The sequence below is a fragment of the Parambassis ranga genome, unplaced genomic scaffold (assembly GCF_900634625.1).
Source record: "Parambassis ranga unplaced genomic scaffold, fParRan2.1 scaffold_21_arrow_ctg1, whole genome shotgun sequence".
NCBI classification, from domain to species: domain Eukaryota; kingdom Metazoa; phylum Chordata; class Actinopteri; family Ambassidae; genus Parambassis; species Parambassis ranga.
The window spans coordinates 2,891,147-2,958,792 of NW_021144767.1; the positions used below are offsets into that span (position 1 = coordinate 2,891,147).

Genomic DNA, 67,646 nt, shown 5'->3' on the forward strand with positions numbered 1-67,646 from the left:
CGGAGCCACGCCACATCACATATTACCAAAGAATTCTTCAATCAAACTTCAAGGGCAAGATTCTGTGTGCACGAGAAGGCTGGGCAAACGATAAAAAGCGTCTGGTTGATATCTACACAGAGCTGTACATCACAGCCAGCCCTGACATACACATCAACACACAGCATGAGGTCCAACAGATCCAGAAAGCCTGGAGGCCCAGAGACACTGAGACATCTGTCAAACCCAGAGACATGTTCCAACATCCTTCTGGAGAATACATACCTGTAAAAACAGTGCTGACCAACGGAATCGCAGGAATTGGAAAGACCTTCCTGGTGCAAAAGTTTATGCTGGACTGGGCTGAAGGAACAGCCAATCAAGATGTGCATCTCATTTTCCCCTTCTACACTCAACAAAAATATAAACGCAACACTTTTGTTTTTGCTCCCATGTTTCATGAGATGGACTTGAAGATCTAAACTTCATTCCAGATACACAATATTACCATTCCTCTCAAACATTGTTCACAAATCTGTCTAAATGTGTGACAGTGAGCACTTCTGCTTTGCTGAGATAATCCATCCCACCTCACAGGTGTGCCACATCAAGATGCTGATCTGACATCATGATTAGTGCACAGGTGTACCTCAAACTGCCCACAATAAAAGGCCACCCTGAAATGTGCAGTTTTGTCTCACAGCAAAATGCCACAGATGCCACAAGCATTGAGGGAGCGTGCAATTGGCATGCTGACAGCAGGAATGTCAACCAGATCTGTGCTCGTGCATTGAATGTTCATTTCTCCACCATAAGCCGTCTCCAAAGGCGTTTCAGAGAATATGGCAGTACATCCAACCGGCCTCACAACCGCAGACCACGAGTAACCACACCAGCCCAGGACCTCCACATCCAGCAGGTTCACCTCCGAGATCGTCTGAGACCAGCCACTCAGACAGCTGCTGAAACAATTGGTTTGCATAACCAAACAATTTCTGCACAAACTGTCAGAAACCGTCTCAGGGAAGCTCAACTGCATGCTCGTCGTCCTCATCGGGGTCTTAACCTGACTCCAGATCGTCGCCGTAACAGACTTGAGTGGGCAAATGCTCACATTTGATGGCGTCTAGCACGTTGGAGAGGTGTTCTCTTCACGGATGAATCTCGGTTTACATTGTTCAGGGCAGATGGCAGACAGCGTGTGTGGCGTCGTGTGGGTGAGCGCTTTGCTGATGTCAATGTTGTGGATCGAGTGGCCCATGGTGGTGGTGGGGTCATGGTATGGGCAGGCATCTGGTATGGACGAAGAACACAGGTGCATTTTATTGATGGCATTTTGAATGCACAGAGATACCGTGATGAGATCCTGAGGCCCATTGTTGTACCATACATCCATGAACATCACCTCATGTTTCAGCAAGATAATGCACGGCCCCATGTTGCAAGGATCTGTACACAATTCTTGGAAGCTGAAAATGTCCCAGTTCTTGCATTGCCAGCATACTCACCGGACATGTCACCCATTGAACATGTTTGGGATGTGCTTGACCGGCGTATACGACAGCGCGCACCAGTTCCCACTAATATCCAGCAACTTCGCACAGCCATTGAAGAGGAGTGGACCAACATTCCACAGGCCACAATAGACAATCTGATAAACTCTATGCGAAGAAGATGTGTTGCACTGCATGAGGCAAATGGTGGTCACACCAGATACTGACTGGTTCTGAGTCCCCAGACCGCCAATAAAGCAGAAACAAAATGCACATTTCAGGGTGGCCTTTTATTGTGGGCAGTTTAAGGTACACCTGTGCACTAATCATGATGTCAGATCAGCATCTTGATGTGGCACACCTGTGAGGTGGGATGGATTATCTCAGCAAAGCAGAAGTGCTCACTATCACACATTTAGACAGATTTGTGAACAATGTTTGAGAGGAATGGTAATATTGTGTATCTGGAATGAAGTTTAGATCTTCAAGTCCATCTCATGAAACATGGGAGCAAAAACAAAAGTGTTGCGTTTATATTTTTGTTGAGTGTACTTCCGCCAGCTGAATCCACAGATGGGAAAACAGTTCAGTTTGGCAAACCTCATTCATAAATGTATCCCAGAGGCTAAGGGCATCAAAGAGGAGGCTCTTAATTGCATCTTTACTGCTTTAGGATCATCAGGAAACGGCAACTACGACGAGAGCGAATTCAAGCTTCTCTTTGTGTTTGATGGACTGGATGAGAGCCGCCTTCATCTGGACCTTCATGTTGATGATAGTGACTCTGTTGATGTAACTAAGTCCTCCACCACCGATATCTTGGTGAAAAACCTCATCAGTGGAAACCTGCTGCGCTCTGCTCGCATATGGATAACCACACGACCGGCAGCAGCCAAACAGATCCCCACTGACTGTGTGGACGTGGTGACAGAGGTCAGAGGGTTCACTGACCCACAGAAGGAGGAGTACTTCAGGAAGAGGTTCAGAGAGGAGGAGGAGCAGGCCAGCAGGATCATCTCCCACATCAAGACATCACGAAGCCTCCACATCATGTGCCACATCCCAGTCTTCTGCTGGATCACTGCTACAGTTCTGGAGGACATGTTGGAAACCAGAGACCTGCCCAAGTCCCTGACTGAGATGTATGTAGAGTTTCTGATGTTTCAGGTAAATCAGACCAAAAAGAAATGTGGACCAGCGTCCAGGCAGTACATTTTGTCACTAGCAAAACTGGCTCTTCAGCAGCTGGAAAAGGGCAACATAATCTTCTATGAGAAGGATCTGAAAGAGTGTGGCATCAATTTCCGTGAAGCCTCAGTGTACTCAGGAGTGTTCACAGAGATCTTCAAAGAAGAGCGCAGAAGGAAACAGGAATTCACAACATTCTGCTTTGTTCACCTGAGCGTTCAGGAGTTTCTGGCTGCTTTCCACCTCATACACTGTTTCATTGATGGGGACGATGACGAGCTGGTGAACTTCCTGGGAGAGAAAAGTTGGCGGATGGATGACTTTGACTTTGTCCTGGACAAAGTGATGGAGAAATCTCTGAACAGTGAAACTGGCCACCTGGACCTGATGGTTCGCTTCCTTCATGGTCTCTCCCTGCAGTCAAATCAGAGACTCTTAGGAGACCTGCTGGGTCAGACAGAGATCAGTTCAGAGGCCATCCAGAGAGCCATCAACAAACTGAAACGGAGAAGCACTTACAGATCTCCTGACAGAAGCATCAACATCTTCCACTGTCTGATGGAGATGAATGACCTCTCAGTGCATCAGGAGATCCAAGAGTTCCTGCAGTCAGAGAACAGATCAGAGAAGGAACTCTCTGAGATCCACTGCTCAGCTCTGGCCTACATGCTGCAGATGTCAGAGGAGGTTCTTGATGAGCTAGACCTGATGAAGTACAACACAACAATGGAGGGACGATTGAGACTGCTTCCAGCTGTGAGGAACTGCAGAAAGTTCAGGTGAGTCCAGATGTGACCAATCAGTGTAGATTACTGGTTTAGTTCTTAGACACATTCACACTGTGTGTTTCTCTCTAACAGAGCTCCTTGTGTTCATTGACACATCACATCAGCTGTGTTTTTGTCTCAGATGTTCTTCTACTGTGAGAACATTGTTTTTTATGTTTCTGTTTGAAGCTGTTAAATGAATGGACAATAAATGTGTCTTTATTTGTAGTTAAAACAGCTGCATTAGGCCAAAGAGCTGCACAAACTACGTAGATACAAAGACTGCAAAAACTGCAGCACAACATCATGGTACGCAAACATGCAGACACATACCATTACACAAACAGTTCAATCAGGATGTCAGACAACACAGAATAACTCTTTAAAGTCTCTGAATGAAAGAGAAGAATTTATCTTTCAGCAATATCAGCTGGAAGAACCTACAACAGAGGAATAAAGTGAAATCCACTGTCAAAATGAGACGATGAGAATGATCAGAACTATTGTTACATGTCAAACAGTCAGATCAAATGAGATCACTGCTACTACTTAAAGTGTCCCTTTCATAATGTTCTGATATTTCTGTCATCACAGACTTTCTGACTGTTACCTCTCAGAGACTCACTGTGAAGTTGTGGCCTCAGCTCTGAAGTCCAACCCCTCCCATCTGACAGAGCTCGACATCAACTGGAACAACCTGGAGGATTCAGGACTGAAGCAGCTATGTGCTGGACTGGACAGTCCTCACTGCATACTGCAGGTTCTTAGGTCAGTTAATGTTATTATTAGGCTGAGGTCCAGTTTTTAAATCATCTGTCAGGACTGACAGACAGAAAAGGACCACAGACATGTGTATCTTCAGTCACTGTTGCTCTGATGACAAATCAGATCTACTGACATGTTCAAATGTTGCTCAGTAATTCAGTGAATAATTATTATTTTCTTCCCTCCCAGTAATCTGTATGTTTTAATGTTATCCCATATTATTAGATGATCAGTGGTATCAATGGCTCTATCAATGTCTTGTATTGTTTTATTAGGTTGTGTGGCTGTGGTTTGTCAGAGATCAGCTCTCTGGGATCAGCTCTGAAGGCTAACCCCTCCCAGCTGAGATATCTGGACCTCAGTGGGAACCACCTGCAGGATGTGGAGCAGCTACGTGGTTTTCTGGAGAGTTGTGGACTGCAGACTCTGAGGTCAGTCTTAATAGTTTTATGTGTTGTGATGTAAAGTTTGTGGTGGGGTTAGCTCTGAAGTCCCAAGACTGTAGATCCTCGGGTCAGGGTAAATCTGGGTGTTGATCCAGTCTTCACATTTCATTGGTTGATCGGTTGGATTTTGCTGCTTATGTTTTGAACTTATGATGCATTACTAACCCCACCCAACCCCAGATGTTGAATGTCTGTAGGGGTTTAGTTCTTGCTTTTTGAGTTTATGATTTTGTAACTCTACTCTTGTCAAGTTGTCTGATCAATGAGGGAGGTTTGGGTTTACTGAAGCTCTTTGAGATGCAGCATGGTTTTGTTTTCAGTTGTATATCAGCATGAGTTGTAGATATAACTAGTACAAATGAGTTCCAAAATGAAATTGTTGGAACTTTCTGGTGTAAAATATTTCTGACAAAAATATGTGAATATAGAAAACACTTCAACAACATGTAGCGCTCCCCTCTGTAGTCATATTGATGATGTTATGTGCGATCACAGACGGAGATCCAGAAGCAGGTAAATTTACTCACTTTAATAGAGAAAACAAAAAACTACCACTGAGGCGAAAACTGAGCTGAGTCCAAAATATAACCAAAAACAACCACAAGGGCGAACTATGAGGTAACTTGAAGGAGGAACGGGAAAAACAACCACGAGGGCGAAGCACAACTCAGGTCCAGGGCGAGAAACAACCGGGTGGCGTGGCTGGAGGCCTAGGCAAAAAACAAGGTAAGTCACTGGTCACTTAGAACGGACAGAAAGGTGGCTGGTTGCTTAGTACGAAAATAGCAGTGAAGAACTGGCGCCGAGGAGAAGGGAGGCGGTGCTTAAGTAGCCGGCGGAATGACGGGAAACGGAACCCAGGTGAGAAGAAGCCACGACTCCACCCAGCTGGACCATCGCGCCTGGAAAGAACAAAAACAAGGAAACGAGCAAGAAATGAAAAACACAGGAAGTGCCAGAGGAGCAACTCTCACCACATTACAGATGAGGGCAGGCTTTTAGGTTCTTTTAAAGTATTTATCCAATGTTTCTTAACCCTGATTAACTCAGTTTTAATTATTATCTTGGATGTCCCTTTAATACACACAAGTGCAGTGTTTGACCCATCAATCAAATGGCCATCTTTAAATTATATTTTTAATGAAGATCTTAACTACGTCTGCATATGTCTCTGCAATTGAATCTCTGCCCTTTCTCAGGTGAGTAATAAGTAACACAACACAAGGTTTTAGAAAAATAATTCTGTTATTTAAGAAAAGGTTAATGCTGGTGAACTAAGAACATGAAAATAAAATTAGAATATTGTTTTGGAGCCTTAAACATCAAATGTCACTTTTTTAAAGAAAAACACTCCAGCTGTTTGGAGGCAAAAACACAATATAACCTTTTTTCTTAACCCTCTAATGAATTCAGAAGCTCAGTTTACCAACCTCAAGGTCACTTAAACAAAAGTTGTGGCCCCCACACCTTAATACACTCTATAAAGCAGCAACTTAAATGATTACAGACTGACATATACCGCAGCAGGCCTGATGCGGTGCTTGTGTTCGTGGACGCCCAAAACTTAATGGCCGCTTCACTCTGTGAGCAAAATAAAACAAGCACCTGAGGTGTTCCAGTCCCGTCCTCCAACAGTCACAGGAGCAGGCTCAGCATCAGCATCTCACCACAGACTCCGTCTACTGTCTCTATCCTCTCTTCTTGCCGGAAGAAACTCCCAAGTCCTAGTGGCTCCAACCTCCGTCCGTGTCTCTTCTCTGTCCTCAGGTGGAAAACAGCAGATGAGCTCCTCAAACAGTCGACTGAGTGAGTCCAACTAGAGCTAGAAAAAGTCCCTTCACTTGTCATCAACTGACTTGAATCTATTCCTCGAGGTGGCTAACAGCTAGCTTTAGCATTAGCACCAAACATAAACCGTCTGAACTTCGTGCTGAAAGTCTTCCCGCCTCTCAGTATGCTGCTAGACTTCTTCTCACAGATTGTCCTGTCAACAACCTTAAGACACAAGTTACACACCGTTTTGTGCACTGCTAACTTAGAAATGAAGACAGAAAATCTCTGTTACACATGTTTCTCCGACACACCTCTCCTAGTCTGTGTCACACTGTGCTCACGGTCCTGTCACTTGTTATTAACCCCATCTATGCTGGTGGGACATCTTTCAGCAACATTCTTTAACATAACACAACAAACATGTAACACTTTTTACACTCAAAAAAGTGCTGGGTTATTTTTGTAAACACATTGCTGGGTTGATTATGCTGGGTCACCATTCTGGGTTGTTTGGGGTACTGTGAACCAATGGTTGGGTTGCTCATGCTGGATCAAAGGCATTTTCACCACCCAGCCATCTGGTTGGGTTATTTTGACCCAGCCACAGTGTCATTTATTTTCCCGCCCATGAAAGTTTCCAGTTTTTTCGGCTGGCAGGGGAAACAACTGCTGGACTTTCTGGTAGGTTAATATTCTTCATTTGTCGGTTAAGGTCACCATATTGTGTTTATTTTAATGTTAATTGTCACTTATCGTCGCAATATTGAATTATAATGCTTGTGGTGTACATATTTCTTATTCTGTGCCGTGATACTTGTTGGTTGGCGTATGCCAGAGCAAATATGCTAGCTAAGACAAGCCGTCAGTATAAAGTTAGCCAATACATTGTGTGTCTTTATCTGAATTCACAGTCCTAACCTTTGTGTCCGTTTATATTGTAAGTCTCTTTAGTACCGAGTTCGATTAAAAACAAACATGAGAATCCTTCTTTTAGCATTTAAAGTGACCATTAGGGACGCAGCACACTGCAGACTTGTCCGTTTGACTCGGGCCTAATTTTAGCTTTGTCGTGCGTCAGTCGACATGGGCTTACTGGAGGCGGTTAAAGTGGCACGAGCGGCAATCGGATGATCGGTTGAATTTCTGACATGTTTGATATTTTTGTTGCCCTTCGTAAGAGTAAAGCACTGTTTAAGTAGATATACGGCCCGAAGTCTCTTTTCCTTTATTGCGCATGCGTTGGCCGAATACGCGATGTCTCTGAGCCTCCATGAAGTTGCTACAGACGATAACACACATGGCGGCGCCCATACGTTGTTGGACAGAGCACAGCCATGGAGAGAGATATATTTATACTCTATCGCTTTAGGACAGAGGTGATGCAGCAGCATGCAACACAAATTCTGACTGACTTTTTCTTTGAAACAGCAACAGTACCGGGTTAGACATGTTTCATTTCGGGTTCAGTGTGATCACCTGAAGTCGCAGCCGACAATCGCACCATACAGCCGTACAGTGTGAGCACAGCAATCGTGACTGCAGTCAAGTGAGCCGTCATTTTCCAAAAGCCGCACCGAAGATTTAAGGTGCGCGACTACGTCCGTGAGTTTTGACTTGACATCGCATCGATTTATTCATACTGTGTGAGTTGGTATTAAACACAAACATCCTGTAGCGGGTGCTATTTGCCTCAGGTCGGGAAAAAGGGGAGGGTAAGTCGACCCGCATATATAGGGCTCCTTGTACGGGGGAACAAAGGTGTTGGGGTTTGGTTCCGCCCGGTGGAGTAAGGCAGGTGCACACCTTGCTCCACACTGGCGTGCAGGGAGGCCATACAGGTATGCGGGTTGGCTGTAGCCTACCTTTTTGTTTTAAAGTATTTGACGGGTGGTTGATTGACTTTGTTTTATACATTACAGATGGATGTTCAGGCAAAGAAGTAGACGGTATTCACAAGTAGTTTGGTCACGCAGATGCCAGGTATTTTAAGGATTATTAATTATATTGCAGGTATTTTAAGCATGATTTAATAAAGTGTAAAGAGGTTTTAAAAGAAAGTATTTGTTTTGTTGCAGAGCGTCGGGTTGATGGGCATCGCTGCTCTTGCCATAGCATGCAAATTGTCGGTTTCTTTTCTTTGTCTAGTCCGCCCGGCAAGTGAGCCGGTGTGTGGCACAAAAGAACTGGGAGGTGCCTTTGGGGCGGACTAGTTTTTCTTTCTTTCTTAATTTGTTTATTGTTATTTCGTTTTTTTGTTTTCCCCTTAATCCGTACCTACCCTACTTCCATACGACCTGCCAGGCGTGTGCAGTGAAACACGGTTGCAGTGTCTAAATACTCACGTGTGCAGTGAAACACAATTGCAGTGCCTGACTCACGTGTGTGGTGGAATCACAGTTGCAGTGTTCATAAAGTGTGGGGTGGACTTTTCTTTCATTCCGGGCGGCCGTTCTTTGGAAGTGGGGTAGTGGAGGTGGGCAAATTTATGTTGTTTGATTGCATTAATAAATTGATTTGATTAGACCCACCTTCTCATCATTTCTTCAGCTGGTCTCATAGCCACATAACATTTGGCGTTGTTGGCAGGATCAGCTTGATAGTGGTGGTACATTTTGGGGGAACAGATTTTTTTTTGTGTGTTTGTGTGAAAGGCAAGAGCAGCGGTGGGCCAGGAGTAAGCGTCTGGGAGAGTCCCGAAGCTAGCAGCCTTTTCCCAAAATCTATTTGAGGCGTAACACTATTGTTTACTTTCTGTGGTTAATGCGTTAATGGTATGTAAATAAAATAATCAATCAAATAAACACTAACAACAAATTTTATTTAACGTTATCGTTAAATAGATTTTATTTGCGGGTCTCTGTGTCTTTAGAGGAGAATGAATCGCTGCCGTATGCATTTAAGTTAAAAGTGACTGCAAACAGACCGGCTTCTCTTAACAATAACAAATCAATAGGTTTCACTGCTGTGCGTTTGTACCGAATCACATGACGCATGACGACAACAGTGACGCGTCGAAAATATGGCAGCGCCCTATAGCCGAAGTACCAATTTTCATCTATTAGATTAGATTAAATTTTTTATGTTTACATATTTTTGGCATATGTTTCTTGGCAAATTATATATACAAAGTTAGACTGTTTCATTGCCTAAACATTTTATCTTTAATATTATTTTTATTATATAAATATTATAAATAATTATAAATAATATTGTATTATTATTATCCCCGAATTTCCCCTTGAGGATGAATAAAGTAATTTTGATTCTGATTCTAATTATTCTAGATCAGACTTGATGGATGAATTTGTCAAAACAAAATTAAATGAATGGCAGCTGGACACCCTGTTGGATACATTCAAAGGTAAGCTAATATTTAATATTTAGTTAACATTGCTAAAACGTCTATCAAGATGCAAGCACATGTTATGAGGGTTTTCATTGTAAATAGCCTTTCCTGAAGAGCTACACCAATACTACAGTAAACTAACTAACTTTTTAGATTTAAACAGAAGGTGTTTTTTTAACTTTTTCTTCAGCTGATGTGCTTGGTTTTATGACCAACTAAGCCGAAGTTGACTTCATTTATCTGTGGCATATTTTGTGTGTGGACTCAAAACTACAACTGTCTGTTTTTGTCTGTTTAATTTTCAGAGCAGGAAGTGGATGAGGAGAGTTTCCTTTTGCTGGATGATGCTGCCATGCAGCATCTTATTCCAAAAATTGGTCAACGTCTCAAATTTCAAAAACATCACAAGGAGCTTGTGAGTAAAGTGCTTTTGTTTTTGTAAGTTTGGTAAAGATTAAAGGTAAGTTCTCTAATGTCATTCACATGCTTTCGCTGCAGACAGGCAATCCCTGGTCATGCAAAAGGACTGTTTGTTCATTTAAGGGCAGTTCATGGTGTTAATACCGCTTCGTCCTTTTTTCAATGCTGCGAAGATGGCTGCAGACGGACATTCAGATATATTCGGTCATTCAGACGACATCTTCTTCAACATTCTGTCCAAGAAAGTGCCCAAAGTACTGGACAGCATTTAATTGGTACCACAACAATGTCTGTACAGTGTTTCTCAGGTCCCATTGATAGAGAGTTAGCAAATGCAGACACATCTGAGGCTCCTACACAACAGGGCAGAAACGAAGATGATTTCTGGGACGAGTTGCAGCCAGAGACTGTAACACAGCGGGTAGCTCTGTTTTTAGCAGCTCTTAAGGCCAAGGCAGCACAGACATATAGTACAGTCAATTTTGTTGTTGCACAGACATCCTGCTTGATTTCAGACATTGTGGGTTCACTTCAGAGAAAGTCTTTGTCTCTCTTTGCGAAATTCGGCCATCGGGATGACCCAGAGGTGCAAGAACTTGCCCGTGATTTTGATAAGGCAGTGTGCCCCTTTAAAGGTTTGGATTCAGACTTCAAACAAATGCAGTATTTTGCAAAGTCAGGATACTTTATCCAGCCTGTAGAGCAGGCTCTGCCTGGAGTCTCATATGTGCAGAGAAGGGACTCTGCTACTGGGACACTTAGACAGGTTGCTGTTCAGGATGTGTTTTTTCGTGTCCCACTGAAAACTCTGCTAACTCAACTGCTTGAGATCCCTGGCATTTTGGAGGCCATCTTCACCTGGCAGAAAAGAGAAAATGGAGTACTCATAGACTTCTATGATGGGAAGTATTGCAAGCAGCATTGTCTCTTTTCCAGCAATGTGTCTGTTCCACTTCTTTTGTACAACGATGACTGTGAAATAGTTAACCCACTAGGCTCAAAGGTTGTGGTACACAAGTTGGGGTTCCTTTACTTCACTATCAAGAGTCTGCCTCCAGAGTTTCTATCAAAACTCTCATCACACTTTCTCATAGCAGTTTACAGAACAGATGATGCAAAAACCTATGGGATTGATAGTGTTCTACAGTCAATTGTAGAGGAGCTGAAAGATCTTGAGATCACTGGCATCTCCCTCAACACACCTCTTTTCAAGGGTGAAATGAGGTTTTCTGTTGCACAGGTGTGTGGGGACAATCTTGGCCTAAATGCCATTCTAGGTTTTACTGAGAGCTTCTCAAGTAATTTCTTCTGTCGCATGTGCAAGGCACACAAGAACATCACAAGGACACAGACAAAAGAGGATCTTGCCATGATAAGAAATGAAACAAACCATGCTGAAGATGTTTGTCATGGTAATGTGTCTGAGACTGGTGTTAAAAGAGACAGCATCCTAAACAGTCTGTCCTACTTTCATGTCACAGACAACAAAGTTGCAGACATAATGCATGGCTTGTTGGAAGGGGTGGGGCCATATGAGTTGAAGCTGGTAATCTCTTCACTGATTGAGGACAAACACTTGACCCTTGAAAAACTCAACTTCCGGATCACAAGTTTTGATTATGGCTTTCCTGATCTGAAGAATAAGCCATCCTTGATTGGGAAGAATGAACTTAAAAATCCCGAAGGAGCAATGCATCAGTCTGCAGCGCAAACATGGTGTCTCCTCAGATGGTTGCCATGTATGATTGGGGACCTCATTCCTGAAGAAAACAAGCACTGGGAGCTCTTGCTTCTCCTTCTGGAATGTATGGAGTTGATTTTCTCTTCTTCCATTACACCAGAGGCTGTAGTTTACTTGGCTGCACTGATTGATGAGCATCACTCTCTGTTCCTTGAGCTGTACCCCAGATTGCATCTTCGCCCGAAGCACCACCTCATGGTGCACTATCCAAATGCAATCCTACACTTGGGACCACTTGTTCAGTTCTGGTCGATGCGATTTGAAGCCAAACATGGTTTCTTTAAACGCATCAGCCATGTCACCTGTAACTTTAAGAATATTTGTAAGACTATGGCATTTCGGCATCAGATGATGCTATGCTACTCACTCCTCTCTGGTTCTGTGTTTAAAAATGAAACAGAGGTTGGTCCAGGCCAGAGTGTTTTGCTTGCCGTAATGGATGGCTTTTGTGATGTACAAAATGGTCTTGAGGATATTCCACCCTTTACAGAGATCTTTGTGCCAGCTTGGGTAAAAGTAAATGGTACACACTACAAACCTGGAACCACAGTATTTCTGTCTTACACTGCTGATGGCGAGCCCCAGTTTGGTAGAGTGAAAAGCCTTCTCATGTTGGGTGACAGAGTGAAGCTTGTCATCCAAAAATGGGATACAGTAGGATTTGAGAAGCATTTCTTTGCCTACGGTGTAACAGCAACCACTGATGTGTTTGCTGTTGATCAAGGTTCCCTCCTTGACTATCACACTCTCCATGCAGTGAAGTCCTTCAGGGATAATGATGACTGTTTATATGTTTCACTTAGATACAGAATCTTTTAAGACGCTGTTCATTTCATCTGACATTCACAATGTTATGATCAGGTGTTGAATTATATGTATTGTGTTAAATGTTTGTTTTAAGTGCATGATGAGTTTTTGAATCCCTCCTTACTATAGCTCCAAGCTGCCTGTTCGACAAAGGATCAATGTTTATCAGAAAAGAATGTTGAAACGGTGGCATCGACAACTCTGCTTACTGTGGTGCTTCATCCAGAATTTGTATGTTTGAATTTTCTAAGCACCTAGATAACAGTGCAATGCGTAAAAATCTTTAAGTAATTTGTTTATATCCAATATAGGCGATTCGCCAAATGTTGGGAGGTAGCCTTGAAGGGAGATCTATATTAAGCACTTTGGATGAGAAGCAATCAATTACATCCAAAGAGAGGAAGCTTCTTGTGAGACTTCTGGTATCCCACCTTATTGAAAAACATGGCGAAATGTAAGCAAGTTTTGCAAGGAGAAAAAATAAAATTTTAATGCAGTTGATTTATATAATGGCATCGTAACCTTTCTACCCATTTTTAAATGCTATCCTCTACAGGCCACCCTCAGACACTAAGATAGCACTTGCCATGGCGTTGATTTATGAATTTCCATGTCTTAAGGATGACACAGGCAGCAGCTATGTAAGTTCACCCAGATATTTAGTAATCAGTATATTTTATCCCACCAATAAAGTAAATGCATAAATTAAAAATGTGCGTTTTTGAACTGTTTACAAATGTGTTTAGTTGTACATCCTTACTCAAGGAAAAGGCTGTAATTGTTTCAGTTAAGAGTTGAGTGAGTTATGTAGATGTCACAAACTGTCAAATTATTTTGTTCTTAAAAAAAAATTGCGTGCCATGGAAGGACAGCAAGGAAGTGAAATGAGTAATAGTCAATTTGGCAATGTGGCAACTGTGTTCCATTAATGTGGTTTTTAACACAAACACATTTTTTGTTAATTGCTTCATTACCTATTATTGGGTTTACACTTAAAGCTGAATTGGATCTTATGTCACAGGGAGCATGGTACACACCTGGCCGAAAACACAGACCTGCTACAGGTTTTTTGGAGGAGCGCTTGAGAAATGTCAGAAAGCGTATGAGGAGCCTGATTCGCCCGCGCCAACAGGAACCACAAGAGGACCATGCTGTCCTTACACCAGGTAAGGTATCATATTTTCATTATTTGTTCATTTACATGATTTTTTTCCAGTATTTTTCTGTTGCAGGGTAGTTGTTTGAGGGACTATAGATACTGCTGAGGTTGTATGATACATTTAGCAGCCGTTCTTTAGCAATGGGATGGTAATTTTATACTCATGTTTTTGTTCTCTTGCCAATCAACATCTAATTGTGACAACCACTTTCACAAACAAGTTCACACTCTTTACTGCCTTTACTATTGTTCAACAGATTCACTTTCATCTCCCCAAAATATTCGAGAGATGGTTGCCTGGCTGAAAGCTAACAAATATCCAGTCTCTGAAGTGGAGGCCAAGATGAAGGAAACCTCCATACACAGAAGCAAATGGATTAGATGTAACGGCTCCAAAACCATCAGTGAAATCCTGAGGGAGTTTCCCAGGCTGACAGACAATCCTGGCATGGTAATTTAAAAAAGTTTGTTTTATTATGTACTTATTGAACTCTCAGTGCTATCGTAATTAATTTGTTCTTTTTTTTATTTATCAGATATCGCAAGACTTTCAGCAACTTCATCCTGAGGCAGCAGGACAAATGTTTGAGAAGTGGCCTGCAATTGCAGACAAAATCTTAAAATATGCCCAACGAGAGGGAAAAATAAATGTTGTGCCAGATGATGTCACACCTGGTAAGATATTTGTATTATCCATGTATCCATCTTGTGAAACCTGTTCTTATTATAATTAATTATTATCCATATTCCATCCACAATATATTTTCCATAATTGATCATAATGGAAATCACAAACAGCACTAGTAAACGGGGCACTATGTATTGTGTATTTGATAAAGGTGAGAGAGCTTTAAAGGCCTTACCAAACCTGCTTCCCCCATCACTCTTCAAAAGAGGTGGAAAAATTGTGAGACCCACGACAGCGGAGTCTCAAAGGGCATTTGTTAACATGCAGCCTGTAAGTTTATCTTTCACATATTTCTTTTAATAAATGTGAGGATTTTTACTTCTTAAAATGCTTGACAGTAAGTATCAGAAACTACACATCTAATGATAAATATAAACTAAGTTGAACACTGATGATAACTAGAAAGGCTTTCACAACATTTATCCTATATATGATATCAATAACTCAATGTTGATATGAATATAAATTTCTGTTTTATTATGACACTAACCTTCTGATATGTTATTTAACAGGTTGGAACCAATATAGTGGAGTACCTGACAAATGTGGATAACACCTTTCCACACGTTCTGTCGCTGGGACATGAGAGAGTGTCTCAAACATTTCTGGTTGTGGAAGGCCATGCCATTGAGACTGACTCGCTGCTTGAAGCTGTGGACCTGTGCTTTAAGTCTTTTTATGTTTTTGACACGAATTACCCAAAGGAGTGCCAACCCACATGGGAGTTTTTGCAGCACTGCATTTATGAAATAAATGGACAAGAATCTTCAGCTGTCAAATTTTTGAGGACAGCCATTGCCCATACCTAGAGTGTGGATTATCTCTGAAGACTGTTTGGTTTGTTTGGTTTCCACTGACATTTACCTGTGTTTTGTTACATAGAAATGTGTTGTCAGAATCTGAATTTTGACTAATAAACAGTTCCAAAGTAAATTAATCTACTGTATCAAGTTAGGATGAGTACCCACTAGGTTGGAGCAAACAAATTGGTAATAGGTAACATTGATTTAGAAATATGGTTAATTTGACTGACTAGGTTGGGTCAAAAATAACCCACTCTATAGGTAACATTTACCCAGCAATATATTAAGTTGACCCATAAGGTTGGGTCAAAAAACAACCCACTCTATAGGTAAAATTTACCCAGCAATATATTAAGTTGACCCATAAGGTTGGGTCAAAAAACAACCCACTCTATAGGTAAAATTTACCCAGCAATATATTAAGTTGACCCATAAGGTTGGGTCAAAAAACAACCCACTCTATAGGTAAAATTTACCCAGCAATATATTAAGTTGACCCATAAGGTTGGGTCAAAAAACAACCCAGATTATATGTAACATTGATCCAGCAATATGGTTAATTTGACTCACTAGATTGGGTCAAAAAATAACCCAGCAGTCTGGGTTAAAAAGGTAGAACCCAGCAGTTGGGCCAAAATAACCCAGCGTGTGTTCTGTCCCATAGTGACCCAGCAGTGGGGTTAAGGTTGGGTTATTTTTTAACCCAGCAGTTTTTTGAGTGTACCCTTTGAAATCACATTTTAAATGCTTACACATTTAAACTTGAACTGAAATGATCAACACTCATTAAAACATGTGGGGATTTTAAACTGGGTTACAAACAAAACACATTTAGGAATGAAACCTTCTAGATGTAGGCTTCACTCAAGAGATTAAATGATGATGGATTGTGCAAGTACATCTATAACATTAAACTGCAACTCATTAAACAAGACGAAAATATGAATTGACACACTATGAACACAAAGTTAACTAGAAAGCATTTCCTGCAGAAAATGTGAGTTTGGTTGCTGCAGCTGAAGCATTGCTCTGAATGATGTGAAGGATTGCTCTGAATTGCTGGAGAATCTGCAGTCTGAATTTAAGTTGCTGAAACACTTTGAATAGATGAAGCTGTTTTATGTGAAAAGTAGAAAACCTTTGAACATTAGGAAGTTATGAAACAGAAACTGCTGAAGATGAACAATATGAAGTCACTGACCTTAAAGAATAGCCTGGAAATACACCATAAAGGTCTGAGGCTGGAATCATATCTAAAGCTAATAAGGACAGGCTGTATGGTTTTAATGTGGAAAAGTATCAGAGTTACCTCCCCCAGAACATTTTGGATGAAGTAGAAGCCATTTCCTGCATCCTGGTGGATTTCAACAGCTATTATACTGACAGAAGTAAAGGGTTAACTCAACAACTATTACTGAGAGATTCAATAACTCCTTATTTATTTTAAGCCATGATGACAAATATAAAACCAACTGAAAATGAAACAGTTCTGTCAGCCTCATGGTGGCACTACACTAACAGGTTATTAGAACAAAATGTTTACATCTGTTACTGTCTACCTCTGTGCCACCATGACTTTAACCACAAAAACCACATTTCTGTTTCACTGTATTCCCAATGAGGCCATCAGCTGCACTGTCAGGTTTTAGAGACTTCACAGAACAGATCAGATTAAACAGATTAGAAACAGATTACCCAAAGCCTCCAAAAAAAGCTGCACAACAGGTAACTTAGTTCACATGAATCTGTGCTGATGTGTCTGCTTGTGTTGATCAGCACACAATCAGTTCACATGAAGTGACTGAAACACAAAGGGAGGATCAATATAGAAGGAAACCCGCTCCCTGTCTCTCACTCCTGGCCTGCCCTATATGCCATAACGTCTGCTGCACGGTGTGCTTGCAGCTGAATCTCAGACCTCACCTGGCAACAATACATTTTTTTCTGATTGGCTGATTCCTGTTCTCTGCCATAGAAATGACAGATGATTAATAATAAAAAATGTACAAACATAATTCACAAATTATAACCACTGACATTACTAAGCTTAGACAATAGTGTCCTTTCATGTTGTAGAATTGTTTTTTTCATTGCACTGCTCTACTTCTTACAATTATTCAGTATTGTTAAATGTACACATTTCATTTCTTTCAGGCTGAGCAGCTGTAACCTCTCAGAGAGAAGCTGTGAAGCTCTGTCCTCAGTCCTCAGCTCCCAGTCCTCTAGTCTGAGAGAGCTGGATCTGGATAATAACGACCTGCAGGATTCAGGAGTGAAGCTTCTTTGTGCTGGACTGGAGAGTGCTGACTGTGGTCTGGAATCACTGAGGTCAGGATCTGGTTGTTGATCATTTAAATGCATACCTTAACATTATGTTTGAAGCTTTTCTACATGCAGTTCATGTGTTGACATGTGGAGGCTTTCAGACACTAATGTGCACTGAATTCTACACAAGTAAAAAGATCTTTATTGTCATTATTCACAACAAATTTCCATTCATTCATCAATAACAACTAATTTGCATTTCTTTCAGTCTGAGCAGCTGTAACCTTTCAGAGAGAAGCTGTGAAGCTCTGTCCTCAGTCCTCAGCTCCCAGTCCTCTAGTCTGAGAGAGCTGGATCTGGATAATAACGACCTGCAGGATTCAGGGGTGAAGCAGCTGTCTCGTGGATTAGGGGGTCCAGACTGCAGACTGGAGACTCTCAGGTCAGGATCCAGCTTGTTGATCATCAGTTAAATTCTGCTTCATGTTCATGTTGAAGATCTGTTGGATTTTCCTTCTTTCTTCTTGAGTTCATGACATGTTTTGTACCTCCAGTCTGTCAGGTTGTCTGATCACACAGGAGGGCTGTGCTTCTCTGGCCTCGGCTCTGACCTCCAACCCCTCCTATCTGAGAGAGCTGGACCTGAGCTACAATCATCCAGGAGACTCAGGAGTGGAGCTGCTGTCTGCTTTACTCAACAGTCCAGATTGTAGTCTGAAGACTCTCAGGTACACAGAGACCACAGAGCATGAGTCCTCCTCAGTCTGTCAGTTTAGCTCATATATCCACAGCTGTTGATGGATGGACTGAAACTGCAGAGAAGAAATAATCACTGATCCCTGATGTTCATCTTCCTCCATCATTAAGTGTCCATCATGTTAACTTCACTTTTCTTTATACACGTTCTTCATGTCAAAATACAAACAGACTGATTTTCAGTCACACTTAGTGCAGATCAAATACTAAATGATGCCCTACTTATTAATGTCCTCAGCTGTAAGAACCACTGAATTATTTCCACAAACAAATGTTCCTGAAACAATCCATATGTGAAGCTTCAGAGGAGACAACAACACAATGGTAGAAGGAGGAGTTCCTTCAGTCAGAGACAGAGAGCAGGGAGACACTACAATATTATCACTGTAAAAACTACACACAGACATGAGTGAATGTATTTATTTGAAGTGTGTCAGAAACTCTTCCATCCATGACACATGTGAACCAGGCTTGTGTTTGCATATAGAGTGAAAGGAACAAACAGTCAGAGACAGTGTGGCTTGTTTGCTGCTTTGGATAAATGCACAATGCTGAGATCAAACCTACACTGTTGCTGCATGAAGAGGATTTTACAGTAAAGCACTGACAGAGAGCAATATTTCACAGAATGGAGGACATGAATAAACACAGAGCAGATCAGGAGAGACTCTTCTGGAGTCGACACAGATGAGTTTCAGTCTGTTTGTGTGTCTCTGACAAACTGAGGAACTCTGCTTCATGTTGATCAGCAGTTTGGACTCATGTTGGTTAGAAAATCAGTCTGACTGTGTTTCTTCCTGCAGGGTGGAGCATGGTGGAGAGCAGTGGTTAAAACCTGGGGGGCTGAGGAAGTGTAAGTTTGACTCAGTCTTTCCTCATGTTATTGTGCATGAGTCAGTGTTCTATCAGTCCATCAGAGCTGTTGTAGCGCAGCCTCGGTGGTTGGATTTCTTTGGTGTTTACTGGAGTTTATTACTCCCCAGCAGGAGTTTTAGGTTCCAGCTTTGTCATTGTCACTGCTACAAACGCCAGTCCTAATTTTCAGCACAATGCAGCATTTCCATTCAACCAATCACAGGGCAGCTTTCCAACTGTCATGGCGGCGCCCTGTCAGTAGATAGAAAGTATGTCCAGTCGTCTTTTAAATGAGTGTTTTAGCTATGTGACATGAATAACTTTGACAGTATCCATGAGGCAGTCCTCTTTTCTTCCATGGGAAAAAAGTGGAAGCCTTCCATACAGAATCCCGAAACTCAGCTGGAGGGAAAATACCGGCCACTTCCTGTTCACATACTAAAGAGAAAAACTTTTGTCATGCGGATCAACTGACAGCCGGCGAAATAATATTATTAGAAATACATATATAAATACATAAAATGAGTTTTGTGATGAAATGGATTTATAGCTTTTTGGGTGGAAAAAAGATTTGATTGTTTAATAAATGTTTAAAATCAAAATATAGATTAGATTTTTTGATGTTATTACAAACTCATGATATATTACAGTTTGAAACATAAACTAGAAGTTTCATATAAACCCTTTTTTGGAAAGAAAACACTTTTTTCTGGATTTATAGCGTTTTGGAAGCAATCTCTTCGTTTGTTAGGCGGGACAGCCGAAACCAGTTAAACAAGCTTTTACTGACAGCTCTGAACAGACCACATTAACTTATCATTCATTTTAGTGCAGCCGCCACAACTTCCATTTCACAAACCATTGTTTAATCTTCAGTTATTATATTTCCTTTTATTTTGCTTTGTGCTTTGGTTTCATTCTGTAACACTGGACTTATTTTTATGAAGGTTTGAACTCTGACAGTGTTTGAACAGGAGAGAAAGGAGTATAAAGTGTGTAGTGAGGGCTTCACAGCCTTAAAGCATCTAGGGCAGGGGTAAAAAAAGGGGTAATAAACACCGTTTATCCGATCGCTACCAAACCTCAGAGGGTAGTAGTCCTGACCGAGCCGGTCGATTTGATGTATAATTTGTAGGGGTGGCTAGCGCTAGTTAGCTGTGTAATGAATTAGAGGCTTTTATTTTGAAAATCAGTGTGTGTCTGTGTAAGTGTGTATGTGTGTGTGTGTCTGTGTAAGTGTGTGTGTGTGTGTGGGGGGGGGGGGGGGTTGGGGACACTCCCTAATGCATGTTAAAACATGTTTAAGTGTTTTATTTTGAAAATCTACACGTCAGCCATATCCTGTTATTGTGCAGGGTCTTTTATTTTGAAAATCCATGTTTGTGTGTCTGTGTGTTGGCAGGTGTGTATAGTGTGTGTCTGCATATTTCTGGGTGGCTTGTGTGTAGTTTACCAGGCCTAGTAAGGTGTGTAATGATTTGGAGGCTTTTATTTTGAAAATCAGTGTGTGTGTGTGTGTGTGTGTGTATGTGTGTGTGTGTTTGTGTGTGTTCCTGTATGGGGCTTTTGGATGATGCTCTTTATCCAATGATACAGTTGATGCTGCTGTTCTTCTCATGTTCTAAATGTGTCGTCTGTCTTTACTCACATTGCTGCAAATATCCAGTTTGTGTTTGAACACAAAGCTGATAGTTGTGTGTTTGTTCATTCAAACATTAGTGACAAAAAGTCTGATGATAAACTTTGTATGAATGAACAACACATCAGTCAGTAAAGACAGAATGAAGCCATCAGATGTGTCAGATGATAAACTGCAGCTGTGTCTTTTTCTCTCCATCAGATTTCTGTCAACTTGAAGTCGACACAAACTCAGTGCACACAAAGCTCAAACTGTCTGACAACAACAGGAAGGTGACACGTGTGAGAGAGGAGCAGCCATATCCTGATCATCCAGACAGATTTGACTACTGGGAACAGCTGCTGTGTAGAAATGTTCTGACTGGTCGCTGTTACTGGGAGGTCGAGAGGAGAGGAGGGGTTTATATATCAGTGAGTTACAGAAGAATCAGAAGGAAAGGAGACAGTGCTGACTGCTGGTTTGGAGGAAACAATCAGTCCTGGAGTCTGATCTGCTATGATCGTGGTTACTCTGTCGGTCACAATAACAGAGAAACATCCATCTCCTCCTCCTCTGGCTCTCACAGAGCAGCAGTGTATGTGGACTGTCCTGCTGGCACTCTGTCCTTCTACAGAGTCTCCTCTGACACACTGATCCACCTCCACACCTTCAGCACCACATTCACTCAGCCTCTACATGCTGGGTTCTGGTTGGGTTCTGGTTCCTCAGTGAGTCTGTGCTGTGTGTAGAAGCAGAGTGTGTGGAAGTGACAGCAGCTTCAACTTTGTGCTTTAAATGTTGATGATGTTTCACTTTCATTTGAATCACTGACTGTGATTTCAGGTCAGAACATGTTTTTGTCTTAGAAGCAGTGAAATGAAGAATGTGAAGCTGAATTTATGATCATGAACTTTGACATGTCCTCACAAATGAAACCCTTACATTAAGAAATGCATGATTCCATGTTGTTATGGCTCTGATATTAAAATGTAGTATTATAATAGGAGTTAATGGACCTAAGTGGAAAACACCATTTAAAACTGCTGCAATACAAACACTAATAACTCCAACTCAATATTTTGGATAAACTTTGACATGACAGATATAAAATAATGCCTGAGCCTCCCAACTTGTAAAATAACTTGTCTCTCTCTCCCCCCCTCTCCCTCCCTCCCTCCCTCTCTCTCTCCCTCCCTCTCTCTCTCTCCCTCTTGCTCTCTCCTCTCTCTCTCTCCCTCCCTCTCTCTCTCTCCCTCTTGCTCTCTCCTCTCTCTCTCTCCCTCCCTCCCTCTCTTTCTCTCTCTCTTTCCTCTCCCTCTCTCTCTCTCCTGTCTCTCCCTCCCTCTCTCTCTCTCCCTCTCTCTCTCTCTCCCTCCCTCTCTCTCTCCCTCTCTCTCTCTCCTGTCTCTCCCTCCCTCTCTCTCTCTCCCTCTTGCTCTCCTCTCTCTCTCTCCCTCCCTCCCTCTCTTTCTCTCTCTCTTTCCTCTCCCTCTCTCTCTCTCCTGTCTCTCCCTCCCTCTCTCTCTCTCCCTCTCTCTCTCTCTCCCTCTCTCTCTCTCCTGTCTCTCCCTCCCTCTCTCTCTCTCCCTCCCTCTCTCTCTCCCTCTCTCTCTCCTGTCTCTCCCTCCCTCTCTCTCTCTCTCCCTCTCCCTCCCTCCCTCTCTCTCTCTCCTGTCTCTCCCTCCCTCCCTCTCTCTCTCTCCCTCCCTCTCTCTCTCTCTCCCTCTCTCTCTCCCTCTCCAGCCTCATCTCCTCCGTTATCAATTGTCAGGTTTCTTCTGTTTCTCTCTGCTCCTCCTACAACAAAATGACAACAGGCAGAATGACCGTTTGATATAATAACGATAATATTGCTCCTCACGTGAACTATACTTTATACTATACTACAGTAAACAGTCCAGAAACAACATTCAATCAAAACGTTTAGTTTACAGCGCCTCGTATCAACAGGACGTCATGTTTGTAAATACAAAACTCATTTTCTTAATGCTACTAGCATTTTAAAACTCTCCAACTACTGCTCTTTACTTACATTTAAATGTGAATTCGGCACGTAGGTTTCATAGTTTTTTTTATGTTATTTATTTTATATGTTTTTTTTTCATACTTCTTGATACCACTTAGTATTTCGTGAGAATTACTTACTCTGATTACTCTTATTACTTACTCTATACTGGCCACTATTTACTTTGATAGCAAGCGAGAATATTTTTACTGACTAATAATTCAAAAGTAACATTTTCACAAAAATATTCTAGAAAGATAAATCACCTTTGAAATCAATCAAAAGATGATGTGGAAAAATTCTATATTTCTGCTGTAGACTGAACACAAGTTGAGTACCTTAGTCCTGACAAGTCTTTCCCAGTGTCCCTGCTGCTGTTTGACTAGTTTGAGAACGGGTTGGTTGGACTTCATTTCCCAGCAGCACTGTTCAGCAACAATATTCTGGTAAAGCTCCAGGTCGGCTCTGTACTGACGACCATTCACTCTGCCACTGCAGAACAAAAAGAGGGCATCAACACACTCCAAGTTTCCTCCATACCAGGTCACTTGTTTGCAATTCTGAAGCATTTAAGGCAATTTACGATTTCAATTTGCAAAAACACAAAAGGGAACAATATTCTACATTGTTTCATGATCATCTCTCAAACTCTATAATCTCCCCCTATATCCCTCCTCATTCTTTGTCAGGGTGAACCAATAAACCACTATAATTCCTTGGAAGCTTCCCACAGGTGAGCAACCACAAGGAATCATGTATACTGACAGTCAAGAAATGCACCAACAACCAAGTTACATATTTGCTGCTGATAGAAGGTCTTAGGAATCAGATGGGCAAGCTTTATTCTACTGTTATGTAATGTATACAATGAAAATCTGACACAAATGAGGGCGGGTATATTGAGTCTGTGCAAACAAAGAAGTTTGTTCCCTGACATGAATGAATGTAACTGCAGCAGAGTAAAGATATCTTTGCTAAATTAGTATAATGTTAGGCCAATCAAATTTCATGATAATGTAATCACAAATTAAATGTAGATTTCCTTTAAATCCAATTATGAGACAGCTGTATTATTCAGAAACAACAGAATACAGAACAATCACAGTAGCACCAAAGGAAAGTGACTGAATGAGATGCCCTTTACATTAAACTGTAACCCGGAACTGTGTGACACCGTTTGTTTGTCTAATTTACAGACTGGCATGCCGAACATGTACCCACTACCACCAGTGTAAAATGCTCTGGACAGAAAGTTCCACTGAATGTTGGATGTGATGAAAGTGAGTGAGCAAACACTGGTGGTCTGGTCCTGACAGACCTGTAGATGACTCTGTCAGAGAAGAAATCACAGCGCTGACTTTCTGGGTTCACCAAGATCACTCTTGCAACTGCACAGTTGACTGTCTGATACCAACGTACATGGGGGTGGTAACTGAAATCCAACAACAAAACACTTAGAACAATGTAACTGTATTATTAAGACCACATATTGTACGACGTCTCGTGCCTTTTTGTTGAGTCGTCTCTTCTGTTAGTGCTGATGACCTGCTGTCTGTAGCTTCCATCTGCCCCTTCAGGTACACCTGTACACATGATTTATGGAGTGTCTCAGCTCATTCATAGTAGCCTATATAAAACATCTTTCTGTGTGCTAGTTTACACCATCTCTTGCCTCTTAGTGTCAATCTGCGATGTTTCGTAAACTGTGGATCTGTATAGAAGTTACAAAAATGCTTTTACCATTTCCAGAGGGGTTTAGAGAGGCAGCCAGGCTAATCACTGGATACACGTCTATCGCATCCCTCTTCCTGTGTATGATAGCCAGCGTTCAATTAAACATTTGTGACAGTGTGTATGTGACAACAACAACATCAAAATGGATATAAACCTTAAGTGGCTACAGAGCAGAATGAAAGGTATTACAGGAGCACAGAAACAAGAGAGCAGAGGCTGTGTGGTTCCCTTACGCTCTTTGCAACAACAACCACCTAATCAAAGGCAATAAGCTCTGACAACACCCAAACAAACTGGGAATAGGGTTATAGAATAATTATTGTATGTTTCCTCACTGTAACGCTGCTGTTAGTAATAACAGTTTCTTTGGCGGACCTTGAAGTTTCTATGCCCTATTACTCAACACTGTGCTCTGTTTGTACAAGGAGCCCTGACAATCAGGCATCTCTGCCACTCCCTACGTATTGATAATAATGCCGCACAAACTTAATCACAGTACTCATTTTGAATGTATACAAGACCTGAAAGAATACAAAGCTCAATCAAAATCAGCAGCACACCATGCCAAACACATACTGGTACTCACACTCAAAACTACACTGAATCTCTGAAACACATGCTTATCTAAAGACACCAACCTCTCTTTCTTAATTATTATTAATTAATATTATGATTCATTTTCTTCTTTTTAATGCGAAAGAAGAAAAGAATTCTAAGAAGAAAAGAAGAAAACAAATCTGTCAGGGCACGGTTACATTTCCATTCAAACAATATAAAAAGCACTACTGTTTCCATTACAGCTGAAGGTTTACAAACCATGTACAGAATCATTGTATCATTTAAAATAACACAACATAACAGTTGTGGCTGTGTTAGTAACTCACTTTGTAGATGACTGGCTCAGAAAATACTGGGGTATCAACACACAGTATCTGTGAAGAGGACACAGAAAATCATCAACACATGCATTGTGTTTACTGTCAGTTGTTGTATATGCTGCTAACACAACCCAATGACTCCATGGGTATTAATAAAGTTAATGTGAATGCACGACACTTTGATCATGTTCAATTTCAAATGACATAAACCAAACAGGCTCTCACACACAAGGAGTTCAGCAGCTCTGGTGCTTTAACACATCTTCATTAAAGTGAACAGCCATGAAGAAAGGCCTCCATGTTCAGTGAAAGGCACTACAAACAGGTTTTATCCTGCTGACTGAGCTACATGCTGTCACTCATTTTGACATCCTACTCGCTATCTCTGGGCTCACAAACGGGAAGTTCTTAGATGACACTTTCTATGTCTCAGAGAAAACTCCTACCTGCTCTCGTACTGTAGAGTTCCTTCTGTTGAATGTGTCACTGTTTGTTTAGCATGTTCCTCCTGATGTTAGCTGTATGACTGCTGCAGCGACCGCTTGTTTTCTTTTAACGGCAGCCGGACACGGATGCGGCGGAGTGTTGTTGGACAGCAGCAGAAGACGCAGCGTAGACCCAGATTAATTAGTCACAGGTTCACTTGCTTCGATTTTCGCATCAATTGATCTAGACGCAAAGGCGTGAAATCAAATATTTGTAAAACTGTTTTATTAATATTTACAAATACACAAATACAGACATAAGACTTCTTACCATAATGTGTTTTTGAGATTGGAGGTTGAATCCTTGTAAGCCGATGTTACCCCACATGGTAAACAGAGTTTGCTCCATCAGCACGCTGTCTCCTTTCCTCCCTGTGGACGTGAACAGCTCCTCCAAGTGTGGCCGAGGAACATGAAGTCATTGCAGCAGCATCGAAACAAGGCCCTGAGCAGCATAACAACAGATAAAGTAAAAATAAAGACGATACAGAACAACCATTAGATATGCAGATATACATGTAAGTCTGTTCCGGTTGGCCAGCAGGTGGTGCAGAGGCACGGTTGGTTTGGTTGGAGTGACAGCTCCCATGCTGCACTTTTCTTCAGTGACACCGTAGTTGCTGAGAGAAGTTTATGCAGGGCGCCATATTGCTTTCAGAAGTTTGATTCCTCTGAAAGGTAAGCAGCACTTTATGATGTGGTTTATTTTATGTGAAGGTAGTGATTGTGCATGGCTCCTTGGGAGCTCACTGTAAAAATGGATATTTATGAGGCTGAGTTCTGTTTCTGACAATTACATTATTTGGTAGTTAACCCTTCATTGTAAGCATACCTATAAGTATGTGTAGTCATCAGTGTTAATTTTGGCAGCAATTTTTGATTTAGTTTTTATTTTAGTCTTGTGACTAAAATGTCATTTGATTTTAGAAACATTTTAGTCATCAACATTTTTAAACTTTTAGTCTAGTAAATCTGCCGTGGATTTAGTCGACTAAAATTCTATGATATAGGCTATTTGTCATGAAATTAGTTTGATTGTGCAATAAAAACAGGCACAGCTTCTTCTTAACTTCTCATATTCTAATAGGCTCACCCTTAACCCATCTGCAAACATGTGTTGCCAACAGCCAATAGAAAGGAGACACAACACAAAAACTAATCAAGTTTACTAACATGAATACAAACAACAAACCTAAAACAACATTCCTGAAGCGCATACACCCAACACTAACCAGGTCTAAATGCCTTACTAGTGCGAGAAATAAAATATTTAATATCAAGAAATGTAACAAATGCTGAACTGGCTTTCCATACAACACTGACATGAGGTCCACATTGTCCTGTAATGGAATCCAGAGTCTGAGAGTGTATGACTGGCAACAAATAACAATTTCACTTTGTAGATTAAAGCAACATGTGCTGACACCAGAATCAGTCCTGTCAGCTGATATGAACAGGACTTCCTCCTCCTCCTCCTCAGGTTCAGACAATATGAAGTCCTCTATAAAAACACATACATTCATTAAGTATGTGTTCTTTATGTGTATAGGACCACTGTCCTCTGTGGACTAGCAGATGTGAGCATGTGAGGAACTGGAACCACTTCTTCATCTGAACCATGGAGATGCCAATTTATAACACCTGAAACCACCTCCACTGTCTGCACACACAGGAAGTTCACCCTTAAAGAAGCATTCAGCGAATTTCTTATATGTTTGAATGTAGCCAATCAATGCTCTCTGTTTCAGTTAACCTGTCTGCACAGAATTAGTCCCTGAAATGACATGTAGAGCCCAGATAGCTCAGTCGGTAGAGCATCAGACTTTTAATCTGAGGGTCCAGGGTTCAAGTCCCTGTTTGGGCGGCAAGCTTTGTACTCTTGTTACACCACATTCAGATGTTAACCCTTTAAACCCTAAAAGAAAAAAAAAATCACCTAAAAAGACAATAATAATGTGCATTATGCATGTTCTTGGTGTCTAGGAACATCCAGGGACCTCGGAAAATGCATTTCCAGTGTTTAAAATATTGTGTCTATTAGTATGCCTGAGTGAATTACAATAAACTAAATGAGAAATGTAACATTTCTATCCTCGCCTGAGTTTTTTTCCTGTTTGACAGAAGAAAACAGTATGCTAACAATGATTCTATGTACACAGATGCCATTGATCACATTCAGCTATCCCTTGGCTACAAATATACCAAATTTGATAGAATTTGAACAAAGAGCAAAGTCTTCACAAAGGTTTTAGTAAGGATATCACCAGGCGGACACTCTGGCACAATTTGGCACCACATTGCCAAATAGGTTACTTATCATTTCCAATGGGAAGTGGCTGAAAAATACAACTTACATCCATTTCACTAGTCTATTGCCATCTACTGGAGCTTTTGGGTATGAATTTTACCTTGTACTTCATCAACTTCTACCATTATGCACAGTGTAAAATCAAAAACATCAAAATGTATAATTTTGTCTCCAAATAGAGCAGTTTTTATTATCATAACTAATAACTAATGTAAAATAATGAAAGTCCAACCAAATGTAAAGTAAGAAAAATACAATAACAACAAGGAGAGGTGATGCCTCAGCGTTGAGCCCAGATGGGCCTGGGACCTCGCTGAAGAGGAAAGCCAGGTCCCAGGCCCATCTGGGCTCTTCCCTCTTATTGGCTATGAAAATAATAACACTTATTTTTATCTGTAATTGCATACATATTGAAATATACACATTATGTAAAAAATATGTAAAGACAGTATTGAATAGGATTGAATCATCCTTCTTCATCTCTGTTCAGCTCTTCCCTTAGGGGTTGCCACAGTGAATCATCACCACTATCCTCTGCATCCTCCTCTCTCACCCCAACTACCACCCTGCTGTATACTATACTGTGTATATGTATATATATAATAAATCATTTTTATTAGCAACAAATAGTTTACACTTCAAAATAAATGTACAAAACTTACTCATAAACTGGGTCCATCTTTTCCAACGTTCAACTGGGGATTCAACGGGGTCAAACAAATCCGGAAATCCCTGCCATTGAAATTCTGCTCCATGCCCCTCTCGACGCAGTAAGAAGAAGAGATAAGCTAGCTAACAACCTAAAAAAACCTCTGACACTCACTGAAACTCACTGAAATTCACCAAAAGTCACTGAAGCGCACTAAAGCAACTACAACCTCCACAAACACCTACGCGCACTAGCGTTAGTGTTGTTGCATCTAGTCTTTACGCAGGGATTTTATGTCAGCTGGGTATTGTAGTCCATTAGATTTTTTATACCATTCAATTCAGTAGCTTGTCCTCTTTCATTGGACTACAAACATGGCCGTGTCAGAATTTGAAGTAATAGTGCCTGCACGTTTTCAGCCCTTCAGCGGCCCATCGGGTTTAACCACTGCAGTACTGTTAACCTGCTAGCATCTTTGCTTATCTAAACACAGTTTTCATTTCTGTCCAATGCGAGACAATTACCAACCCCTATAAAGGAGAGGTTCTGCTTCTCAATTCAATTCAGTTTCCACTGACCACTTCCTGTTATGCAACAAATACACTTTATGATTCAATGTTGAGCTAATGCCACAGCCACAAAGTCAATCAAGGATTGTTTTTTGAAGACGTTTCGCCACTTCCCCAAGTGGCTTCTTCAGTTCTGCTACTTTTCTGGTTGGGAATCTGAGTTTTATGTGTTCAGGACCTCTGTGGGTGGATCTTGCAGGAGCTCACATGACTACGATCCCTATAGTTCAGGGTTCGGCAACCCAAAATGTTGAAAGAGCCATATTGGACCAAAAAAACAAAAAACAAATATGTCTGGAGCCACAAAAAATGAAAAGCCTTATATAAGCCTTATAATAAAGGCAACACATGCTGTATGTATCTATATTAGCTATATTAGCCTACTATCAAAATGACTAAGTTGGCTACAAATACATAATGAACCTTCATGATTACATGTTTATTTTCCCTGCAGCGCATCCTGTAGGGAATGACGCACCACGTGACTGCTCTGTTGTACGACAACTCCATTACAATATTAATGAATTATGTTTCATTGCTTTGATGAAATTAAAGAAATGCAATGAAGAAATCCGATTTTTGATGTCATTTTTATTTTGAGGATTCGAAAAAACAACAACAAAATGGAACGTGCATAACGTGCCCCTTATCTGGGCAACAAACAGAGTGCAATAAAACGCAGCCTGCATTTATAAAAATAAAACAGCAGCCTTTTGAAAAGGTAAAGTATATAAAATCTAATTCATACAGTTTAAGTTTGATTTCTGTGCAAATACCAAGCAAGTCAGTGCAAGGGTAAAACAAAGCAGCATCCTCTTCTCTTTTGGCACGCAACCAACGCAGCTATCCTCGGACCTGAGCAACAAAACACAATAATATCCCTAAGTGTCATTCCACATATATACTGACGAAAATCAGAAATCACTTTATAGAAACAGCCACTTCGTTACTAAATATGTGCCTATGACAGGATTGTGTTCTTACCCGTTTAATGTGACATCTGTTTTCGGACATCAATGGTCAGCTCAACATCGGGCATGTAAGATGTAACTTTAATCTTGACGCAGGACTGCAAGCTCTGAGGCGGGTGCGATATTTTGATTTGATTGATTTTTGATTTGATGTAGTTCATGTTTGGAGATGCAATCCACTTCTTAAATCTATTTTTGCGCTGCTCTAATTTCTCCAGAAGTAATGCAATCGCACTTTTTCTCTCACTCCCAACTGGGCACTCGGCTGCAAATGTAACATGCCTTCCCTGGAAGCCAGTGGAAAATGTCTTTCCACTTCCTAAGCCAGTGGAAAGACATTTTCCACTGGCTTCCACTTCTACTCTTTTTGTTATTTGACAACTTCTCGCTACAGAGCAAACATTCAGGCAATCCTTCCGCATTGGCAATGAATGCAAATGATTCGGTCCTTTGGGATCCATGGCCCATCACACAGCCACCGGTTTGTTTACAACAGCCACCTGCCTGGCATCCCGCCCTGCTGATAGAAACGTGTATCGCAGGCTATGACGCAAATCTTCGTTGACAAAAATATTGAAATTGAATATTTATTCTAAACATTTTTACAGCATTGGAAAACGTTAAGAATGTTTGTGTCATGTTTGTCCTCCTACAGAAACCATATTAAAACAAAACATTATATTTCCCTCCCACATCTTTTTCCATTTTCAAACATTTTTGAAAAAGCTCCAGGGAGCCACTAGGACAGCGCTAAAGAGCTACATGCGGCTCTAGAGCCGCGGGTTACCGACCCCTGCTATAGTTGGTTAATGGCCAGTTAACGACCAGAAACTCTGGGATGAAGGGACAGGGTTGTGGACAGGTGAGAGCTGTTGCCTCACTAGTTGACGGCCCATCGTTAGAGTTTGAGTGGGAGTGAAGTCTGCTAGGAAGGGATGAAAGGACAGAGTTGTAAACAGGTGAGAGCTGATGCCTCAGCCCTCCCCCTCTGTTTAGAGAGGGTTTTTCCAATTTCACATAGACGCTTCTTTGACTCCTCTTTCATACCATCTGTCCTCCCTGTCTAGGATTTGGACATTATTATCCTCAAAGGAATGACCACTGTCTTTGAGGTGGAGGTGAACTGCTGAGTCTTGTCCTGAGGAGGTGGCTCTCCTGTGCTGTGCCATCCTTCTGTGTAGTGGTTGTTTGGTTTCACCAATATAGAGTGGCGAAACGGCTAGAATGAAAGAAAGCATTCCCAAATGAAAGGCAGAAATCTAGAATGAGAGGCAGCATTCTGGAATAGACATCCATCCACCCATTCCAGAATGATAGGCAGGATTCCGGAATGGTAACAAAATTCTGGAATTAAACCCCTAACCCGACAGTGACCTGTGATGTCATCCGATTGGAGCCAGAGACTGACCCTCCTTAAGAGCAACAGTGGCAAGAAAAAACAGGAAGAACCCCTGAAAGTTTTGTCCAACGTCTCAGCTGTTACCTTTAATATTATCATAACAGATGAAATCATTCAATTGGATTTTGTGGTCTGGGTTAGATCAGTCAGCGTTTTAAATGAAAACTTATTTCTCCTCCAGAGGAGGAACTGTCAGGAGTGGGATTTGAACCCACGCCTCCAGTGGAGACTGCGACCTGAACGCCAGCTGGCGAAGGATCGTCCGTACAATGTTGGAAAATGTTGGACACAAGAGCCAATCACAAGCCTTCAATTGCTGGAGGTGCGCCCAATCAGCTAGCGGATTTCTTCCCCACTGTCCAACATTTCCAACATTTGACCAATCACGGTGGACAAATGTTGGAGCAGAGAATCAGTATGGCGCATACTGGTCGTCATTCATTCTGCACTAGCTAGCGAGAAAAACAGTCGGTACGGTAATTAAACACTTGCTACAGTGCCGTGTGACACTATTTTACGTTTGTGTGTCATGTAAACTCTTGTACTGTGTTGACGTTTTTATAGATTGATAAATTTGTTGAGTTACGGTCGTTACACAAAGTGGATTTTGTTTTTGCCACTCGGTGCTTACTAATGTTATTTAAGGTGCAGTGTTTAAACACCAAACCTGAGAATCAAAGTATTTCCACCCACGTTTAAGCACTACCACAGCACCGTTTAAGCACTACCACAGCACCGTTTAAGCACTACCACAGCACTACCACATAAGTTATTTAGATTTTTATGGTGTATGGCCATATAGAAATGTCTTCCTGTAAATAAACATTGTCCCTTAATGCTGCTTAAAGCTACGGCATTCTTTGTAATATTTTATTTTATATTTTATATTATATGTTGTGGTACACGGCGTGTCAGAGGACAGCGGGGGTTGGGTGATCTATTTTGCCAGCTGACATGCTGTGGGTGAAAGGAGAGAGACGTGAAGGACAGCGGTGGCAGACAGGTGAAGGAAAACAGGGGAGAGTAAGAGGGACCCGTGATTCGAAAAAAAAAATACGGACAATAACCATTTGTTTTTATGGACAAGGATCGCCCAGGGAGAGAGAGGATCCCGTGTGGGGTTCACCAGGAGGAGTTTTTTGTTTGTTCGTATGTTTGCCTGTTACTTTTTGATCGGGACTGAAGGGACATTTATTTGTAAATATGGGTCGGATTACAGCGTTATTTGGGATGTAAGAAAATATGATTTTGAGTTAATAAACCCGAAACAGTCTCATTTCATGTGTCTGTGGTCTGTATTATGCAACAAAGGTAAATAGAGTACAACACAGGAGAGTCCCTGCTTAATAGCAACACTCCGTTTACTTTAGGCAGACTGTTAAAACGTTTATCCATATGTCCATTTGTAAAAATGATGCCAAAAATGTAGCAGATGCAGATCAACGCTAGCATTCCTGTGGTCGCCGGTTCGAATCCAAGCTGTGGTCCAAAGTAAAATCCTAAGTATTTCAAAAGTTTGAAATACGTACAAAAATTAGATATGTTTCCACAGCTTTCCTTTCTTTTTTCATTTTTCCCTTTTTCCCCTCTTTTTCCTCTTCTTTTCTTCTCCCCCCTTCTTCCCCATCTTAGACGGACGAATGTTCCCCAGCTTGAACGCAGCGCCTTGGACCGCTCGGCCATCCTGACATGAAAAGCGTGCTGTCCACAACAAGTTTGGAAAATCTCAAGGATGAATACTTAATAAACAATCTGAAATCTTCACTGACACTGATGTGGACAGACTCAGAGTGTGTCTGTCTATGCTATCTCAACAAGTCTTGAGCCAGAGATGAGATTTTTCATCTGGTCACCACATGATGAATCATTCTGACTATTGTAGTACCTTGAGATCTGCCTTTCCCAGGTGTTTTGTCCTTAAGGTGAAGCAGTCTCTGCCTCAGGGTGAAACTGGGTTTGAAATGTGCTGGGACGTTTTATCCTTTGCCTCCTCACTGCACACCAGTTGCTCTCGGTCCAGCGTTTTTAAAATGATAGTTTTTGGAAGTGTCAGATGGACTGTGCCAGGGTTTGGTCCTCAGACAGTCAATATAAACGGCAGCACTCTGACTGGTCAAGATGACCTTTTTCATAGAGCTCGTTGTTAACACATCAGACTTGTTAAGTGTAAACGATGGAGGGGCATAAAGTGATCTTGGAGATGAAAAGAACCGTTGTTGGCAGGATTCGAACCTGCGCGGGGAAACCCCAATGGATTTCTAGTCCATCGCCTTAACCACTCGGCCACAACAACCGGCAAAAGGTAACGATGAAGAGTCTGACGACCCAGGTTGGTTCTGTCCATGAGTGCATGGTCTTGTCCAGTTTGTCCTGTCCAGTTTGGTGTTGGTGCTCCTTTACTTGTTTTCCATTTCATTCGCAGGTTTGATTGTTCACACCTGTGATCAGTCATCAGCCAATCCTGCTGCAGCTTCCATCTAGTATATGTGTCCAATGGAAGCTGAGCAACATGTCAGCTACACACATAGAAACACTACACATAGTTTGTCATATAAATAACATGGATTGAATCATGTTGTACAGTCAATGGAAACAAAAAGCACTGAGAGTGGTGCTGGTAGTGCAGCAGTGGATGGAGGCTGAAGTGCTGCCACCTAGTGTCAATATTTGGTATTAACTCTGACTACATATTCCACCTTTAACTCTCTGCCATATATACTGTGCCATGTGTGAAGTGATAATAAAATGTGAATGTGAATTTATTGTAAAGAACTTTACTTATTATCCCTGTTATAAGTGAGCAGTGTGTGTGTGTGTTTGATGGAGTGTGTAATGTCTGCTCAGTGTTACTGATGCTGCTGTGTGTGATCTGAAAACTGATCAAACTGTGATGTGTCTGATGCTGACAGAAGAATCAGAGGTCAGACAGTCGGATCCTCCTCTGTGACACCTTTAACATCATATCAGAAATCTCTGTCTGCTTCTGGTACATGCAGCTGATCACCAGCAGGGGGCTCACTGCTTTGCTGTCACTCAGGGGGCCTGCTCTGTCTGCCACTGGGATATGATGAGGTGAACTTCAGAGTTTGAATGGATTTCATTTGTCATGTGTTTATGATCATTTTATGAATCAGTTCAAATAAAGGAGACTCATTGAAGTCACAGTTTAGTGTTTTAATACTTATACACACTTATTTTGAAGCTGCTATCAACTTGATGAGTCTTCCTGTTGAAGCACGAGGCAGGACGTGTGTCAGAACATCCATGAACTGAGTAGATTAGGAGGAAAAGCTGATGTGTCACAGCTGCTGGTTGTGTTCTTTAGTGTCTCCATCTTGATGAAATGAGGTGTTTTACTTCCTCCAAGTAGAGTGGACCTGGCTCACAGAGTGCTGCTGCTGTTTCTGTCTCTCTGTGAGCAGCATGTTAAACAGCAGGCTCTGAATAGTGACGTCATGATGTCACAGTCACATCAGTCTAATCTCCCAATCTGAGAGAGAGCTGTCATCAACAGCAGGAAGTGCAGGAAGCTCATGGTGTGCAGGCCTCTGATGTGTGGAGGCTGTCGGCTTGTAGCAGCCAACAAGAAGGGAGTTTGTAAAAGTTCTCTGTAACTTTAGATGTGAGGATTCAGAAAGAACTTAGATCAGATATGTGCAGCACTTGTGCAACAGATACTCCAACAGTGACAGCTCTTCTGAAGAAAGCCTGAGGAGCTGAGACCTGGATGAGACACTGATACAGCTTTGCTCTGCTGACAGGAAGGATGAAGGCTGACCACACACACACACACACACACACACACACTGACACACATACACACACACACGCACATACATAACACAAACATATAGACACACACACGCACACACACACACACACACACATATAGACACATGCACACATATAGACGCAACACACACACCAACACACAATCATACACACACTCTTACAGACATGCACACACATATATTGTCACACCGGCTCAGAAAGTGTGACACATTGGGGAGGACAAACACAACTTTAACCGTTTGACCATTTTATTGAAGAAAGAATATTTTATTTTGGTATAATTGTATACCAACAATTGACAAACAAGGAAATGTGCAAACAAAATACACCGCCATGCCTGCAGCAGGCTGGAGAGAGAGCAGCCCTCCTAGTAGGCCAGACGGGGAGAGAGAGAGTGAAGCAAACAGACTGGGAACTCTTAAACCGTCTCCAGCTCGTCAGCACAGGAGAGCTGCATAAGCTCAGGATCAGCTCCACCCAGCAACCTCCTGCACACACAGGGGAGAGACAGCAGCAACAACACAACACTCCCTGAGAGGCCAACACAGGGCCACAATATAGACACTGACACACACTAACACACAGACACACACACACAATACACTGCTTCAGACACACACACTGCCTGCTTCAACTGTGGAAAGGCTTCCTGTGCATCAGTACAACAGGCTGTTGGGCCTTTGCAGGATCCTGCAGGGTCGACCCCAAAGTTCAGACTCACAGTTCATAGCAGGACTGAGCTGGATGCAGTCACAGCTCCTCACTGTGTGCAGCAGCTGGACTGAGCTGAACACTGGACTCAGACAGATTCAACATCCACACGTCAGTCACTGGAAGCCTTCAGAATGCTTCTCTCCTCACTCAGCTTCCAGTCCAGATCCAATACCTTGCTGCAGGTGAGTGACGGACCTGTCAGCTGTGTGTTAGAAATGCATGAATAAACAGCAGCTTCATGTTGATGCAGGACGTATGAGGTCGGAACACTGATGAGATGAAAAGATTCAGAGGAAAAGGCAGAAAGAGCAGAGCTGATAAGTCACATGACTGATGCACTGACACGCTCTCTAGTCAGCTCCAAAACACCACTCAGATCCATCCACCATTCCAGAGCAGCTCTCAAAGGTGATCTGGAATGACAGCTGACAGCAGAGAGAGGAAAGCTTTAAATGTACTGCTACAACCTGATTGGCTGCATGAGCAGCGAGGCAGCGCCTGATTGGTGGAAGAGCTGACTAGAGAGCGTGTCAGTGCATCTGTCATGTGACTTATCAGCTCTGCTCTTTCTGCCTTTTCCTCTGACTGCTGTCCTGATAAAGACCTGAGGAAGACTGTTTGGAGGACACACAGAGTGGACATGGGTCACAGAGCGCTGCTGCTGTTTGTGTCTCTCTGGAGCTCCGGTAGGACTCTGCTTCTATGACGGACGTCTTTATAAGAGCTGGGAGAAGAGTGTGTGTGTGTTTATATTTGTTTTCTTCACTGACAATCTTATTACGGATAATGCTACTAAGGATCACAGTGGAATTAGTCTGATTGTTTTTAAAGTTGTTATTATAGCAGTTTATGTTCACTGTGTATGTCCACACTGGATGTTCCTTTTTTAGGATTAACATTTATGGAGCCCCGAAAGGGACATTTGCAATTTATTTATTTATATTTCATGCTGTATTTATTTCATCCCTAATATGCAAATCTCCTCTTAAGATACAAATCATAAAGCACACAGTCCTTCTCTGGATAACTACAAACTTCACTACATCCAGTGGTTAAACAGACTGAGCCCTGTTGTTGCTGCTGTCAGCTACAAGGAGACATAAACACAGCGTGAACTGAATCAATATGAATTAAAATGGAGGAAACCTTTATTTGACCCAATGAATGACTAATATGCCACCATATGAACGATCTGGCACCGACTGGCTGCGGCTCCAAGCAGATGAAGGGAGGTTGGTGAGAGGTGATGAGGTGATGATCTGTTCTTATTGAGGGTGATGAAGATGATGATCTGTTCTTATTGTCTAAACAGGAACAGTTGAAGCACAGCTTGCAGCCCCTGTATCTCAGGCTTCTCAGCTTCTCTTCAGATGTTTGGACGTTTCTGCTGGAACCTCTCATTTAATGACTCACATTTAGAACTTTTGACTTTATGTGGAGGAGGGATTTATTTTTGGAATGAGGAGGCTTCAACACTTCAGGACTGCTTTGAAGTGACTGACTGGCAGGCACTCTGTGAACCCCACAGCCAGGACATTGATGGAATCACAGAGTGCATCACTGGATACATAAACTTCTGTGTGGACAGTGTTGTTCCAGTTAGGACAGTGAATTGTTACCCCAACAACAAGCCATGGGTGACTAAGGACATTAAAGCCATTTTAAACAGAAAAAAGAAGGCATTCAAAGCGGGCGACAGGGAGGAGGTGAGAGCTACACAGAAGGACCTGAGAACAAAAATCAGGGAGGCCAAGGAGAAGTACAGGAGGAAGCTGGAGTGGAAACTTCAGCAAAACAACACAAGAGAGGTGTGGAGTGGCATGAGGACCATCACTGGTTACAGGTGGAGCAGCAGGGGTGGAGTTAATGGCAGTGTGCAAAGGGCCAATGAGCTGTATCAGTTTTTTTAGTGACCCCAGTTCAGCCTGCTAACGACTCTTCAGCAGCTGAGAGACAACGACCAGCCACGTCACCCACCCTCTCTTCTCCCACAGCTCATCCAGATGGCCCTGCTCGCACCTCATCCTCAGACCCCTCGGCTGACATCACCTGGGAATTACTGGTTCCCCACCTCCACCGATCACCTTCACCACAGAGCAGGTGCTGCTTGGAAGAATGTCAAACATCAAACATATTCTGCTTGGTTTAACACTGTTTGTTCACTACATCATTCCACATGTGTTCCTTCATAGCTCTGATGTCTTCAGGATGAATCTACAATGTAGAAAGTCATAAAAACAAAGACAAACCACTGAGTGACTTTTGACTGGTACATTTAAAAATGTCATCATATGTCCTAACCAGCAGGGGGAGCACTGATCATAAACTCTCTGTCTCACATGTTATTGTCATGTGTTTTTATGGATGATGATGCTGACTGTTGTTTGCTTCTCTCTGTAAACAGCTTGTAAACAGCAGCTTCCCTGAGGGGAAACTCAGCTAATAAATGATGCTGTAACCTCTGGGACTTGATCTGCTGGGTGGGAGTCCACTACATTATCCATCCATCCTCATCCATCCAGCTGAGATACTGAATGTGGGTTTTCATTGGTTGTCCGTTATAACCATCAAAATTAAAAGAAATAAACACTTGAAATATTTCAGTCTGTGTGGAATGAATGTTTGCATTATACAGCTTTCACTTTTTGAATGGAATTACTGAAATAAATCAACCTTCTGATGATATTCTAATTATATGACCAGCACCTGGTGGTGTTTTGTTGCAGCCTGTGGGGTCACCATAGAAACAAAGCTATTTTATTTTGCTTAGAGAGCACTTGAGAGCACTCCCTAATACTTGTTCTTGTTTCCTGAATAATGAGTACTAGCAGGACATAGCAGCATGGGCAGCAGAGGATTCCATGTTATAACTGGATCATCCAGCACAAGCAGCAGGATTCAGCACCACAGCCTCCTTCATGGCCTTCAGTCCATTAATGACTACAGCTGGACCAATGAACCGACTGTGGACTTCTCCATAGACTTAACTGTGTAGAAAGGACACCAGGATAACTGTTCAAACAAAAGGTTCCACTGAGATTTGAACTCAGATCACTGGATTCAGAGTCCAGAGTGCTAACCATTACACCATGGAACCTCCTCTGTGAGTAAACCTGACTGGAAGAGAACCAGAGACATATCTTGTCCAGATGGTCTGTCTTTCCAGAAATGGAGTCTGTCAGTTGTTAAAATGAGTGAGCTGATGTCCAGGTGTAGAACAAAGGAGCTCCTGCTAGCAGTGGTGCAGTTTGTACCTACCAGCTTCAAATGAAGACAGAAGTGTCCTCTGATGACTCACACAGCACTACAGTAGATCATTAATCAATCAGACCTGCAGATCTGTTCTTTGACAGTGATGTGTCCAGGATTACACCATCTATCATTAACAAACAATACCAGCCCCCCTCCTTTCCTCTGACCGCACTCCACTGTCCTGTCTGTCCTTGCCAACTGAAATCCATTTAGCGCAACGTTAGAGTCCAGTGTTAGCACCGTTAGCCAAGTTTCAGTAAACAACAGCATGCTACACTGACGATATTCCCTCTGGTGCCGAGTCAGCACCGTCAGCTCGTCCATCTTATTAGTGAGAGATCAAACATTCCCAGTGATGACCGAGGGGAGCACAGGTTTATAACATCTGATGGAACAACACGCAGCTCCGGCACGGGTTCCCCGTCATCTTCTCCTCCTTATGTCTCGAAGAATGTCGGGTCTCTCGCTGTGCAGCACCGCTGTGTCCCTGAGGGCTAACAGCTGATCCCCCGTGTAAACAATAGGGCCTCCACTGTGTGTCCACGGTTACTTGTGAAGCAAGGAGTGTAAAAAACTGAAGAAATACCAGCGCAAACTCCATAATCTTTCCTTTGAGGACAACAATGTCCACATTTTAGACAGAGAGGAAAGGTGGTTTGAAAGAGGAGTCAAGGAAGCATCTATGTTAAGCTGGAAAAACCTTCCCTTAACAGAGGTGGTGGCCTCAGACATCATCTTTCTACCACATACAATGCAGTGATTCCATCCATTCCCAGGAAGTTTGCACATACAATAAGAACAAAGGGCTGTCAACCAGTCCCCCTCCGGCAGTCTCACAGTCGTTAGCCAGTCGTTAGACACACCTAGCCCAGGCAGCCATGGAAACATTTAGTGCTATTGTTTGTGAGTTTTACCCAGACCCACCCACTGAGGTCTGCAACCACATATAAACCATGTTTCCCCACCAAACAGTTAGAACTGATGAAGCTGCTTTGATGAGCAGCAAAACGTCTTCAAGAAAACTCTACAAGTCCAGACGCCTTGCTTCAATCTTCTCTACGTATTAACATATCATATTTTCACAGCAGTTTTAAGGTGTGTACATACTCCTAAAGGTTAAATTAATAATTTTTGTTGGTGCAGTAGTCAGCGCGCATATGAGAGATATTCTCACTAACATACTGCAATGTAGATGTCTTTGTTAAAAAAAGGACCATATTTCACTTGTTTCTGAGCCACCACAGCCGCAGTAGGCAGCGCGTCAGTCTCATAGTCTGAAAAGAGTAGTAGCCAGCACGTATACGAGACATATTGGCACTAACATGGGCACTGTATATGAAAAAAAGGCCTTAAACTTCCTGGTATTGTGTTCACAATGGTGGCATTGATCCCCAGCCTCTGTCACACAGTCTGTTCAGTGTGGGGCCCCTTAAGGTCTGTGTTCCACACATGCACAATGGGTAGGCAACCACCGGATTGTATAGTAAGCACTGACAGACACCTGCTTTTATGGTCATTTCCTCTGTAAATTAGCTTGTTGATGCTACTATGTAATATTATGTACCTGTAAATGGTGAGTGTGTGTACTCTTTATTCAATGCTGTCTCTAAAAGTTGTGCCCCGTGTGAGGGTTGAACTCACGACCTTCAGATTATGAGACTGACGCGCTGCCTACTGCGCCAACGAGGCCCAAAAACTGGGACATATGGTCTTTTTTTTTTTTTTTTAAACAAAGATCTACAGCAGGGGTCTCAAACTCAACTTACCCGGGGGGCGATGGGGGTCGAGGCTGGGCCACATCAAGTATTCCACAAAAAAGCATTCAGATATTCCAAAATACAACTGGTCCGATCTTCTCAATCTTCCAGGTCAGAATAGGGATGCAAATTATCGAGGAATTCATTAATCGTAAACTGATATGCAGCGATTTCCCCTCAGTTTCACTAAGATTAAAAGCTAAACATTGTTTACTAAATAAAAACTGCATGTCATATTCCTTAATGAGTGATTTGCTGTACCATTGGGGTCAAACAGGCTGGTTTGTTTGTAGGTGATTTTGTGTTTACAGATGCAGAGCTAGCAAATTTTAAAAAGGCTCTATCGACTTGCTAAAGGTAAGATTTGACCAGTCAAGGATTCTAATGACTACATAACACATCCTTTATTACATAAAGGTGTTGTAAACACATGTATTGAACAAATGCACTTCAGATAAAAAATCAAATCAGATAAAAATCATTGTGACATATATGTCACATCGGCCCTTTAGCCAAAAAATCGGTGAAAAATGATGTGACATTATGATGAAACTCTCGAGGGTTAAAAGTCACTCCTTCGAGCCGGATTTGAACCAGCAACCTAAGGATTTCAGTTTTACTGTCTCACTACAGTCCTCCGCTCTACCATCTGAGCTATCGAAGGGTGGGCTGAGAAAGAAATGCCCGAGCACAGCCGAGCGTTCATAGTTGACTCAAACACGGGTCATCTGTGCTTGATTTGAAAGTCAGGATTGGATTTGTGTGTTCATAAAGACCTGAAAAAAATCAGACCAGATTTTCATCATCCTGGAATGTAGCTTAAGACTTTGTGGTAGTATGACCACTTTACATCTTGACCATACTAGAATAGAATAGAATAGAATAGAATATATACTTTGATACTCTCACAACGCTCCTCAAGGTAAAACGTCTCTAAGATGTCAAACTTGTGCAAAATATTGTCCATAACCAGATCAAAAGTGTTTTTTTTCTTTGTCAGAACCTGAATGTTTATTATTATTTCTGTTTATTAGAACTTTAATGTTGGTTCAGGTCATTTGGTTGTTCCAGGGTTTAGATCTTTCCATCAACACATTAGTCAGGGCTCTTGAGAGCAGGTATGGACTGGCCATCTGGCATACTGGGCAATGCCCAGTGGACCACATTTTTGGGTTGGGGATGGCATAATGTAATCAAAAGTTAGGGCTGAAACAAACCGGTATTTTGGTACTCAGATACTCGCCGATTATTTTTGCGATTATTCAAGTACTCGGATCACGCGTAAATGTCATCGTTTTCCCAATAGAAACAGCTGCAGCGTCAATGCTTCAGTCTAGGGCTGGGCGATAAAAATGATAACGATAATTATCGCGATATAACTTTTTTCAATAACAATATGACAAAAGTTCGATAATGCTCAATAAATGTGTACACGTTGTGTGACGCTGCACATGCGCATTGCATGCTGGGCTCTCGAGTGCTACATGTGGAGCTGCACCGTCACTGTGAGGAGCTGTGACTTGGAGGAGTGGTGAGAGAAAAATTAACGGCACAGACAACGTGGAAGACACAAAACGTCTGTAGTGTGGAGATATTTTGGCTGTTTTGTTTTTGTTTGTTTAAATTATACCTAAAGCACTTAGACCTTGCACATGCAGCCACGCTACTTTTTTATGTTTTATAACATTATGTGTTTTATTATTATGTGTTTTATAATATTCGAAGTCGACAAAAGCATGTTTTACAAAGTCGCTTACGGTTCAACTTTTGTTTTCTCCGAAAAGAGGACACTTTAGGCTTTCTATTAGTATACTCCGCCATGTCTCTGTCTTGTTTACAGGCTGTGTCTATGGGAAAGTCAGTGTCCAATCGGACGATGGAACAAGATCACAAGGTGCTCAAACTCCAATTGTAGAGCTTTCCGCTCTCACATGGTATATCAAAGATGGTTGATTCGACAGGAGACGTATCACCCCTGACTAGCTGGGTCGTCTACACGGTTGAAAAGCAGCTCTGAATGCAATAATAGATGCGTAGCCGACCGTTATCTCAGCTGGAATGTCATCAAAGTCAATAGAGCGAATCGCACATTTTTTGCTTATAGTGTAATAAATTTGTATGGGTTATGGTTCTACTTTTTAGTACAAAGATATAGCATGTAATATTGATTTTATGGAGATTTTATTAAGAGATATACACCTTAGTTTTTTGAAGAATTGGTCATGTCATGTTTTGACAAATAAAGAGAAGCTTAACACCACAATTAACCATCTGGTTTCTATAAACTGTTCTCCTCTAAATGTGAAATAAATATAGATTTTACTTATCGTGTTAATTATCGATATCGACTGATATGGAAATAAATTATCATGATACATTTTTTGCCATATCGCTCAGCCCTACTTCACACCGCAACCTCCTCCATACCCGGCGCCAAAACCGTGTGTCTATGTGTCCGACCTGCAAACTGCTCACTCGCGTTTCGAACCCAGGACCTCTTGAACCCAAAACACTGATCATCCCACTGCACCACAAGAGAATCATTCTCAATGATGTCACTAACGAGTCGTCGAATGCTAAATTAGTTATCAATGCATTTTGCATTGGAATATTACTCGAGTAATCGTTGCAGCCCTAAAAAAAGTACATCATAGATATTTTCTATCAACCACAATGGTATTTGAGATGTTAGTATTAGTATTAGTATTAAATAACAATGTTGGTGATATAGCAGTATACAAAAGGGGTACTGGGAAACTCACTCTAAGCTTGAACTTGAAAACTTGAGAGCTCTGCTTTGTGTCCATTTGTTCCTCCAGTTCTCCCTCAACAACATGACTGTAAGGAGAAAGAGATCCTGTCTGACCAGCAGCTCTGTAACCAGAAAAAAAAAAATCCAGTCTGGACCATTTTGCACCGTTTGTCATCCAATACAAAGAAGAGCTCAACCATCAGGACCCACTGCTGACACCTGAGATAAAGTTACACAGAACAGGTATGTGAAACTGCAAACAAGCAGTGAATCCAGTGACTCATGCAGGATCCTATTCAGTTCTGTGCAACGTTTATATTAAGCTTAATGATCAAAACTGTGAAACATGTTTTCTTGTTCTAACCCTTTAGATCTCACTCAACAACACAATTTTAAGAAGAAAGAGCTGATTCTAGCTGACCAGCAGCTCTGTAACCAGAACAGGAACAGCAGCCTGGATTGGGAGGAACCAGAACTCCCACAGGTTAGAAAGGAACCGCATGTTCTCTCCAGCAGTCATGAGGAAGAGCAGCATGAACCGAGAGAGGAGACTGAGCCCTCTATATTGACTGTTGCTAATGAAAGGAACTATATTGAACTAGAACCAAGCTGTGACAGGATTGTCTCTCACAACTCTCCTCCAGGAAAAAAATCTGTAAAATGTAAACCTGGTAGAAAAGGTGAGAAGCCATTTTCTTGCAGCACATGTGGCAAATGCTTTTGTCGAAATCATGACTTAGCTATTCACATGAGAACCCACACAGGTGAGAAACCACATTGTTGCAAAACATGTGGGAAATGTTTTACTCAAAATGGTAGTTTAACTGCCCACATGAGAACCCACACAGGTGAGAAACCACATTCTTGCAAAACATGTGGGAAATGTTTTACTCAAAATGGTAGTTTAACTGTCCACATGAGAACCCACACAGGTGAGAAACCACATTCTTGCAAAAACATGTGGGAAATGCTTTACTCAAAATGGTAGTTTAACTGCCCACATGAGAACCCACATAGGTGAGAAACCATTTTCTTGCAAAACATGTGACAAATGTTTCAGTCAAAAAAGTAACTTAACTTTCCATATGAGAACTCACAGATGAGAAGCCATTTTCTTGCAAATTATGGTGGAAATGTTTTAGACAAAATAGTGTTTTAACTGTCCACAAGAGAACCCACACAAATAAGTCAAGTGTTTGCCAAACAGGTGTGACCAACTGAACTATTTGTTTAATGTTCTTTGGTAGGTTTTATTTCTGTGTACTATTGAATGTGAACTGACAGCTGAGATCTGTCATGTTGATTTGTGTGTATGTCGAAAAAACATTTTTTTATGCAACCAGTTCAATGAATTGGTTTCCTGAATGAATTGTTAAATAATTTATATAAAACTATGTTTTTTTTTTATTTTAGATACTTTAGTAATCCCAGAGGGAAATTCTTTAAGGCTGCTGCCAAGCAGTGTCATACAATGACTAGCAAGGTGCGCCACAGGCTAGGGTGAAGTGTCTTGCCCAAAGACACACAACATTGACTCTAGGGAGGAGTTGGGATTGAACCACCAACCTTCCGGTTATTGGACAACCCTGCTATACCACTGTGGCGCTGCTGCCCCGAAAACACAAAGGCACTGCTGGGACATGTTCAATCAATTGTACTGCATTTCTGCAGTATCATTTCCTTAACATAGCATGTAACACTTGATAGCCCTGATTGTCTGTAGACAGTTGTCAATTAATAAATTCAAATTAATTCTATAAAACCTGACTTATTTTTCTACGAAGGTTTGAATTTTGAGACTGTTTAAACAAGAGAGAAAAGTGTGACAATGTGCTGCTATGTGGTGGCAGGGCAGCAAGTAGGTGGGCCCTGGTAAGAAAAAGAGGGGCTGCCCAGCTGTAGCAGTGGTGTAAAACAGCTGACCCTGGCGAGACAGGGGGCTAACCCGGCACAAGTAGGCACACACACACGGCCAGGTGCCATGGATGGACAGTGGCAGAAGATTAAAAGATGAGTAGCAGTCAAGGAGGGGCTTGATGGCTTTAGAAGGAAGGGATTATGCCTTGTTTTTGCAACCGGTTGCTGACTCAGGTCTTCTCGTATCATTTTTGATCTGCAATAAAGACTCTGACTCTGAGTTTGCCTGTCTACAGTTGTCTTTGTGACTGTTGGTTTTGTAGATGTGAGCTTTATTGACCTCAGTTCTCATATTTCAAAAGAATGTACAGAACAACAACAATTTGTTATATCTTCCATCATTATTTCAGGTGAGGGAAATGAGGAAATAGTTCTTAGAAACGACACAATTTATTAGCCTCTGTCTAGCAACTTGGCAGAGCTCAACTCATCCTCATACAGGGGCATACTCAACATTACATGCTTACGTACAACGTAACTATGGTTACCCGTAGGGACCAAAATACATAACAATTTGGACTACTGGTAAATGATGGCTTTAGAGGACCTGCACAGCTCAGCTGAAATCATTCAGACCTCAGTGCTACATATGATGGTATCATTTGATGGACTGTGTAGTCCTGTTTGGATGTCAGATTTTATAAGGTCCATAGCTTCTGTTTTACAATGTGTTATTTTTGGCCCACAAGCTAAACAGAACCAGAAGTGCAAAAATTGACTGATGAAAATGATATTGAGCATTTCCTTACCTCTTTTCACATCTGACAACATCATTTCACAGACACTTTGTGATGAAATGACGTCAGCACAGTGTGTGTAGTGTGTACTTGTAACATCAGCTAGACCCATGTAGAAGGCAGATGTGGACTTTTGTTCAATAAGTGTCTTTGACTGCTGAGATTTTCAAACAGGTCTCTGAATAATAGGAGGAGGATCCTGCTGTGAGCTCCACTGGAGACACTGCTGCTGCTTCTTACTTCTTGGACCACCCGTTATTAATACATTGTGTTGAACAGGTGTACATAATAAAGTGTCTGCTGGGTGTAATGTTGTTATTACTCCCATCAGTGTTTTACAAAATCTTCTCATATGTCCTGTTTATTTCTGTTACCAAAAAAGAGTCCAAACAAAACAACAGTGTGTTTGGGATGTCTCACAGCTTGTTCTCCTCCTCTGAGCACAACTTTTTTTCTGGGGTCATATTTAAATACTGTTGTGTAATTGGTCAGAATTTTGAAAAGTGTGTAGTGATTGGAGAAAAGTGGAAAAGCCTCTCCACTAACTGAGAATCCACACAGGTCAAACAGTACTGTCTGCCAGACCTGTGGTTCAGTCTATTATCATGCTAGGCGCACGTACACGCCCACCTCTGAACATTATCAGCTTGTTACACATTAAGGAAACTGGTGTTTGGGCAAAAAAGCAAAACCATGGAATCATGAATAGTATCAACAAATCTTCCTCCTCCTCCTGAAATGACTGCAAACCTGATGCTCCGCTTCTTTGTCTCCAGGAGTCCTAATTCAAAGGGACTGTTTTCATTTGTTGATGTTTACATGTAGAATGTGTGATTTATGATGCTTCTGCTCAGATGTTTTCATGATGTTTTACCACGATTAAAGAACACGGTGATGTAGTGACTTGTTATAATTAATGTAAGTACTAAATGGTATTAAATACTAAAGTGTGGAATGAGAAGAGACTCATGTGTCTGCATGTCAGTAACACAAAAGAACAGCTTAGCAGAACGGTTGTCATGTGATTGAGGTTTGACTGAGAGCTCGTTCGTTCGAATCAATGAATTGCTAAGAATGTGAATCAAATAAATGAATTTTGGAAAACAGTATTTTCTTTAAATACACAGCAAAAATAAACAAATAGCATGCAGACATGAAAGAAATGACACACTGCTGTAACAATGGCAAAGCAGTGAGCCCCCTGCTGGTGATCAGCTGCATGTACCAGAAGCAGAGGAGGATCCGACTGTCTGACCTCTGATTCTTCTGTCAGCATCAGACACATCACAGTTTGATCAGTTTTCAGATCACACACAGCAGCATCAGTAACACTGAGCAGACATTACACACTCCATCAAACACACACACACACTGCTCACTTATAACAGGGATAATAAGTAAAGTTCTTTACAATAAATTCACATTCACATTTTATTATCACTTCACACATGGCACAGTATATATGGCAGAGAGTTAAAGGTGGAATATGTAGTCAGAGTTAATACCAAATATTGACACTAGGTGGCAGCACTTCAGCCTCCATCCACTGCTGCACTACCAGCACCACTCTCAGTGCTTTTTGTTTCCATTGACTGTACAACATGATTCAATCCATGTTATTTATATGACAAACTATGTGTAGTGTTTCTATGTGTGTAGCTGACATGTTGCTCAGCTTCCATTGGACACATATACTAGATGGAAGCTGCAGCAGGATTGGCTGATGACTGATCACAGGTGTGAACAATCAGCCGGTGACGAGTGGAGCAGGAGCAGCTGCCCATGCTGCAGAGACACAAACAGCAGCAGCACTCTGTGACCCATGTCCACTCTGTGTGTCCTCCAGACAGTCTTAAGATTAAGATTAAGAAACCTTTATTAGTCCCACAATGGGGAAATTGCATTTTTGCAACAGCAGGTACAGACAGCAAAGGATAAGTTAAGAAAAGATATATATGATAAAATAAACTACCAATAAAATATAGAATAGAATCATCAACAGTTTACATATGAACAGTTATTGCACAGGTGAGTGGAGGGAGAAGTGGTCTGTAAGAAAACTGTACATAGTGCATCAGAAACTAAATAAATAATGTGTTGTACACTGTGGTGTGTGAATATTGCTCCTATCAGAAGTGGTTATTATACAGTCTGACAGCAGCAGAGGTTGTGTGTAATGACGCGGCTCACCAGCAGAGGGCGTGTGACGGAGCAACAAGCAGAAACTACAGAGGAGAAGAGACACAACAAAGATCAGAACAGACACACTCAGCTCTTCTCTCTGAGACCATGATGATACCGTCACATATCATCACTGCACATGTTTTTGGCTGCATGTCTGGAAATGAGAGGAGACAGAACATTATCATACATGTTGCATAAGTAAAGTCACATGACATGCACCACTGTAAATAAAGGAAACCACATCCAAGACACTTAGAGCACAGAGCCCAAGAAATAATATAATCTAAAGCTCACAAGACACAAGACGAACAGAACAGAACAGAACAAATACTTTATTTATCCCAAACTGGGAAATGTTTTCTATTGCAGCAGCAATGTACAGGGTCAGTATCATCCTATCTGCTGGTAAAAGTCTTTCTCCCCGTCGGGGAATCGAACCCCGGTCTTCCGCGTGACAGGCAGAGATACTATCCACTATACTAACGAGGAATGCTGACAACCACCATCTGTCATAGCAGCAGCCACCTGGTGCGGTCATGTGTCAGCTGGGGTGTGACGGAGTGGCTACGTCAGTAACTGTGGGCAGACTGCAGGTGTGTGTGCACCCAGACACACACAGGTCCCAGCTGAGAGCAGCCGGACCTTCCTGTCCTCCTGTCCATCGCTGTCCAAGGTGAACCGACACCACCAGACCACAGGGCCATTATTTATTTAGCAGGAAAGAAGAAGATGCTCTGCAGCATTCAGGTGTGTTAACACAGTGCAGAGAGAGGAAGACATGAACAATGGTGTCAGAGCAGCAGCTGTTGCTGCATCAACCTGGAAATCAAACTGTTTATATATATGCACAAACTGTACGTTCATAAGTCACATGACATGCACACTGTAAATAAAAAGGAAACCACATATTTTTAAGACTCTTAGAACACAGACAGAAGTATGGATTATATATGGTTACAATCAAAAATAACTGAATGCAAATAAATGATTTTGTGGAATTTAAATCAAAACCTAAAAACACCAGAATCAGCAAATCACATGTTTGCATTACAGTGGTCCCTCCTATAACCAGTTCACCTCTCACCTTGTTTTTCTCTTACAGCTCATTGAGTTCTGGTCCGGATAGTCCGTAGACCAGTGTCAGTCCATCTCCAGAATGCAGAATGCTGCTGAAACAGGTTTGATCTTTGGTTTCATTCTGTAATACTGGACTTATTTCCTACGAAGGTTTGAACTCTGACAGTGTTTAAACAGAGAGAACGGAGTTTAAAGTGTGCAGTGAGGGGTTCACAGCCTTAAAGCATCTAGAATAATCAAACATGGAGCTGACTACTTCCAGAGCTCCGCTGTCATGGCTCTGCAGGAGGCCAGCACCTGGTCGGCCTGTTCGAGGACACCAACCTGTGCGCCATCCACGCCAAGAGGCTCACCATCACGCCCAAAGACATCCAGCTGGCCCGCTGCATCCACGGAGAGAGAGCTTGAAGTGTCCGCGGCTCCTCAAACCACAGCGGCTCTTTAAGAGCCACCTCAGTGTCCTCTAAAGAGCGGCTCCTCATCCTCTGCCTCTGCTGCTCATCACTCTGTCTGATGCACAGAATAATCAGTCTCTTCTGAAATAAATATCATCTTTTATCTTTTGTAAGATCTTTGTAAGAAGATCTTATGGCCAGAAGCTGCACCAGACCAGTCTTCACCTGCCTGAGGACAGCACGTGATAATAATGATCACTGATTTTGTTCATATATATGTAATGTATTTTATTTAAATCCAAATACAGTAAACTGTTGCCAACATATCTGGTTTTCATTATTTGTGCAGCTTTTTAAAATAACAAAGACTGAATGTTTTCTGTAATAGACAACAAACACAGTTACAGTTGTTAAATGAACAGATATTTATTCTCATGTATGATCAACAAAAAAAGAACAGAAGCACCAAACATGTTAGAACCTGAAGAGATAACAGGCCAGCTCTAGGTGTGGGGCGCCTTCCTTCTATACAGGACTGTGTGTGTCAGCATGAGGATGCACCAGTCACCAGGTTGTCCACAGCATCATCTGAGCCTGCAGCTCCCTCAGAAACAACAGCTGGCTGCACCTGCTGCAGGAGGACCATGGTGAGGAGGTCAGAGGTCAGACTTGGTTCAGACGGAGCTCCAGCAGCTGGTGGATCTGCTCAAGGCTCAGGATTTGAATTCTGACCTGTCAATCAGTAAACAATAAACATTTATATATTGTCAATAAACAGAGCTTTACTGTCCTTGACCAGGTCTTACATACAGTATGATTGGTGTTCAGACTAAAGTAGAGCAGGTAGGTGTCTGGTGATGTGAGGTAGCTGAATATCTGTAGGGAGCACAGACTGCTCTGTAAACACCAGAGGAATATGGGCACCATGGCCGAGCTAAGGCCTCAGCCCAGAGCGCGCTCTGCCTCAGCATCATTGTCCTGCTGTCACTCAGCAGGCCACACCCATGTCCCACCCCCCCCCCCCCCCCCCGCAAAATCGGGGTCAAAACCTCAAAGGTGAAAAAAGGAGAGGCGAAAGCGAAAAAAGATTTGAACCTGAAAAGTAAATCTGAAGCTGAAAAAAAGATTTGAACCTGAAGAAACAAGATGTGAAACTGTAAAAAATTAAGATTTGAATCTGAATGAAAACAAAAACTCTGAAACTGAAAAAATGGTAAATATGAAAATAATGTTCATTGACATGAAACCTGAAAATAAACTATTTATTCAAAAGAATTTCAAAGTTGATTCCAAAAACATTTTGAACTGAAAAAAACAATCAAAACATAAATGAATAATGAATAAACATGAATGAATTTTATTTTTTCAGGTTAACAAAACTTATGACCCCGATTTGGCTCCATAAGACGCCTCACGAAACACACACTCGCTCTTTGTGAGAGATGTTAACTCTTCCATCTTATTACCCAGTGATCTAACATTACCCATGACGATAGAAGGAAGATACGGCTTGTATCTTCTTTTCCTCAGCTGTCTTCTTTTGCCCCCTCTGCTTCCACGTTGTTTCCTCCTCAGCTCTTTGGGGATTTCGTGTCGCTGGCCATACATCCCGCTGTGCTGGAGATTCATCAGCTGATCCCTGGTGTAAACAATGGAGCCCTGGCGTGTTTCCGTCACGGCCGAGACGCGGCATGATAAAAGTGCTCCAAAAGCGATGAAGACCACGAAGAAAGTCCGAAAAAGACGCATTATTGCAGTGCCTGACCGCTTATACTTCGATTTAGTACGAAGTAGAGTGTGTAGAGTAGGAATAAATTACGAAAAACAACTTAATACACCCGTGGTGTGCGGAGCTTCTCTGGCTGGCTGCTACCGCGAGGCCGCGCCGGAAGCTATATGAATGAATGAAGCTATATGTTTTAATGTAGGCACAAACATCCCTTTAATAAGAAAACAGCAAGCTGGTAGAGGCAGGACTGATGAGTTCCACTAGGTGTCAGTAAAGCCTGGAGAACTAACTGGTGGTTAATATTTGAATACAAATGTGTTTTTAATCCACCATTCAACCTTACATTATTATACATTACATTATACATTACATTATTATACCTTACATTATTCAACCTACATTCAGACGGGCCATACTACACTGTACATTTGCTTATTTTTAATACACATGAGGTCCAGAAGCCATTACTCTCACTGCTGAACTGACGGAAATGTTTCTACGTAAAATGCAGCACCTCCGTCTGGAGGAAGGCTCCACAGAGAGCCTGGTAATGAGAAAAATGATGTGGGGAAATGTTTCCAAAGGCCTCCGGGTCAGGTTAACTTTCTGTGTCAGGGCTGACACTTTGCACTAATTAAAATGTAGCATCAGAACGAAGACAGGAAGTTTCAGGTGAGTTTCTGTGGCCAAGAATTACTCATCATCTCAGATTTAAGACAGGATGACTCCAATGATGGACAGAACGAGGACAGACAGGTCAACAGAAAACAGCTCCACCAACACTTTGATTCGATGGACCTGCTAACAAACTGTCCTCGGTGGCGTTAATTAAAAACGCTGTTTGTGTGACACACAATGAGATTTCTGATCAAAGACGTCAGGATGTAAGCATGAAGCAGCCGAGCTCTGTTTATCACAGGCAGCAAACTGGCAGCTCAGACTCTCCTCCAAAAGGTGTAGCTGTTGGCAGGTGGAGGCTGGTGAGAAAACACTGTACAACAGTAATGAGAGGGAGAACACTGATGACCAGATAAATATGACAGCTAATGGAGTGGCCCTTCACAGTGTGAACTGGACTAAAGCAGCCTGCAGCCTGTTCTCTGCGCCCCGGCTGCCCTCGGCGGCCTCATGCTCTGTGAGTCCTGACAGCCACAACTCCCACAAGTTCAGTCCCCAAGATAACAAGAGGTGTCTGACTCGGTGGACTCTCCCTCTCAGCCACAGCGCTGACGGGCTCCTACACAATGTGAGCTGACAGAAACATGAGGCAGAGAGGGGAGAGGAGGAGGAGGAGGGCGGCTAATGTCGCCTGCCTGGAGACTTTTTTTGGCTTCACACAGTAAAACATGCAAATAAAAAACTGTGTGTGACTTCTTTCTAAACACACAACAGCTTTGATATTTCCACAAACAGGTGGACGTACCGCTAGGCTGTAGCTGCTTTCACTGATGTTATTAATGTGTCACAGACAGTAGCTCACAGTCAGCGTGTCCTCCATATTTCCAGCTGCTGGAATGATGTGTGTGTACATACCTGTTGTTGGTAGTGAGTGACGCAGGAACATCCCCTCCACCCACACTGGTCCTTTTTTTACACAGTGGTCACCAGGACTGTTAGCATCACCGCTAACAGGAAGGTTCTGTCATTTTAATGCTTCAGACTTCCACTCCAACCAGCCCGGCTCTCAATTCTGGTGGAAATCAGCTGAGAAGGATGTGACGCCTGCATGAAGCCAGCATTCAGAAAAGAAACAGAACATGTATCAATACCAAAGAAATTAACAGCAAGCGTCTACAGGTGAGCTCTCCTCTGACTGGCATACCTGTGGGTATCTTTGAGTTACATATTTAAGCTAGTTTGCTAACACAGACTAGCACTGGCGTTTCCTTACAGCTCTTGGACAGGTTTTTTTTTTTGACGGGGGTGCTTCCTTTGCCAGCAGCTCCTCCATCTCCATGGTTACAGATGTTTCCCTCCTCCTGTCTGTGGAGACACCAGATTTAAAACTTCAGTATTCCTACAGAAAGACTGAAGCTGCACCCCGATTATCTTTCTAGAAACTAAAATAGCAGCACCATACTTTAAATGGAACCTTCCTCCAATTATTAGTGTGAATTATTACTTTATTTAAACCATTTCCTTAGAAGGAACAGACGTGTGGCCCACAGAGACTCTGAGGTTCACTCCAGAGGAAAGGCTGTTTTTAAATTTTCTCTCACACAGTCTGATCATTTTAATTTACCCTGTATTAATCCAGGAGCCAGCACCTTATCACCCTGCAGACGGCCTGAAAAACAGCACCAACACCTCTGTTCTTTGAATTCCTGTCTCCCTGCACAGCTTACTGCAGAGGAGACAGCAGCATCACAAAGCTGTGAGTAAAACACACAAGATCTTTACGTATTTTCCACTTGTTGACAGCAAGCCTGAAGCTCTGAAGAAGAAGAAGAAGTTAACAAACCAAATAAACACTGGAAACATGGAGGACAGAAACACAGACGGGAACAGGCGCAAAGAGGAGCGCAAGACCTAAATACATGATACAGATGAACAACGGTTAACAGGACACAGGTGAAACAATGCAGGGCGGGAGGAAGGAGGGAAAACACCAGGAAGTAAAACAGACAAGGATACACAAGGAAGCAGGACAAACCCAGGAAAACACAAACACACCAAAATAACTAGACATGCCAAGGAAAGCAAGGGTTCAAATGAAAACAGACCCAACCAAACAAAGGGTCATGACAAGTGTACTAAATTACAGCTGGTTCATCCAATCAGCTGCTGAGTATTCTTTGAAAGCTGCTGTCCAAAGAACTCCAGCATGGAGAGAAGTTCCTGTCTATAGGGGGCGCCGTCCAGACTGTTCAGAGTCAATCTGCAGCACAGCCCGTACATAGACACATCAACCACCGATGGAGGCCTGTCATCGGTCCAATGTGAACTGACCAATCAGCAGCCATGAGCAGATAAAAGGTCATTTAGATAATCCAGTTCTAAAATATATAAATATATGATCAATACACTATTGGCCAACAGGTAACTAGATGACTGTCTCACAGCGCCCTCTAGGGGAACTGCAGCCAGCTTCTGACATGAACAGGAGGTGGACCGACTCTCTGTGGGACACTTCTGTCCCGTCCAGACCGCCAACGACGACCTCCATGATGTTCCTGTGAAACAACCCATCTACCATGTAAACCAGCTCTCTGATCCAATCAGCAGAGGTCGATTAACTTCCTGCCGTTCTTCAGCCAGCAGCTGGAGCGGAGTGATCAATGCCATCAAGCAGCATTAGCAGCTTGTTAGCAGCACAGCTCAGTGTGACTCACACTGCAGGCAGAGACCCTTCAGAGCACGGACAAAGCTCTGAGGACCAAAACCAGGAGATGCTGGGGAACAGAAATCTCAGCCGGCTGCACGTGTTATTTTATGTTCTTACTGGATGATGATGATGATGATGATGATGTCTGGAAATAGAACCAAACATTCTCATCTTTACAGATTCAGAGCAGACAACAGCCCCAAAAGCTCAGAGGTCTGTTCCATGTTGTTAACACTTCCAAAGGTGTTAATTAAAATTACCTGAGGACCAGAGAAGAAACTGGAGATAACTAAAGCCAAAATCAGCCACCAGAGTCTTTTATAAATTCTTGTTAAAACAGTCTTTGAAATACAGCACCGAGATAATCATCGTTAAGATGAGAGCGGAGCTGCACCAGTGAAACACGTTTAAACCACCTAACAGATAAAACACGGTTTAAATCTTACGGACGGAGCGCTCACACATCCTGGCTCCATGTTTGTGTGGAAGTTTAGGGTAGTTCGAGACGTTTTTTTCAGGCACGTGTGTGCCGTCCTGTGGTCATAACAAAGAAAACATGGTGACGAGTCCTGACCCTCACCATGGCAACCAGAAGGTAGGATAGGTGGAAGGTTGGATGGCTGCTTTATAGCAGATGAGCAGCTGTTTCAGAACAAGTTGTGTTACTTGCAACAGCCGGACTCTGGGACGAAGTGACGTCAGCAGATGTCGGGTTGTCCTCTGAGTCTCTGAAGCAACATGCGGCTCAGCTGGAAAACAGCTTCTGATGGAGCTCTGATAGTCTGACTTCATCTCTGAGAGGAAGAAGAGGGAGAAGCCGCTGCGCAGCGCGCGGACTCTCTCCAGCAGCAAAGTGCAGAGATCATCAGAGCTCCACATGAGCTGAACATGAAGAGACACAGTCCGCTAGCAGCTCCTTCACTGTCGGCCTGCAGCGCTGCTCCCACACTCATCTGGACTCTTTCATCCACACACAGAAAACACGAGCGGAACATTCAGCCTGCAGAGGAGCTGCCTTGGATTGAGTCTCCGCGGTTCTCATGGTGTGTTCAAGGACCGCCTCCTATGGCGCCAAATCGGGGTCATAAGTTTTGTTCACCTGAAAGAATAAAATTCATTCAAACACTAAAATTTGAAACTGAACATTTATGTTTTGATGTTGATTTTTTTCAGTTCAAAATTCTTTTTGAATCAACTTTGAAATTCTTTTGAATAAATTGTTTATTTTCAGGTTTCATTTCAATAATTATTTTCATATTTACCAACAACAACAAGAGTATCCACGTCAAGTTCGTTTGATTACCGATTAAACAGACACTCAGAAAAACTGGTAAATGGAATAAAACCTGCATAAAAGGCAGAAAGCTGCCGACCAGAGCCTGTTAGCATCACGTTAGCATCACGTTAGCAAACGTAGCCTGGTGAAAGCTGACAGCGTCTTCTCCTACTGGCAAAACATTCAGCTCAACAAGTAACTGAATGCTGAGTAAACTGGCTACGCAGTGATGAAACATACTAATAATAAAAAACTCATACGTGATCAGCCTACCTGTCTGGAAGTACTGTGGCCACCGCAGCGTAGCATGTAGCCGCTTCTGCTCGGCCAGTCGTCGCCAGGTGAAGTCGTACCGATAACCACTCTTGTCTCACATCTTTCTGCATCAAGACATTTTCTGGTTGTGGCTTTTCCGACTCACTGGTAATTTCTCTGCCATATTGCGCCGTATTCGGTGTTTTCACCAGTTGAGTCTCGCTGTAACTCAGCACTGACGCTCATTACTTCTCTGGTCCGCGGTTTGAGGAGCCGCGGACACTTCAAGCTCTCTCTCCGTGGATGCAGCGGGCCAGCTGGATGTCTTTGGGCGTGATGGTGAGCCTCTTGGCGTGGATGGCGCACAGGTTGGTGTCCTCGAACAGGCCGACCAGGTGCTGGCCTCCTGCAGAGCCATGACAGCGGAGCTCTGGAAGTAGTCAGCTCCATGTTTGATTATTCTAGATGCTTTAAGGCTGTGAACCCCTCACTGCACACTTTAAACTCCGTTCTCTCTGTTTAAACACTGTCAGAGTTCAAACCTTCGTAGGAAATAAGTCCAGTATTACAGAATGAAACCAAAGATCAAACCTGTTTTCAGCAGCATTCTGCATTCTGGAGATGGACTGACACTGGTCTACGGACTATCCGGACCAGAACTCAATGAGCTGTAAGAGAAAAACAAGGTGAGAGGTGAACTGGTTATAGGAGGGACCACTGTAATGCAAACATGTGATTTGCTGATTCTGGTGTTTTTAGGTTTTAATTTAAATTTCACAAAATAATTCATTTGCATTCAATTATTTTTGATTGTAACCATATATAATTCATACTTCTGTCTGTGTTCTAAGAGTCTTAAAATATGTGGTTTCCTTTTTATTTACAGTGTGCATGTCATGTGACTTATGAACGTACAGTTTGTGCATATATATAAACAGTTTGATTTCCAGGTTGATGCAGCAACAGCTGCTGCTCTGACACCATTGTTCATGTCTTCCTCTCTCTGCACTGTGTTAACACACCTGAATGCTGCAGAGCATCTTCTTCTTTCCTGCTAAATAAATAATGGCCCTGTGGTCTGGTGGTGTCGGTTCACCTTGGACAGCGATGGACAGGAGGACAGGAAGGTCCGGCTGCTCTCAGCTGGGACCTGTGTGTGTCTGGGTGCACACACACCTGCAGTCTGCCCACAGTTACTGACGTAGCCACTCCGTCACACCCCAGCTGACACATGACCGCACCAGGTGGCTGCTGCTATGACAGATGGTGGTTGTCAGCATTCCTCGTTAGTATAGTGGATAGTATCTCCGCCTGTCACGCGGAAGACCGGGGTTCGATTCCCTGACGGGGAGAAAGACTTTTACCACCAGATAGGATGATACTGACCCTGTACATTGCTGCTGCAATAGAAAACATTTCCCAGTTTGGGATAAATAAAGTATTTGTTCTGTTCTGTTCTGTTCGTCTTGTGTCTTGTGAGCTTTAGATTATATTATTTCTTGGGCTCTATGCTCTAAGTGTCTTAAAAATATGTGGTTTCCTTTATTTACAGTGGTGCATGTCATGTGACTTTACTTATGCAACATGTATGATAATGTTCTGTCTCCTCTCATTTCCAGACTGTCTGGAGGACACACAGAGTGGACATGGGTCACAGAGTGCTGCTGCTGTTTGTGTCTCTGCAGCATGGGCAGCTGCTCCTGCTCCACTCGTCACCGGCTGATTGTTCACACCTGTGATCAGTCATCAGCCAATCCTGCTGCAGCTTCCATCTAGTATATGTGTCCAATGGAAGCTGAGCAACATGTCAGCTACACACATAGAAACACTACACATAGTTTGTCATATAAATAACATGGATTGAATCATGTTGTACAGTCAATGGAAACAAAAAGCACTGAGAGTGGTGCTGGTAGTGCAGCAGTGGATGGAGGCTGAAGTGCTGCCACCTAGTGTCAATATTTGGTATTAACTCTGACTACATATTCCACCTTTAACTCTCTGCCATATATACTGTGCCATGTGTGAAGTGATAATAAAATGTGAATGTGAATTTATTGTAAAGAACTTTACTTATTATCCCTGTTATAAGTGAGCAGTGTGTGTGTGTGTTTGATGGAGTGTGTAATGTCTGCTCAGTGTTACTGATGCTGCTGTGTGTGATCTGAAAACTGATCAAACTGTGATGTGTCTGATGCTGACAGAAGAATCAGAGGTCAGACAGTCGGATCCTCCTCTGTGACACCTTTAACATCATATCAGAAATCTCTGTCTGCTTCTGGTACATGCAGCTGATCACCAGCAGGGGGCTCACTGCTTTGCTGTCACTCAGTGTAACAATGGAACTGTTAGAATGATGGTGCGGCTCACACAGGTGTGTGTGGTTGAGGTTAATCAGTGCAACAATGTCAGCTTCTCTCTACAGACTGTGAGAGAAACAGTCTGACTGAAGACAGGAGGAGGCAGAAATGTCACTGTGTGGATGTCAGCTGCCAGAAAACACCACAGAAGAAGAAGAAGAGGCAGAGGAAGAAGAAGAACAGAGAGGGGGAAGTGTTTGTGGTGACGGTGGATTGGAGTAAAGCTCAGCTGCTACAACAGAACAGTTTCTGAACACATGTGTAGCCACCAAAACTACACCTGGTACAACAAAGGATCACAGTGAGTGGAGGACCAAGGCTGGAACCAGAGGACCAGAGCTGAGCTCTGGAGGCCAGAGAAGTCCTCCTGCAGCCTCTGCTGAGTTTGTTCCTTTTGACCCCCTGTTCTTTGTTCTTGCTGATCTTTTTGCAGTGTTTTGCTGATTTATCTATGTAATTATATCATGTGAGGATGTTTTGACATAGCAGATCATCATTTCACTGTGATTCAGATCAAATTCAGATCACAGAAAGGCCTTCCTGTTCTCACTTCAGTGAATGAATTATGGTTTTGTATATTCATTGGTCAACAGTGGTGGAATTGTAACCTTTTAAATGGGATTCTGTTTGGTTACCATAGAAACCACTGAGGAGGCACTGATGGCTGTGGGGTTGTTGGGGTTGCTGCTGCTGAGTGGAGTGGTTCTGGTGGTCATTATGATGGAGATGCTGCAGGGTTCGTTGTGTTGGTGGTTGTGATGGGATGGTGGTCCCTGATAGGGGTGCTGCCGAGTGGGGTCATTGTGGTACAGGTTAGGGGTGTGAAGTGGTCCCTCTCAAACCTGCAGTAGAAAGTCTTGAGGTCGCCAGCAGTGGGGGAGGTCGTCTCCTGTGGTTTGTGATCTCCACACTGATGCATGGTCGTTAGCAGAAAAGCTGTTTTTCAACTCTGAGTATTCCCTTTTTGCCACCTTGATTTCCTTGGTGAGAGGGTTTCTGGTCTGCCTGTACACTGTCAGAAAAAAGGGTACAACTGAGGTCCATTTTTGTTCCCTAAGGTACAACTGCTGATGATTTACCCTCACAGGTTCCAAGCTGATCCCCATGGTACTTAAATGTACCCTTTTGTGTCAAAATGGTACATTTAAGATCCAAAATGATCAATGGTCGACATCTGTACCATTTTTTCCACAAACAGGGGTACAATGACCAGGTGAAGCTGTCAGTGACAGTTGGGGGACTGTATGGTTTGTGCACCAGAACTGGCTTAGTTTGTTCACACTCTTATTTTTAATCCCAAATTTCCAATATTAATCCTAATTTCCAAAATGTAGGTGATGCAGTTGGACAAAATTTAGTCACACAAAAATAAAATAAAGAAAATCAGTGGTATCACACATTACTAATATTTAAGCTGAACCCAGCTACAGAACCTATTAAAATTTTACAGTAAAAAGCCCAATTTCAAAAATGCTAAATATTAAAGGGTTGAATCACAATGATGTGACCAATGACCATGTGACCAATAACGGCTCACACAAGCGCGTTCCTTATGCAGCAGAGGTCTTAATCGCCCTCACCAGTTCGCGCTCAAATTCGAGTTGGAGCTCTCTACAGAGGAGCTCCTTCAAAAGCCTCAGGAAAGTGGCAGCTTGGCAGAAGAAGAATTTCCCTCTGGGATTAATACAGTATCTAAAATAAAAAAATAAAATAAAAAAGACCAACTCCTTGTTGTTGACACTTTTCAGTTCCTCTCTAACTACCACACAGCTTTACAAGTGCTACTAGTGAAGTATTGGAAGCATCAGACTTTTAATCTGAGGGTCCAGGGTTCAAGTCCCTGTTTGGGCGGAACACTTTGTACTCCCTCTTGCTTGTACTCCCCTTCCCTCTCTGTTAATGTGCTTGGACAGAGCTCTGTGAACAGCCAGCCTCTTTGTGTCTTGCCCTCCTTGTGCAAGGTGTCAATGGTCGTCTTTTGGGCAACTGTCAAGTCAGCAGTCTTCCTGTGGTTGTGCAGCCTACAGAACTAGACTGAGACCAGATGTAACAAAATAATGTATTTCGCTATTTTTAACATCACAATTTGTTACTGAGTACACTTATTATTTTGAATAATGACCGGCCTTTTCTTAACCAATAAAGATACCAGTTACAAACTGACCAACATGGCTGACGTTTGACTGACTGACTGACAGTCCGTCCTATGACAGCCAGGTGCACGGTCACTGAAGGGGACATCTGATTGGACCCTTGGACCTGATATAAAAACCGTGTGGCGCGAACGACGGTCAGACCCTCCTTCATCAGCTTACGAGAGGTAAGGCCTGACAATTGATAACGGAGGAGATGAGGCTGGAGAGGGAGGGAGAGAGGGGGGAGAGAGAGAGAGAGAGAGGGAGAGAGAGAGAGAGCAAGAGGGAGAGAGAGAGAGGGAGGGAGAGAGAGAGGGAGAGAGAGAGAGAGAGGGAGGGAGAGACAGGAGAGAGAGAGAGGGAGGGAGAGAGAGGGAGGGAGGGAGAGAGAGAGGGAGAGGAGAGAGCAAGAGAGAGGAGAGGGAGAGGGAGGGAGGGAGAGGAGAGAGCAAGAGGGAGAGAGAGAGAGGGAGGGAGAGAGAGAGGGAGAGGAGAGAGCAAGAGAGAGAGAGGGAGAGGGAGGGAGGGAGAGGAGAGAGCAAGAGGGAGAAAGAGAGAGGAGAGAGAGGGAGAGAGAGGAGAGGAGAGGGAGAGAGGAGAGAGAGGAGAGAGAGAAGGGGGGGGGGGGAGAGGGAGGGAGAGAGAGAGAGGAGGAGGAGAGAGCAAGAGAGAGAGAGGGGGGGAGAGAGAGAGAGAAAGAGGGAGAGATAGAAAGGGAGGGAGAGAGGGAGAGGAGAGAGCAAGAGGGAAAGAGAGAGAGGGAGGAAGAGACAGGAGAGAGAGAGGGAGAGAGAGAGAGGGAGGGAGGGAGAGGAGAGAGCAAGAGGGAGAAAGAGAGAGGAGAGAGAGGGAGAGAGAGAGAGGAGAGGGAGAGAGGAGAGAGAGGAGAGAGCAAGAGAGAGAGAGGGGGGGAGAGAGAGAGAGAAAGAGGGAGAGATAGAAAGGGAGGGAGAGAGGGAGAGGAGAGAGAGAAAGGGAGGGAGAGAGGGGGGAAAGAGGGAGAGAGGAGAGAGAGGGGGGGGAGAGGGAGAGAGGAGAGAGCAAGAGGGAGAGAGAGAGAGGGAGGGAGAGAGAGCGAGAGGGAGAGAGAGGGGGAGAGAGAGAGGGAGAGAGAGAAAGGGAGGGAGAGAGAGAGAGGGAGGAAGAGACAGGAGAGAGAGAGAGGGAGAGGAGAGAGAGAGCGAGGGGGGAGAGAGAGAAAGGGAGGGAGGGAGGGAGAGAGGGAGAGGAGAGAGAGAGAGGGAGAGCGAGAGGGAGAGAGAGGGGGGAGAGAGAGAAAGGGAGGGAGGGAGGGAGGGAGGGAGAGAGAGAGAGGGAGAGGAGAGAGCGAGAGGGAGAGGAGAGAGCGAGAGGGAGAGGAGAGAGAGGGAGGAGAGAGAGAGAGAGGGAGGGAGAGAGGGGGGAGAGAGGGAGGGAGAGACAGGAGAGGGAGAGAGGAGAGAGAGAGAGGGAGAGAGAGAGAGGGGGAGAGAGACAAGTCATGTTACAAGTTGGGAGGCTCAGGCATTGTTTTATATCTGTCATGTCAAAGTTTATCCAAAATATTGAGTTGGAGTTATTAGTGTTTGTATTGCAGCAGTTTTAAATGGTGTTTTCCACTTAGGTCCATTAACTCCTATTATAATACTACATTTTAATATCAGAGCCATAACAACATGGAATCATGCATTTCTTAATGTAAGGGTTTCATTTGTGAGGACATGTCAAAGTTCATGATCATAAATTCAGCTTCACATTCTTCATTTCACTGCTTCTAAGACAAAAACATGTTCTGACCTGAAATCACAGTCAGTGATTCAAATGAAAGTGAAACATCATCAACATTTAAAGCACAAAGTTGAAGCTGCTGTCACTTCCACACACTCTGCTTCTACACACAGCACAGACTCACTGAGGAACCACGACCCAACCAGAACCCAGCATGTAGAGGCTGAGTGAATGTGGTGCTGAAGGTGTGGAGGTGGATCAGTGTGTCAGAGGAGACTCTGTAGAAGGACAGAGTGCCAGCAGGACAGTCCACATACACTGCTGCTCTGTGAGAGCCAGAGGAGGAGGAGATGGATGTTACTCTGTCATTGTGACAGACAGAGTAACCACGATCAGAGCAGAACAGACTCCAGGACTGATTGTTTCTTCCAAACATGCAGTAATCTCTGCCTCCTTTCCTTCTGACTCTTCTGTAACTCACTGATATATTAACCACTCCTCTCCACTCGACCTCCCAGTAACAGCGACCAGTCAGAACATTTCTACACAGCAGCTGAGGACACCAGTCAAATCTGTCTGGATGATCAGGATATGGCTGCTTCTCTCTCACATATGTCACCTTCCTGTTGTTGTCAGACAGTTTGAGGTTTGTGTTCACTGAGTTTGTGTCGACTTCAAGTTGACAGAAATCTGATGGAGAGAAAAAGACACAGCTGCAGTTTATCATCTGACACATCTGATGGCTTCATTCTGTCTTTACTGACTGATGTGTTGTTCATTCATACAAAGTTTATCATCAGACTTTTTGTCACTAATGTTTGAATGAACAAACACACAACTATCAGCTTTGTGTTCAAACACAAACTGGATATTTGCAGCAATGTGAGTAAAGACAGACGACACATTTAGAACATGAGAAGAACAGCAGCATCAACTGTATCATTGGATAAAGAGCATCATCCAAAAGCTCCTTCATCAGAGTCTGGAGGAGGATCTGGACTGAAAGACCAGACTCAGACCTCCTGATCTATCCTGATATTGTTCCACTGTTACTATTGTAAATACTTATTCCGCTTCTGTATTATTCTCCTTCTTCTGGACACATTTTCAGCAGAACTAGTCCCACAGCTTTAATGTGAGCGACCTGAAACTTTTACAGGACGTCCGGCTGTACCGGGACACCTGTGCTGTGACTTTTCTTTCCGTTCCGACGTACGGTTTTCACGTAAATCGCAAAAAACCAGTGGGCGAACGACATAGACGGTGAATGGGGAGAGAGAGAGAAAAAGGCAAAAGTCACAAAACCAGGAAGCCGAAAACTGAGGGAGCCGTTTCCATGGTAACCTCCACAGGTGCTCTGACTGACTTCTCTGATGACATCAGCAAAGATGGCCGCTCCCATTAAAAATGCATTGGGTTCATTCAAACCAATGTAACTTCACTGTATTGATCCATACACAGGCAGACACACACACACACATACACAACCATACAGAAACATACACAACTACACTCGCACACACACACACACACACACACACACACACACACAGATTTTCAAAATAAAAGCCTCCAAATCATTACACACCTTACTAGGCCTGGTAAACTACATACAAGCCACCCAGAAATATGCAGACACACACTATACACACCTGCCAACACACAGACACACAAACATGGTTTTTCAAAATAAAAGACCCTGCACAATAACAGGATATGGCTGACGTGTAGATTTTCAAAATGAAACACTTAAACATGTTTTAATGCATTAGGGAGTGTCCCAGTATCCCAGATCGGATAAACAGAATACACAGAATATTCATTTCAACTGCAAACTGCTCATAAGGAGTTGGACTTTATCATACTGAGTCCTCATGTTCATGTCTTTTACCAAACTTCATAAAATAGCAGCCAAAGTCACATCCACATCTTTAGGATTCCTCCATTCAGAATGAATGGAGAAGCTTGGGGCCTATTAAACCTTATATAAAACCAATCAGAAACACTGTAAAAGCATGAAATGTCATCAGTGGCATCTTTCACATCTGCCGGTGATCAGGAATGAGGTTTGGTGTATAATGGGGCGGACCGGCAGCAGAGTGTGGGTGAGCGCGCATTGGCCCACTCAAAATTTCTTGTGAAATTTTCTAGGTTATATATACAATAGTTATTTCTATTTTCTTCCTGTTTGGTTCTTCTTCCTTATGTTCCTTTCTTTGGTTGGGATTGTTGGTGCATTATCATTGAGGGTTCTTCCTGTAGAACAGACCAAAAGTCCAGTTCATATGTTCACTGGGCCGAAGCCTCTGTCATAAAATCAATAATGTCCTAATATGCCACCAGTACTGTTGTCCACAGGATGAAATCACACCTTTAAAAATGATTATTATTTACCTAAAACTCCTGCTGGGGAGTAATAAACTCCAGTAAACACCAAAGAAATCCAACCGCCGAGGCTGCGCTACAACAGCTCTGATGGACTGATAGAACACTGACTCATGCACAATAACATGAGGAAAGACTGAGTCAAACTTACACTTCCTCAGCCCAGGTTTTAACCACTGCTCTCCACCATGCTCCACCCTGCAGGAAGAAACACAGTCAGAATGATTTTCTAACCAACATGAGTCCAAACTGCTGATCAACATGAAGCAGAGTTCCTCAGTTTGTCAGAGACACACAAACAGACTGAAACTCATCTGTGTCGACTCCAGAAGAGTCTCTCCTGATCTGCTCTGTGTTTATTCATGTCCTCCATTCTGTGAAATATTGCTCTCTGTCAGTGCTTTACTGTAAAATCCTCTTCATGCAGCAACAGTGTAGGTTTGATCTCAGCATTGTGCATTTATCCAAAGCAGCAAACAAGCCACACTGTCTCTGACTGTTTGTTCCTTTCACTCTATATGCAAACACAAGCCTGGTTCACATGTGTCATGGATGGAAGAGTTTCTGACACACTTCAAATAAATACATTCACTCATGTCTGTGTGTAGTTTTACAGTGATAATATTGTAGTGTCTCCCTGCTCTCTGTCTCTGACTGAAGGAACTCCTCCTTCTACCATTGTGTTGTTGTCTCCTCTGAAGCTTCACATATGGATTGTTTCAGGAACATTTGTTTGTGGAAATAATTCAGTGCTTCTTACAGCTGAGGACATTAATAAGTAGGGCATCATTTTGTATTTGATCTGCACTAAGTGTGACTGAAAATCAGTCTGTTTGTATTTTGACATGAAGAACATGTATAAAGAAAAGTGAAGTTAACATGATGGACACTTAATGATGGAGGAAGATGAACATCAGGGATCAGTGATTATTTCTTCTCTGCAGTTTCAGTCCATCCATCAACAGCTGTGGATATATGAGCTAAACTGACAGACTGAGGAGGACTCATGCTCTGTGGTCTCTGTGTACCTGAGAGTGTCCAGACTACAATCTGGACTGTTGAGTAAAGCAGACAGCAGCTCCACTCCTGAGTCTCCTGGATGATTGTAGCTCAGGTCCAGCTCTCTCAGATAGGAGGGGTTGGAGGTCAGAGCCGAGGCCAGAGAAGCACAGCCCTCCTGTGTGATCAGACAACCTGACAGACTGGAGGAACAAAACATGTCATGAACTCAAGAAGAAAGAAGGAAAATCCAACAGATCTTCAACATGAACATGAAGCAGAATTTAACTGATGATCAACAAGCTGGATCCTGACCTGAGAGTCTTCAGTCTGCAGTCTGGACCCCCTAATCCATGAGACAGCTGCTTCACTCCTGAATCCTGCAGGTCGTTATTATCCAGATCCAGCTCTCTCAGACTAGAGGACTGGGAGCTGAGGACTGAGGACAGAGCTTCACAGCTTCTCTCTGAGAGGTTACAGCTGCTCAGACTGAAAGAAATGCAAATTAGTTGTTATTAATGAATGAATGGAAATTTGTTGTGAATAATGACAATCAAGATCTTTTTACTTGTGTAGAATTCAGTGCACATTAGTGTCAATCTGAAAGCCTCCACATGTCAACACATGAACTGCATGTAGAAAAGCTTCAAACATAATGTTAAGGTATGCATTTAAATGATCAACAACCAGATCCTGACCTCAGTGATTCCAGACCACAGTCAGCACTCTCCAGTCCAGCACAAAGAAGCTTCACTCCTGAATCCTGCAGGTCATTATTATCCAGGTCCAGCTCTCTCAGACTAGAGGACTGGGAGCTGAGGACTGAGGACAGAGCTTCACAGCTTCTCTCTGAGAGGTTACAGCTGCTCAGCCTGAAAGAAATGAAATGTGTACATTTAACAATACTGAATAATTGTAACAAGTAGAGCAGTGCAATGAAAAAAACAATTCTACAACATGAAAGGACACTATTGTCTAAGCTTAGTAATGTCAGTGGTTATAATTTGTGAATTATGTTTGTACATTTTTAT

General features: G+C 42.6%; 1 protein-coding gene and 5 non-coding genes across 15 annotated transcripts; 3 read left to right on the forward strand and 3 right to left on the reverse strand.

The window, feature by feature from the left end:
* Window positions 1–7,047: 7,047 nt before the first annotated feature.
* LOC114429759 (uncharacterized) lies at window positions 7,048–15,505 on the forward strand. Of its 10 annotated transcripts, none has more exons than XM_028398394.1 (12): window positions 7,851–8,249; window positions 8,331–8,421; window positions 9,696–9,772; window positions 10,063–10,172; window positions 12,855–12,956; window positions 13,037–13,179; window positions 13,282–13,366; window positions 13,747–13,891; window positions 14,142–14,335; window positions 14,421–14,559; window positions 14,724–14,842; window positions 15,085–15,505. In XM_028398394.1, the coding sequence occupies exons 3-12, from the start codon at window positions 9,706–9,708 to the stop codon at window positions 15,379–15,381; spliced, it is 1,401 nt and encodes a 466-aa protein (XP_028254195.1). In that variant the 5' UTR covers window positions 7,851–8,249; window positions 8,331–8,421; window positions 9,696–9,705; the 3' UTR covers window positions 15,382–15,505. The 10 variants fall into 10 exon arrangements, 9 of the variants coding, with proteins under 9 accessions (XP_028254196.1, XP_028254197.1, XP_028254199.1 ...); XM_028398393.1 differs by having other exon boundaries at window positions 8,331–8,391; XM_028398395.1 differs by lacking the exons at window positions 7,851–8,249; window positions 8,331–8,421 and adding an exon at window positions 7,048–7,092.
* A 12,257-nt stretch (window positions 15,506–27,762) lies between these two features.
* Window positions 27,763–27,835, forward strand: trnak-uuu (transfer RNA lysine (anticodon UUU)). The gene has a single exon. It is a non-coding gene; the product is annotated as a tRNA-Lys (tRNA).
* Window positions 27,836–34,078: 6,243 nt separating this feature from the next.
* On the reverse strand, window positions 34,079–34,160 carry trnas-aga (transfer RNA serine (anticodon AGA)). The gene has a single exon. It is a non-coding gene; the product is annotated as a tRNA-Ser (tRNA).
* Window positions 34,161–39,398: 5,238 nt separating this feature from the next.
* Window positions 39,399–39,470, reverse strand: trnaq-cug (transfer RNA glutamine (anticodon CUG)). The gene has a single exon. It is a non-coding gene; the product is annotated as a tRNA-Gln (tRNA).
* A 1,771-nt stretch (window positions 39,471–41,241) lies between these two features.
* Window positions 41,242–41,314, reverse strand: trnam-cau (transfer RNA methionine (anticodon CAU)). Its single transcript has one exon. It is a non-coding gene; the product is annotated as a tRNA-Met (tRNA).
* A 16,995-nt stretch (window positions 41,315–58,309) lies between these two features.
* On the forward strand, window positions 58,310–58,381 carry trnad-guc (transfer RNA aspartic acid (anticodon GUC)). The gene has a single exon. It is a non-coding gene; the product is annotated as a tRNA-Asp (tRNA).
* The last annotated feature ends 9,265 nt before the right edge of the window (window positions 58,382–67,646 follow it).

What these genes read in the sequence shown, in the direction of transcription:
- LOC114429759 (XM_028398395.1), top strand. Translation starts at nt 9,706, where the DNA reads ATGGATGAATTTGTCAAAACAAAATTAAATGAATGGCAGCTGGACACC. An exon ending in ATTGAAAAACATGGCGAAAT is followed by an intron (nt 13,180 to 13,281) that starts GTAAGCAAGTTT and finishes TATCCTCTACAG; the next exon opens with GCCACCCTCAGACACTAAGA. An exon ending in CATTTGTTAACATGCAGCCT is followed by an intron (nt 14,843 to 15,084) that starts GTAAGTTTATCT and finishes GTTATTTAACAG; the next exon opens with GTTGGAACCAATATAGTGGA.